Here is a 72,089-nt window from a genome sequence, read left to right as displayed (position 1 = left end):
TAGTACATACATAAATTAAATAACAAAAAAGGCAATCTTCGTATGCTAAACCAAGTTGAGTAGTATTCGTATCAGGAACTGCGGGGTTTTGATGTAGGAGAGCCACGTGCGGACCTTGGGGACCCCGCGCTGAACAGTTCACGAGCGTGAACCCTGTTTCTTGCGGGTTCATATGAGTGGGAATTATTTAGCATTTTCTTGTATAGTATATGATGTGGATATACTTATGTGTTGAAGTGGTTTTAGGCATCTGGATGGTGTTAGGAATGTGGTTAATCAATTATATTTACATGTGAAATCTTTTTCATTTTGACAAGGATACTAAATGCTCCATTTATGATGTCTTCAAGAACATCATTTTTGACATCATGAAGTATTTAATGTGTCTTACCAATAGACAGAAAGATTGGAAGATTGAAATAGTTATAAACTATAATAAGTAGAGACCAAATCCACCTGTTTTATAAAATGTAGGCAGTTTAAATCTGTTCAATAGTTTGGACATGAAAGACATACAGGCATAACGAGTCGCTTTGCATTTGCAATATTAATATACATACTGCAGGATTATGTAGCTTTTTTTCTGAGTAACCATAATCAAAGGATCGGCAGGTGTGGAGACGAAGTGGGGAGGCCTTTGCTTAGCAGTGGGCGGTTCTGGCTAAAAAAGTAAGAACTATTAAAACTTTTTTTGTGGACAGACTATTGGCTTTGAATAATCCCTAGTGTACACGTACATATATAAACTTAACACAAGATTTAAGCTCAGTCCAGCTTAAGTCTACCAACGTTTAGAAAACATCAATTTTATGACCGATGAGATATAAACTTTAGTGATCGGTCAACATAAAATAGGAGTTTAACGATTGCGAATATTATCTGCTTCGTATCCGACGTAAATTAAGTGGCTGTGAACATCTTTATGGTGTTTTGTTTTTGTTTTTGCTGATCTGTGAAAAGTCATTTACTCCTTGAGAAAAAGTTTTACCTACCTATTTGCTCTTAAATGATAGTAGTTTTCAATCTACACTAATGTGTAACAAAAAGCGGAAGAGTTTATTTGCTTGAACGCGCCAATCTTAGGAACTACTTGACTTACTAGCTTCTGACTACCGCACGACTGCCAAAGATGTTCAATTGACTGCCGGGACCTACAAAATAAATACCAATATTTTTTTCACAATATTCTTACTATGTTTTCTTGTCGTAAGCAATAAAAGCCCTCAGCTGAGTCAACGTCGGTTTAGCGAAACCTCAGTTTTCCTTACAATTTGCACGCCACGATAAGCAGGGCGCACACCTGAATGATTTAGCGGTATTGAGCGGGGAAATAGCGCAAGTTTGTACCAGCTCTAATTTGATTTAAAGGGAATTAATTCTGTGAAGCTATTTTTGTAAGTAGACTGTTTATTTTAGCTGTTAGTGTAACTGGTTCTATTAAGGTTTAAGTTTGGCACGCGGTTTCAATCGCGTCGCGTGGGAGCTCTGTAGCTACATATACAACATGTAACTTAATTAGCGCACATCCTGAAATTAGTTTGTTCAGAATCGTTTACTGAATCGATTTATATCATTTTTAATATAGGTAATTTTTTATCCCAAAAATAATTAAAACTACGGAAATTATTGTCATATTAACCCTGTACAGTCAAAACAAATTCAAATAGACCGTAACTCAAAGTAATAAGACTTCGTGTATTGTCGGCCTTTTCCGTAGTTTCGTTATGTTGTGTCGAGTCGAGCGGCGCGCGGCGCCATATTTGCGTGCGTAGTAGTATGACCAAAAAGTTCTCCAAGAATTGGTATAACTAATTTAGTAAATAACAATGCATATACATGTTAAATTAAAAATTCAGTGTATGTATTATGATTATAACATTATATTCTAATTAGGGTGTTTGAGGGTGTGTTTTAATTACGTTACATGTTGTATACGCATAGGTATACTCTTACATGAGATCGATAGGTACATATGATAACAAGTGTGTGGGTGGTTGAGTAGTATGGTACTACCTGCTCTGTTGGTCGTCGTGTGCTAAGGGTGTGAAGAAAAAGTCCCAAGTCCAGTAGTATAGCACATGTAATTGCGTAAGCACAGGCAATAGTTCACACACGGAAGATAGACAGTTAGCAGATTATAGAATACACCACACAGAATAGAAGGAGTAGGAGTGCGTGATTACCTTTTATTAGAGACCTAGGCTATATTACTGAAAAGTTTCATAGTAATCTATTTACACTCTCTGCGTGGAAGCAAACACACCATCCACCTCATTTGATTTCATCTGTTAAAAGACAGATTAACTAGACTGTTGACCCCAAAAATATGATACTTATGCTCTGCACCAAGTTATTATAAGATACGAGAAAAACTGCGGCCAATAGCCAGTAAAATATAAAATTAAATACTGTACATCCAAAACTGTTTTGAACAACCGTCACTCGATTCAATGGGCATATAACCATTTTATTTCATTAATATAGGGCTGATCCCTTCAGCTTGTAGTTTCGTACGTGAGAACAGAGAAACACTTGGGTCCCGTAGAGATATTTTAACAAGGGTCTAACTGACCCCAAGACTCTCGAATGTACTTCTTAAACGATTTACACACGAGCATTTAGAGTGGCTAACTAAAATACGAAGTTGTTTTTTTTTGTCATATTGCTAGCTTTTACACGTATGTAGGTATAAAAAGTGCCAATTTCAAGTTAGCCGTCAATTTATTAAGGGAATTAATATTTAAAATTCATTCCTTGTTTAAAATTAGTCTTTTTCACATTGGCAGATTTTACGAGCGGAAAAACAGCTTCATGCCAACTTCAACCGCTTATTTTATTGGTAGCGTATTCTTTCTTTATTGCACACTCGACACACATCACAATAGACTCATTTGGCATACCGAAAACAGAGAGATTATGCACAATGGCGAGCTTAACCCAGTGTTGGGTTCTCTTACAGCCAACTTTAGAGTGAAAGAATGATTTGATGGGATATTCTTAGCGGCTGTGACTGGAAGCCGACCCCAACATAGTTGGGAAAAGGCTCGGAGGATGATGATTCTTAGCGTCTGTGAGTCACGGGCACATTGGGCAAGAGTCACGGTAATAGGGCCACCTGCAATGGGCACGCCAATATAACGGACACTTTACGACAAGGGGATGCCACCTAAAGTGGTCGGGTATTACTTGTAATTCTATTTCTGTCGGTCAATTTTATTTGTGCTATTGGTTACACTTCGCGGTAAAATTGTAGGGTGATAATGGTATTTGTTTTTTCGTATTGTGTTACATTTTCTCCGTAATGATTTTCTATAATTTTTTGGAAGAAACGTTTTTTTTTCGGGATGTTAAAATAACTGTAAATTATATTATTTGTACTTCATGAGGTGACTATATTTATTTAAATAAAAAAAAAATCATACGCAATTATTAAACCAAAAATATATTCAAAAAAAAGGTTTTTTTCTTTATCAAAACCAAATAATAAAGAACAACAAACAGACACGGTTCAAACGTAATCGTGTTAAAAACATTAAACACGACAATATGTTTAACTGTGTCATTCTTTTTAACCCTTCTCAGTAACGTTGTATAACATAATTAACCCTGTCGCGGTTTCAACCCACAACAGAAGGTCGAATGATAAATTGGACCATCCCCCACCCCTATAAAAAGTCCGGGGCAAAAAAGACAGTTTCGGGACAGTGACGTAAATACACTTAGGAGAAAATAATCTGGGTCAGTTTTCAAACTGCTCATTTAATTGAAATTCTCATTCGTACACTAGTTGTGTTGCGTTGCGAATTCGTAAGTAATGCTGCTTTTGGGTTTTACCTTTCGACCTTGAAAATCTTATGTTAGCAGGTACTCCATGGTGTTAGGTTATTTAAAAACATCTATTTTACTACCATTTATAGTACAAGTTAAAAAGCTTATCCGTGTTAATTGTTCATAATTTTGACTACAACTTAATAGTTTTAATATAAAAAATATTTTGCAGCTGGGCCGAATTTACTGCTTTTCAGTGTAATTCCGATTCTTTGTCTTTTGTGGTGTATTAATAGAGTTTTTTGTTGCAGAAGTAGGGCTATGAATGTCGTGAAGTGACACCTACTATTGTAAGTGTCTTATATAGTGTTATATAGGTCAGTCTGACGGAGTTTCTTGTTTCTATATGCGTAGGTATAATTTGTCTTAAGATTAATGGTTATGTACTGTTTGTTATGCTTAGTTTTGTGAGCGGTTTTAGTTCAATCGGTTCTTGAAATTCAGGAAAAGTTGTGTAATGTAGGTATGTACATTGTACATGTTTTAGGGTGCATCCAAAAACATGCTAGTAAATATGTAAAATAAGGTTGTCTTTTAAAGATACCAAATTATTAGTGCATAAACTTGTAAAAAAATTATATGCTAACGGAAAACAAAATTTTATTGGTTTGTGATACAAAAAAGTATTTAAAAATTAGAAATTCTGTCTTTTTTTTCTAATTCGCCCAAAGCGGGCCTTCTTCTTAAAAAATAAATGCTTTTATATTTCTATATTTTTTTCTATTCTTATCAAGTATGCTGTTAAATAAATAAATACCAAATATATAACTACATTATACAATTATATGAATAATTCATCTAGTTATTTATTTTTGCAATCAAATTTATTTTCCAACTTAATTACTGAAACAGTCTACTTCATAATTTTATGGCTACAATTATATTTTTAAATGGTTTCAGAAATTTTAAATCAAAATTAATGCTTTCCAGCCAACAATTACACTGGAATAATATTTTTTGTTAGTTAATAGGCGTCATAAATTCGTTGCGTGCTAACTTTGAGCCTAGGCATAGTATTCGTGACTAAAAATGAGCTGGCTAATAAAAGCTTGCGGCTGTTACAATATGAAATATTAACAGTTTTTATTTGCTAATTTATAATGTGATTTGGAATTGTAATTAGAAGAATTTAAACAATTTTAATTGTAACACTTTGAAACCTACAAAGAGTATGCAGATTATAACGAGAAGTGACTAAATATTCTATGTGTTTTTTTTTACAACATCCGTAATCATTACTATCAGCCGCTGAAACGGTAAAACCGGCTGAGATGAAAATAAGTAAGGACAGGTCTTTGGATATGAAGACACTCTGTAATTCTGGTGCGGACTTATTAAGTATTATCGGGAATTTATAGTAATTTTTCATAAATATATAGCTGTAAAATCCTTCCTAAAAGCTATTCGGAAATAAGAAACACAAAAACAGCAAAATTTATCATTAATACTCTTTAGAAACGTAGTTTTAGCCTCATTAAGCCGAGAGCTAAAGCTAAAGCTAAGCGTACGTTTTGCTAAACATTGCTCTTCGCAATGTACGAAGCTAATACTGGTTATAAATTAATTTCTCATGTTATAACCGAGTCTAGTGAGATTAATATTGTATCAGGAAAACCTTTTATATTGTTGTGCTGCGTTTGAAATGGTCGCTATAGGAGAGTAACTCGACTGGCTAGGGATTAATGAATGCTGTGGTTTTTGGTATGGTCAAGTTTCTTTCTGGGTATAGATGGACTTGTATTGAAATAAAGATTTAAATTCAGGTAAAGTAAACAAGAAACTTATTAAGCTTTCGATGCATTTAATTTTTTTTATAACATCAAATTTTCTCTTATCACGCATTTTTTATGAAAAAGACTAAAAGAAGATTTTTTATCATTTTTTAATGAAGGAGATCAAATTGCGATGTTTTTAATATGGCAAATATAAATAGCGTTTTTTTTTTACATGGCAGATGCTGTTTAAGACATACTATTTTTTTCAAGTACCATCGTAGCAAACGAAGCACAACTCGTGCATGGGTAATCATTCTCACTTAGCCCCACTCCAGCTCCCATCAGGGATTCAAACGCAACAAGAGAAAAAATTAAATGTACTTTATTTCACACATTATTTTAAAAGCGTAATGCTGAGAGAAACCTCATAGACCGTACTTACTTTCCTAGCGGAGTACTTTGTTCTATAAAATGAAATGAACCGACGGTAGTTAGAATTCGTGATCAAAGTTGTGTTCGTAACTGGATTGCATCTCGGGTAGTGTAAAACTGAAGGGCTTTTTTTCGAAAATGTTGTGAAATTATTACATGCAGTTCTCAGTCAAACTTTAACACTGTTGTGCAGTCTTTTGTAACCAGCTTCAAAACGGCAAAAAAACATTGTTATTTATGTTTTTTTTACTAAAAATAAATATTGAAATCTTAAACACTGAGGTTAATAAACTATCTGTTATATCTCTATCTGTGGATATAAATTTTTGCTATTGTAAAAATCATAAATAAGCTATATGCTATTGTAAGTCAACTACAGTGTGCTAACTACATATTTTAAGACCCTCACTTTACTCGCGTCCCGAGGGAACGACTACTACTGGAGTTCATAGAGTGTACTAAATAAAATACAAGGGGGAGTTCATAGAACATAATATATAGGAAATACATAGGGGAGTACATAGAGTGTACATAGGTAAGTTCATAAAGTGTACATAAGCAAATACACAGGGGAGTTCATAGAGTGTACTTAAGGAAGTACACAGTACATGAGTGCACGTAGGGGAGTTCATAAAGTGTACATAAAGAAATACAAAGAGGAGTTCTTAGAGTGCACATAAGGAAATACATAGGGCAGTTCATAGAGTGTACATAAGAAAATACATAAGGCAGTTCATAGAGTGTACATAAGGAAATACATAGGGCCGTTAATAGAGTGTACATAAGGAAATACATAGGGCAGTTCATAGAGTGTACATAAGGAAATACATAGGACAGTTCATAGAGTGTATATAAGGAAATACATAGGGCAGTTTATAGAGTGTACTTAAGGACATACATAGGAGGGTACATATATGTATATCGCTTACAGGACATCGTCAATATTTCATTACAATATTAAGTTTTCATATATATTTTGTTCTTATTTTTCTCAATCACAAAACTTCATAAGATTCAAAACGTGCGCAATTTAGTACAAAATGCGTGTTCACAACAATACCTTTGTCCTGAACAATGAAGGGCAAAACCACAACAGGGCTTAAGCCTTATGTTAACCCACCCTTCTATATCCAAAGACTTTGATTAAACACAAAGAGTTGGATAAAACTATTGAAATGCTGGCTGTTTTTGAAAAATGTAGGCTATCTATACTAATATGGATTTTCGTGCCCGTTCTTCTCCATAGAAAGTAAATTTTGGAATGGGCAACTAGAATCAAACTTTTTTATATTTTTAACGTTCATAAGTGCTTGTAAGGCCTAAATGAAATAAAGGATTTGACTTCGACTTTGAAATATTAGGACGCTGAAAAGTTGTTTTGTTTGCTTACTTAAAAGCCACCTAGCTTGGGAACTACGTCCAATTTGAAAAAATCTCAGTAACTCATTTATCAAGGAAGGCTACCCACGTTGGGAAAAGGCTAGGCAAATAATAATCTTATTGTGAATTACTTACGACACATTTATAAATAGTCGGGACTTAATAGCTTACTTCTTTTGTACAGTAAATTGTAATGACCAAATGACCAACTCAAAAAACTGTTGCTTCACTGAGACGATTCTAGCTGTCATCAGTCCACCCGAGACCACAGTCATTGCTATTCGGCTGAAATGTCTGAAAATAAAAAGGTTTTGGACCTTTATACATATACTGTATACGCATGTAAATGTCGGTCCTGCGCCTGATCTCTCTCCGGTCGTGTCGGATTGCCGTCCCATCGGACTGTGACAGTGGAGGAATAGTGAGTGCACCTGTGTCTGCGCAAATGCTTGTGCACTATAATATGTCCTGCGCAGCTGGCTGATCTCCTTAAATGAGAACAGACGCCGTAGCCGATAATCGGCTAGGAGGACATCATCATCATACAGTATCGCATTTAAGTCCCGATTGTTTATAAATATGTGTACAAGTTTAATTACTAACCAGTTTACTTACAAAACGAAGTTTTTATAGCAGTTTCTAGTCTCAAAAATAGCTTAATAAAGTGCGCGAGACGGTTAATATAACAGTAGGTTGGTTGCTGAATACGTAATGAAGACTTTAATTACTTCCTGAGATTGCCGTGCATCTTATACTGAGTTTAGAGGGAAAATAATTTGTAGGTAAGTACTAGAACTTTAAGCAGATCCAGCCCTTATAAAAGGTTGTAAGGAATATTTGTGCGATATGGCTGAAAATTCATATACATTCACGTTTATTAAATTCAGGTACCTACATGAGAGAGATATTACAAGAGACAGTATATAGGATTATATAAAAGAGTACAATAAACACTCCCCTATAGGTATATTTCGCTATTTACTCCCTATGTACTACTTCTAAATACTAAATATTATAAATATTGTACTACATACTTGAGAGTCCTTAAGGACGCCTCTTAAGTAATCCTCTTTGATATTTGTAGGAAAACGATCTGAACATGACACATTTACAACAAGTCAATGATCTCTCTCTGAACAGGAATTTATATCCGTAGTTTGACAAGGTTTCAAGTGAAATGTTTCTGTCAGCTAATTAGAATAAACACTGGACTTCCTAGAAGATGACGTAACCAATTATCATATAAGCTTTAATGGTTGCCATGGTAATCGTTAGAAGTGCGCCTAACTGGCCTGCTGTGGAACATTATCTAACATTCTGTTTGAGTTGCGAATACAGTGCATAAGCGGAGGCGAATTATAGTCTAGTGATCCTTCAGACGTTTTGCATAGAATGGAAGAGAACCAAATAACAGGAATACAAACATGGTGCGACTTCCTATCCGACCTCCTCAACACAGTAAACAGGGCAACCCAAGACCCCTTAGTAGGACTAGTTGTCTACTTTCTTGATTTTCACTACCCAAAAAACGACTGCCAAAGATAAACCTGCCTTCCTAAACACGGAGGAGCTCGTTTTGATAAGATGGTCACCAATCCACGGACCGACAGAGAACGTTTGCTTAACCTTATGATCAATTCCCTTGTAATTGTTACTTAACCACGTCCTCCGATATACCAGAGTATTTTCCCTAAATATACTTCTATATCTATTTTCTATTCGTCGCTCCGCTTATGTATAGGAGACGAACTCTAACAACTATTTGCTGACAACGTAATGAGCACTGCGGTCAGTTTCACCTAACAAAAGAAGCGACGGTATTGCTAGCACAGAACTTCGACATGCATTGCTTGTTCAGTTCACAACAGTTTGTATAAGAATAGTACAAGGCTGGCAATGTATGCTGTTGTAGGAGAGATGATCGGGTGTAAATACAAATGGGTGCTTTTAGAGGTAAGGGGTCGTTATAATTTCAAAAGTAAGGGCAGGAATAGTCGCGGTATCATGCTAGTTATAAGGGTAGTGTAAACGTTAACCCCTGACCTAATGTCAGCAGTTTGTTAAATTCGAGTTCTTTAAGTGTTTTTTTCTCTATGACATCATCCTCCGAGCCTTTTTCCCAACTATGTTGGGGTCGGCTTCCAGTCTAAACGGATGTAGCTGAATACCAGTGCTTTACAAGAAGCGACTGCCCTACCTGACCGTCTCAACCCAGTTACCCGGGCAATCCAATACCCTTTGGTTAGACTCGTGTCAGACTTACTGGCTTCTGACTACCCGTAGCGACTGCCAAGGATGTTCAATGACAGCTTTTTTTCTCTAGGACAGTTTGAGTTATTTTTGTTTTGAAAAAAGTATAAAAATAAACGAAGGCTGCCTTTTTTATGGCTGTGCCTTTTTTAACGAGTTTTGTGAAGTTTTAAGTGACTTGTCTCGGCCACTCGTACTTGTATGATTTTTGTTGGATATGTCAAGTGGCATGATAATAATATTATATAACATGTTATCTTTATTATATGAATTTAAATATTGTATGCTAGCAGGTATCTGTGGAGATCAAAGAGGGAGGCCTTTGTTCAGCAGTAGACGTCCTATGGCTGAGATGATGATGATGATGCTAGCAGGTTCCCGTGGAAACTACCACCCGTGTCCAAAACAAATATACATACTACAGCCTTTATCCGGGATTAATACACTTTCCAACAACGACTTTTTTTTAAATCGGTTCAGTAGTTTTGTAGGCTTTATGGTGCAAACAAACACAAAACTCCTGTTTATAATGTTAGTAGGTACAGATATCTTACTTTCAGCTCGATATTCTCGTAATTACTCTGCAAGAAATAATGATTAAAAATATAAAGCCTCTTAACTATTCAGAACTAAGTTTAGCTGCAGGGCTCCTCGATATAAAATACTTTTACATCAAAACGGTTCGTTCACTTCTTTGAATAGTAAATAGTTTCCGATACTATCGAACAAAGAAAAAAACTAAACTATGCTTCTTGCAAGAAAATTACGTAACATTTCCAGTTACCATTAGTCTGCAATATGAAAAAATAAACGTCCTGAAAGTATTTTTTTTACGAATAATTTTTAACGATCTGAAACTTTGCTCCAATAAATTTACTTCCTTGTAAAATTACTAAAATATATTTATTTTTACTTTCAACTTTGTACTGACAAAGTTGGATAGGGCCACGGACTTACCAACAGTCAAGAATCGCTCTTATTTTGTGAAGTTATAAGGTTGTTTTTTGTTTGTAAGTTGTAAAGGTGTCTTGTCAGCCATTCCCCCATATTTTTTGTTTTTTAAATGATGATGTAAAGCTATGAATTTATGCCAGTCTGTAGACGTCAGAACAATTTTCTTTTTCGAGTGTTTCGCTGCGAGAGTTTCAAGGATTCGGGTTCCGTGGCTCGGAAACGAGGATACGTGTGTTATCATTTATTTATGCAGGTAGGTTTTTAAGTGTGCTGAGAAAATGTTTCTGGTATTTTTTTTTGTTATAATTTTGTTTGATTGGCGTTGTTCTGTTGGCTTCTCTTATCTTTGTTGGGATGTTGTTATTGGTTTTTGTCTTGTTGTATCTTTTGAATACATGCAGGTTTATCTGCATACCTAATCGTATCATATCTCAACGTATTGTTGAAAATAATGATACCTAAATACCAATTCATTGTGTAGGTAATTAATTAACTTTGTTCGATAAATCTTTTATTTTCTTTCTTTAACGGAAATACTTATAAATATTCATTAATAAAGTTTTCGAATGATAATAAAAATGTAATTACAAAAATTTTAAAAAGAGTAGAAATAAAAAAAAAAACTATTTTTAGGTGCATCGGCCTAGAATTCGGTGTCTAATGGATGTTACTAAGTTAATTTTGCCACCGACTTCTAGGCCGATGCACCTAAAAATAGTTTTTTTTTTTTGCTTTTTAGTGTTTAGGGAAGTCGGTTTAATTTTTTGTAAAAAAGTTTTTTATTTAAAGCTTTTCAGTGATACGTATAGTTGTCACTATCCATACAAGTGGGAAGTTCTCATCAATACAAAGAATATAAGTCCAAATACGAGGTATTTTACATATTCAGTTGTCGAGTTCCCTCGACTTTCTCTGGTCTCCATCATCAGGTCAGCTTCAAACCTTCACTGTTGCAAAGGTCTTGTCAATACAAATAATTTAAGCCCAAACACGAGGTAGTTTACATATTCAGTTGTCGAGTTCCCTCGACCCTCTCTGGTTTCCATCATCAGATCAGCTCCAAATCTTCACTGTTGAATAGTGCTTTTAGGCGTACACCTGAGTATCAAGTTTTTACCCTATGTATGCCTACAACTTTCGAAGGTTGCCCTCGATTTCTCAGGGTTTCCATCATCAGATCCTGACCTGATGACTATGGGACCAACTGGCAGCTATTCCGAGTCGAACAAAAAAAGAATCACGTAAATCGGTCCATAAACCTCGGAGTAATCGATGTACATACATAGAAAAAAAAAAAAAAAAAAAAAAAACATACCGGCCGAATTGATAACCTCCTCCTTTTTGGGAAGTCGGTTAAAAAGAAAGAATATCAATCAGGAACTGTTGTTGTGTAAGTTTTAATGATTTTTGTTCACAAAAATTTGAGAGACCGTTTTTCAAAGTTTTCCAACTTTAGAAATATCGCTGAAAAATGGTCACGTTGTGTAAAAGTTATAATTTACGGATCGAATTAGTGGCATTTTAATGTTAGGATATTTTTAGATTTAATATTTTGTCCTGAAAAAACCAGTGCGGAATGAGTTATGGAAAGAACTGGCGTTATGATCATAAATTATGCTATCCATTTGTATTTTTTACACACACACGTGTATTTTTACATACACGTGTGTGTATACTATGGCCCAGATCATACACATACATATGTTATGATATGGCACAATTTTCAGAACATTCACTACAAAATTACAGGCATGTATTTTTTAATATTTTACTACCATGTTTCAATCCTTTTGACTATGAGAAAATATATAACAAAAACATCATAGTTTTCACCACATAATCCTGCAAAAAAAAAAAACGCCCGTCCTCACTAATTCTTTTGTCTAACGTCTCATTAAAAAAACAGAATTTGAAGCTGCCATTTTTTACGCATACATTTTTGCCCTTTCATGCGTCTGCAATTGTCTCGCTGAGAGCTGACGCAGTTGCACTAATTGGTCGTATTCATAACTCCGAGATGCCTTTGCTACTGTTGTACAATTTGGCCCTGGAAAGCTAAAAGCGCTTTTTTAGCTGACTGCAAAAGTAAAAAATCGAATCATTTAGGCCTTTACAAGCACTTATGAACGTCAAAAATTATAAATAGGTTTGATTCTAGTTGCCAATTCGTCGAAGGAAGGAATTCGTAAGGTAGGTTCGGAAGGTCGTCGTGCGAAGTCGTGGTGGCCACAAGAACCAACCTCTCGAGTATGAGGGCGCAGGTTCGATTCCAGGTCAGGCAAGTACCAATGCAACTTTTCTAAGTTTGTATGTACTTTCTAAGTTTATCTTAGACACTGTTAGACTGTGTTTCGGATGGCACGTTAAACTGTAGGTCCCGGCTGTCATTGAACATCCTTGGCAGTCGTTACGGGTAGTCAGAAGCCAGTAAGTCTGACACCAGTCTAACCAAGGGGTATCGGGTTGCCCGGGTAACTGGGTTGAGGAGGTCAGATAGGCAGTCGCTTCTTGTAAAGCACTGGTACTCAGCTGAATCCGGTTAGACTGGAAGCCGACCCCAACATAGTTTGGGAAAAGGCTCGGAGGATGAGGATGATGATGATTCTAGTTGCCAATTCTAAAAGTAGCTTCCTAAGTACTAGAAAAAGGATGGTTATGTTTTTTTGGTATATGGAATAAGTTTAGAAAAATATCCAGTATGGGTCACTATTTAGTGGAATTAGGCACCGCTGTCACACTAGTGTGTGTACTGTGATTTTCCGCTTGGGTTTACGTGCGACATCGCGATGATCGTATTGGCGTAGTCGCCCAAAAGATAACTGTGATTCTAGCAAAACATAAGGTTCATAATAATCTGACTAGATAGATTAACATAATTATTCTGTACCTCTGTTTGTTATGTAGGTAGAAAGCATGGTCTATTTATTTGTAAGTTAGCGGTTTTATTACGCTCAGTAGAAACAGCTCTGCTTTAAACGAATCAACATCGTTACCAAAACAACATACGGCACTGTAAATTAGTGTCTAAAATATGACTAAAATTAACCGCTATTTATCATTAACACTAACCAAATGAAATTTATCTCGCTCCCGTTAATTAACGTTAATCAAAATTAGCAAGTACAGCGAAACTACAATAATAATAGTTGTGAAATAATCGCACATTGGATTTGTTAATTTTATTTAACGCGTATTGTGGTATTGTGAGCTGATTACAGGATTTAGGCTGTCACAACTACGTTCATAATTAATATTGTTACTTCTATAGAATTATCTCATCCTCCGAGCCTTTTTCCCAATCATGTTGGGGTCGGCTTCCAGTCTAACCGGATTCAGCTGAGTACCAGTGCTTTACAAGAAGCGACTGCCTATCTGACCTCCTCAACCCAGTTACCTGGGCAACCCGATACCCCTTGGTTAGACTGGTGTCAGACTTACTGGCTTCTGACTACCCGTAACGACTGCCAAGGATGTTTAATGACAGCCGGGACCTACAGTTTAACGTGCCATCCGAAACACAGTCAATGGTGTCTAAGATATACTTAGAAAGTACATACAAACTTAGAAAAGTTGCATTGGTACTTGCCTGACCTGGGATCGAAATTCTTCTATAGAATTATCTACAGGACAATAATAATATAATGTGTTAAACGTTTGTTTGTCATAACCCGCTATTGGTTTGGTCGATTTTTATCTAGTTACTTAATATTTTTTTAACTAGCTTTCAACCGCCGTTTTACTTAAATTTTGAGTTACTTCTTTTCGCCGACGGATAAAAAGTGCCGAATACAAAGCCTGTAATGTTATTCTGATGCTAAGTTTCTGATTCTGATTACAGATAAGCTATAGAAGCCTTACAAGTGTCATAAAAAATATTGAGTAGTTTTGCAGTGTAACAAACTTACACGTTTTATATAATATTATTTATGGTATAATGTGATTTGTTAATAAGTGACATTTAGAAAAAATAATCCAATTTTTACCGCTGAAAACAGCAGGCTGCTAAAAGCGCTGTATTGTGTAACAAACTCGAGTCTACCACAGACGTGTGAATGAAGTTTTTTATAAAGTCTCTCGCTGCAAATGACGAATCATCAGTTATTAGGCATGTCTGCTTTAAAGCTGTGAGTAAGCGTATCTTCAAAAGCTTTTATTGTTCAATTTCTACATGAATATGGCGTCGTTTTTAAAGCAGATCTTTTGAATTCGTTATGTTTACACTTCATCACTGCGCCATTTTGTTTGTGATGGCGTCAGACAGAAGTTTGAATTTTTTTTTTCTTTTTGGTAACTAATGAGGTTAGGATTGGATGTTGTAAGCTGCCATAGTTAATTGTAACTTGTTTATAAGTTTTGATATACTTTTTGAAATATTATAAATGCAAAAGTTTATCTGTCTGTCTGTCTGCTTATCTGGCTTTCACGCCACAGTACACAAAAAGAGGAAAGAGTACTGAGAACATACATAGGTTAATCTTCTCCCGGCTGCGGGAAGTAGTTGCCTCGTGACGCCGGTGAAAATGTGGGGAAAATCTAGTCTGAAAATATAACTATGTATAAACACAGCCACTTATACTTATGAATGACTTAGCAGAATTACCATTAAAAGCAGACTTCTAAACAGGGGTAGCAAACTTCTAAAAAGGGGTAACAAAATTAGGAATGACATTAATTTTTAGACCCACAATGAACACGAAAGTGGTTTAAAAAGTGTTCAGGCGTTCCGTCAGGGGTCGTCAACTTTAGGGTCAAGGTTAAAAGTTATTTTTATTCGTTGCGTTAGTACCGTCTTGGACACGATTTTAGGACTATCACTTAAGTGTGGTACAAGTGGAGGCCATTTAATTAGAATGTATTTTTTTCGTATTTTTTAACCCTGAATCGTGTGTGTAGCTTTTTAGATATAATAATATCTTATGTAGTGATTGAAAGACTGTCTAGCTTCTGAATACCTGGAAAGACTGCCAAACTACTAAGGTGAATGAATAGCTGGAATTAACAATTCAACTTGCTTATTTTTAGATATGTTGGGGTCCCGTTAAGATACAGAAAATGTAGGTAAACAGTACATAACCCCATCTCAACACAAGTAGAGCGAGCACCTTTCAAAAACGATGCACATACTTCTCAAACGTCTTGCCTGTCTAGAAATATAACTTTGAAGTAATTTTGATTGTACCCTTATCATGTTTTTTGTCTTTCTTTTAAGTAAAGCTTGAAGAAGTAACCGCTACATATAATTCCTTGTACCATACTTACCAATGTACCCAAAAGCCTAGTCGTGCAAGATCTGTGACGATCTCCGTTATGGCTCTATAAAATACCTCATGCCATCCCCATTTTAATGTGGACCGTCCACTCTGGGGAACTGTATTGTTTTTAATCTTCCAAGATGGCTGGTACGCAGCAGAAATCGGTTTAGGGACATCGAATAATATGTGTAATGTTTGATATAAATAAGTATTTAATTCGCATAAGTATATCAGAAAAGTATTCTATATTTATCGTAACCTTCCTTAGTCTCCCATCTATGAAAATCCATGTAGTGATTTCCTGATATTCTCTTTAATCATCACATTTTTATACATGTTTGGAAATAATTCTTCTTCTTCATGTATCTAATGTAACTAGCCAAAAGAGCGGACCCCCAAGTCTTCGGTAAGGCTTTATTTAAAAAAATCACCTGGTGAACACTCTGGTGTCAGAGTTTTCTCAAATGGAATCAAACCCTACTGAGTAAATACTGAGCGTAATCTTTCTAGGTTTACATTTAGATTACAAGAATAAGTAAGTAAGTGTATATGTATAAAAGAAACGATAGTATTTACTTTCTTTAGTGTTGTGTGAATTTCGTTGGAACGTTCTAGAATACTGACAAACACGTCAAAGATCGTCCCCTGACCATCCATTGAAGAACTTTACTACGAGAGAACGTTCATATACTTAGTTCTGAAAGTACTTTTTTATAGACCTGTATAATTCAGTGAGTTTTTCAACAACTTTGCTGTCTTTTTTATGAGAAAAGTTCAGGTTTTATCGATCATTATCAGAATGTCTAGCTGGGGGATGATAACATCTAGAAATATGCAAACGTAACTAGTGATTTAGAGCCCCTACACACTACGAACTCTCTGTCGGCCGATAGTTGGCCGGCTGTAATATATATAATAATCTTGAATTCAATTAAACTTTTTAGTCAGTCTGATAACAGCCTATACCTGATCGTTGTAATGTACGCCAGTCATTTCCATAGTGATCAACCTATCGACCAACTTATAGTTTGCAGTGAGTGGCCTTACTTATCGAAAACTAGTAAAATGCTTGGGACCAGAATATTGATACTCGTATTGCTGAAGACTTAGCTGGCATTTTAGCTAGAAGGGTTACCCAGAGGTGAATCAGTTTTGCTAGTTATCTATATCCTAACTTTAGTTATTATAACATATTTTTTCAAGCTCGATCACCTGTGCGGCACTATGATGCGCAAAAATGTTTCTTCTGGTCTACTCGTTCTAGGAAACAATGACAAACAAAGTCAATGTAACTGTAATGTCATCGAAATTTAAATATTAGGGAGCAAACACATGCTAGTCATGGACTCGCGCCGAATCGCCACAATTCTTGTTCGCAACAATTTTGACGGAATCTCGCCATTCCGATTGACCTATTAAAATATAATCCTACTTCACATTTAAATACCACCAAGTCCAAACTTTAATCTTTTAAGACTCAAATCCTTTAACAACATAAAATAACTGATTTTGTTAACAAAAGATAGATACCGTCTTACCACAAAAACTTTTAAACGTATATTGCTCCAAATATCCTTCATCTGTGTTCTTTGTTATGTCCTCATATATTTTTATGTACCTGTGATATCAATTCATTACGATTTTAATGTTAATTCTAAATTTAATTAAATCATTATTATTCCTTACTTTTTATATTCCCTAATTTAACTAAAATGTTGTTTTTTAATTAAAGTTGAATGCTGCTTACTACGTACTATTCGCAATCCACGTGTAACTTCTACTCACCCACCGTCATGACAAAGCATATTTTATAACACCTCGCACGATCCCAAACTGGGATAAGATAAAACTTAGTCACTCGTTGCTCAAGATACTTATCTCGTATGATACATACACACTATACAATATTTTGTAAAGCATATTACCCTCTTATAATAAAGTACGAAAGCGTCGGTCGCCATTAAAAATACATTTTTATTTTCAGTAGCTGAAATAGTTTTTGACAGATGTTTAAGTTACAGCACTGACCTCTATGGTTTACAGGCATAGATAATTAATGGCGCGACCACATGTATTTTGATCATATGGAGTAAACTAATTATATTCTATTATATTCTTCAAAGAAACACTATTTATTTAATATATATTTAAACACAATTTATTTAACACATATTCGCATAATCACCCGTTGGACGCCATAACGTTAGTTTCGGCTGTCGCTGAAAATCAGCGCTGGGACTTTGTCTCGCACGGGGTCGCAGCATCATGCTGAGCGAGGGCCGTATTGCGTGGTTGTGACGCATACTACCCCCTCATGTTTGTTTTCTTTCTATTTTAGCCCTTTTTTGTTTTATTTATTATATTGATTGTTTATGTAGGTACTTATGTATGCGTCCTCAATTACGTAATTAAATGTATTTTCTTTCTTTCTTTCTTTCTTCTTAAACGTCAGTTTATGCCTTGTCTAAAAAAATGTCAAATTATGACGTTGACATATGGTTCATTTTGCAGCCAAAATTTTATTAGACAAGTGTAAAACAGGGTTTAAAGTTTTTGTAGTAAGGCCCATAAAGTTTAGAGAGTTCTAATTCTGGTGGATTGTTCGAAATGTAAAGGTCAGCTAGAATCTTGTCTGTTTCAGCTACTTAGTTTACTTACTCGAAATTAGGAAACTAAAAATTATATTAATTTGTATTTATTTAAGTAATCTCATCAAAATCCAGTACTTACAACATGGAATATCTTAAGAAAATATGTCAATTGAAAAGTTATTTTTGGGAAGTCGGTTCAAAATATTCTCTTTGTTCAAAATCGACCCCTGTCAACGGGTACCTTTCAAAAATTTCATTAAAGCCATGGCGACGACACGGTCCCATGTTGTCCTGTCAACAAGTATTAGTAGAGGTATAAGTAAGAATATAAATTGAAGAATACAGGTGTATCTTGTACTGATTACTTTTAATTTCATACTGAAATATTAAAATGAAATTTTCTATTACCTATATCTCATACTATATGAGTGAATTTCTGTTTATAGGGTTCCAGCACCCTAGTTAGTTTACCTTAACTTTCTCCATGCCGGGAAAAGGACCTTAAATATCCTACTTATATATTACTATGTTGCATTGTAAAAAATATAGTTTCTATATTTACAAAATATTTTTATAATACAAAAATCGATAAGGAGCCGAATAAAAAATTCAGAGTTACATTTTCATAGAAATTGAAGCGTTTCAATAAAACTGAGACAAAGAGTGGTAATCATGAAATTACTAATAACGCTTAGGAGAACTAAAAAGCTATTTTACTTGACATTTTAATATTATTAGAGAGAAATCTGGAGTACTTTAAATGGTATTATGATTTATTAAATAAATAAATTCAATCGAGACGTAAATATTGGGGCACCGCCATATTGGTGATGTACAGTCGTGTACGAAAGTGATTTACAATTATAAATTTTATTTTAGGATTTATTTTGTTCTTGGAATTTGTTATACAATTAAAAAAGAAACAATATATCCAAACTGTGTCGGTGCCATTATACATTTTTAGATTACATCTACACCTAGAGATTTGTTTAAAATTTATTGTTAAGAATCTGCTAAGGAAGACGTAAGTACCTACTTTTTTGCTAATGCCATAAAATTCAATTTATGATTATTTTTAACACTTATAGGTATTTGTTACAAAACAAAAAATTCTGAGAAATGCTACTTGTTTGATTTTCCACGGTTAGTGCTTCCTATTTCTTGAAACTTAAACATAACTGGCGACGTATACCTCTGAATAATCCCTTCAGGAAAACCAGATTCCAGTTATTAGATTACAAGCTTAGTTTAAAGCCTGTAAGGCAAGCTGTGAGCGGTAGATGTGACCGAGAATATATAGGTTCGAATCCTGGGAAGCGTAAATATAACCCACCAAGCTATATGCGCCTTTTACGTGTATTTTGGAAATAGTACACAAAATCGTGTGAATAGCTGTGGTATGCGTGATCGTCAGAATCGCTGTCACTCCTCATAGATACCCTCGAAGTACATAATGAGAGTTGCTACCAAATTGCTGCCAGCTGCCATTAGTTACTACCTATTCCAAAACATTTTAAGAGGATCTACGAGCATTGGCAGTGATTCTAACGATCACTGGTCTGGTGAGTTGTGTAAAAAACAGTGCCAGCCCTAACATAGTCCAAAAAGGCTAGGCAAATGGTGTATCAAAAGGTTTGTTATTGCTTTTTAACTATATGCGTGGTGAATAATACTGAAATCTCTGAACAAGGAGATCTTTTTACCCAATAATTCACAACTGGTGAAGATGGTGATAATGGCTTGTCTTGAAACGGTTCGTATTTTTGTTTCCATTTAGTGAAATTGTATCAAGGTTTAAGAAATTATATTGTTATTGTGTGTTGATCGGTGATTTATAATAATGCAATCAAAATTCATGACGCGATTATTTTAGCTTTGTACTAAATAAAACATACAAATGACGCTATTATGTTTGCATAAAATATTAACACATTAACGCCATATTTATTTATAATACAATAACAAATAATGGATAAAACATTAATATTATAAAAGACTGAACAAATTTAATCATAATAAATTAAAATGCACAAGTCGACGCGAACTATTCATAAATCTCAAACCTTGTTATGAAGTCACAAAGAACTTATTTTCTTGTTCATTTTGTTTTAAAAAGCTTTGAAACTTTCAGAAATTTCAATAGTGAATGAACTTACACTGTATTGAATTGGTTTTTACCTTTTCGCAGCCATTCGGGTTCACAAGCGTCAACATCCAAAACGCTTGATCGAATGGTTTGAAATTGGCAATTTTGTTGACAACATTTCCTATAACAGAATTTTGTGTTAGTCAATGTGTAGAGTTACAAAATTTTACCTCAATAGAGAGAACAAATTGGGGTTTAAAGGTTTAAAAACTGGAAATAGCTACTTATAACCGATTCATGAGTTATTTTTCATATTGAGAGAACATGAGCCAGATTATCTACATCCAGAATTATTTCTGGACTCTTTCATTTTAAAATATCAAATCCATCAATCCAATCAATATTGAGAAAGAAAAAAAAACTATTTAGCGTAGTCAATGTAAAATTAACATAAATAAAAGGCACATACAGTTTTTTACCAAATATTAAAAGACAATAATTTAAAAACGAATATACCTGCGGCTCATTTAACTTACAAATAAAAGTCAATCCACCAAAAACTTTAAACATAAACAACTCAGGCACGCAAAATAACCACAACATTTAAACGAAAAACGAACATTAGAAAACTTCAAAACATTTATTAAGTGCTGAAATATAGAAATAATATTTCTGAAACTGTGAGCGAGTGTACCTGATAGTGTAACGTAAATCTACAGGGTGTAGGTCACGCGCGGTCATGACACGGCGCACCTTCAATAACCGATATATTGACAAAATAATCGCATCACCCTGTATTTACACTCAGATTATAGTTTATAGCGAAACGAGTTTTTCACCTGGTTTTACCTGGCGTCAGAATAATATTTCAAGCTTTTATTTTTCGTGATTTTACGTGGTTTTGTGTGATATATTTTTTGCATTTTATTTATTTATTCGTTTGGTACCTAAGTCTTACCTCGGTTTCCAGTTTTTCCAGAGGTTAGGGTCATTAGGTTGCCCAGGTAACTGAGCTCACGAGGTCAAACTAAAGTAGACTAAAGAGTAAAATACTGGTACTCGTTTGCATCCGGTGAGACTGGAAACCGAAGCCAACATAATTGGAAATAGGCTAAGCAGATGACTATCATTTACTAGTTTGGTAACGAGGAACTGCCTCGTTGGTCTAGCTGTCGCAAGTGCGGCTGCTGAGCACGAGGTCTCGGGTTCGATTCCCGAGTCGGGCCGAAATCGCTTTGTGGGTTTTAGAAGACTTTCACAAAGCAGCCCGGAGCCTGGAAGTTGGTGATTGATACTCCCGTGCATCGGAGAGCACGTAAATGTCGGTCCTGCGCCTGATCTCTCTCCGGTCGTGTCGGATTACCGTCCCATCGGGCTATGAGAGTTAAGGAATAGTGAGTGCACCTGTGTCTGCGCAAATGCTCGTGCACTATAATATGTCCTGCGTAGTTGGCTAATCTCCTTACGTGAGAACAGCCGTCGTAGCCGATAATCGGCTAGGAGGACATCAGTTTGGTATTAGTTTTATAATATCTAGCTAGTACATATTTTATGTCTCGTCTTTTTTCAATATGTTTATTTCAGGATGTTTAAGTTCAGCGTTAATTAATTTGAACTACACAAAGACTCGTAACTCTTGTGACTTTTTCAAAGTCATCTGTACTAAGTTTATGTCTGAGTTAATTTAGTTAGTATGTGTGTGTGTATTTTGGTTATAGAGCGGATCTCACACTAGGTAAGTACGTGATTATGAAAAGTTTGTTATACAAAGTGTGTCGTATCTAATCACGATCACGATCAAGTAAACAATAAAAATGTGCAAGAATTAAAACATCACATAAGAAATGAAAACAAAAAACGACTCCTGTGGCTAAACTACTGAATGGATTAGGTAATTTTTTTAAAATTCGCCATAGAATATCATAAAGTAGGTTTATGTGATAGGAATTAATATGATTAGGTACGACACACCCGATATGTCTGTCATTGGTCTGGTCGCTAGGTGAATAATGACCATTTCAATTTAACTCTTTATACCTATTGTAGTTTAATTTGTTTCACATTGTTTCTCAGTTGTTATAATAAATTACAATTGACTTACTTCTAAAAAACTTTCTGCCATTAGACCTGCAAAAATGTGCGGAAGAAAAATGTAGACTATACTTACAGATTTACATAAACTTGTATGGTAGTGTGAGATCCACGTAATAGAAGTAATTTCAGTATATTCTAGCTCATTTACGTGTTACTAAATATAAAGTTATTTGTTAAATTATGTGTGTTTTCGCTACAAATACCAGGTTTCTTGGCCATTTACGTTTAAGTATTGTATTTTAGTTCATAGTTCATGTGTTTAAGTGATAAAGTGCCTTGAGAAAGCTGTTATGAGAGTCATATAGATGTTAGCACCTTTCTACGTGTGTTAATACTGGTTTATTATAAGTGTTAAGCTAGAAAATGCTGCTATAGTCCATTTGAGTTAGCATTTAACTAAAAATAAACAATCTTGAGAAGACTTTATGAAAAAAAATGTGCCTAAATCAATCCAATCATTATTTTAAGCAGTATTTTAAAACAGTTAACGGTAAACAATCCTATCAATTTTTTTGCTTAAAAAATTGCACCATTTTTTTAATTGAATTATTTTACAATTCCTAAGTCCATCGTTATATTTAATTCCTCATTAAGGTATAGAAAAGGGACAATTAAGAAGATTTTTCATTAAATACTTTAATCCATAGATCAGACATTGTTCTCTGTTCGTTTTCAAAATATAGCAAAGATTTCGTAAAGCGGATTATAGAATAAATCCTATTATATATTGGAAAAATAAACATATTTCATTTTGAAATTCCAGAAAATATTGTGATTTTTTATTTAATATCAATTTTCCATATTTTTTGTATGTTTAAAGTATATGTTGTGTGTAAGTATATAAAGTTATAGATACATATGTATTCAATGTATATTGTATAATAGTATAGCCATATTTTATTATAAAATGTCGTATAAAAAGCAGCAACATCAACATATTTACGAGATTTTAATGCGGTTTTCACAGATAGATTTATGTCTTACGAATAAAATTAAACGTACTCACGGTCGGGTTTAGTAACAAATAATTATTAACTTTTACATACTGGCTGATAAAGAGGTGAAGGAAAACATTTTGAGTAAACCGGGACTATATAGTCTGAAATCACCAACCCGCATTGAGCAAGCGTGTTGATTAATGCTCAATCCTTCTCCGTGTGAGAGAAGCCCTGTGCCCAGCAGTGGGACGATACAAAGGCTGTAACAGTAACAACATACGGACGTAGTTATGCAGAAACGTTCCAACCCACTGTACGCGTAAATGCTTATATCTCAAATTAAACTTGAATTTGAGATATAAGCATTTACGCGTTTCAGTTGTATTCTTTTTTATTCTAACTAGTAAAGGTACTAGAGGTTTTATTGTTGAATTATATTGAGTTTAGATAACCATATGCTAAATTTTAGGCTGTTCAATCACAATAACTCGATTTCGGGTGACTTGTGGGTTGGAACGTTTCTGCATAACTACGTCCATACTATCTTGCAGAAATGACTTTGATTTACCTGTATTTTTTTTTTGTTTCGCACTAGCATTCAACAATGCTTCGACGCAAATGACCTAAGATAAATCCTTATTCTCTATTAAAAGTGACTTCTTAGAATGTTTTGGTTTACAAAAGAAAAGTCACAAACAATAGTCAGCCTAAACAATGGTCTAGACTGAGTTACTTTAAGTAAGATTAAGCAACGCTCTAAGTTAGGTAAGTTAAAGTAAAAAGCACAATATGCCGTGTTAAAATATCTTATTTCTAGCTGCTGTATTGTCATTCGTGTTTTCAGTAAGAAAAGTCTGCTAATTTTGAATGAAATTATTAATAAACTTTAGTTTGACCATGATTTCAGAAATTGCTTACCATGGTTTATTTCTAAGGTGTCCCCTCGAAGTGTCAGTTTTGATGTTGAAGTTCTACATAGAATGTTATCTACATGTGTACTTACTTTTCTGACTTGAGACTGATGTTGCACACTCGTACTAAGAGTCTATTGTTTATTAAGCACCAGGCTATTACATCAGGTATTTTCATTATAACGAACGTTTGGTCTTTCTTTCAATTTGGCTATAGCTATTAAAAACTTTATCAACTTAAATTCCATTTAAAACAAAAGACGTTACCACAACCACCAAAAGATGTAAAACCGTAAAAAAAATTAAAATGAACAGCAAAATTAAAGTCTTCTTAATACAAAGCAAAAAGTATACGACGGCAAAGTAATTGCCTCTAGAAGTATTTTAACTTAAGTGCATCCTTTTAATAACTAAAGGAAGGGGAAGAAGAAAATTAATTAATATAACGGGAAACAAAGCTGGTATAACAAAGGCTATTATCCGGAGATCCTGGGTCTCACATGTTCTGGAAACTAACGAGGCCGTAACGAGATTATGAAAACTGACTGTTTCATATCGATTGCAGCCAATGTTTGTGTAGGTTTTAAAGTTTTGTGTTGGGTATGGATAATCCGGGGATGTAGTACGGTGAGTGTGTTTTTATAGTCGTCATTTTGTTAGAATTCAAATAATTGTATCAAAGAAGAAGTCCCTATGATGACTATTGCCAAAAGTGAGAAATGATATGATCGGTTTACTGTTATACACTTGATTATTTTCGTTATTATATTCTGTCGAGCTTTTTCCCAATTAGGTTATGTTGGGATCGGCTTCTTGTCTGATTGGATACTCCTAAGTACCAGTGTTTAACATTTTCTATCAGACCTCTCTATCACCGGGGCTGCGGGTTGTTCGAAAGAGATACCGCGGCCCTGGTACATAAAAGGCCTATGACAGAACACGACGGTTTTTAGTCAGTAAGAGTCTGACACTCCCTCACCGCTGCTAACCCACAGCGGGAGGGGTCATTTGATGATTTTTGACGTCGGTAAAAAAAAAACCTCTCTATCAAAACAATCAAATTTCCTAGCTAAAACCATTGCAAAACACATAAGAATGTCAATAGCGCTATACTACTGAATATTTATTAGTGTATAGTTAATAATTAATGTTATATATTCATAACGAAGCAACACCCTCCCAAGAATCTCATTCTCTCAACCCAAAAATCTCTTCTCACCACTTCCAAAAAGGTAGCCAAACACTAAAAAAACGCAGTCTTTACACGATACCAATCACATTAACGCTGGGCATGAATAGTTGAATACTCTAGACATGTCGTGACGTGTTCATTTTGCGTCAGTGGCTGTCAAAGTTTACTTTCCCAACAACTAATTTGGAAGTCAGCGAAGAAATTCGTTTGGAAAATGTTTTTGAGAAACCGTGCAAGTTTTAAAAGTTGCCCGAAGGAAATTGGCTTCTTCGCAAGTTGGATTGTAACTGATTATGTGCTTGTTTTGTGAAGTTTCAACGTTTAATTGTTGAACGAACGGAATTTTTGGAGTAAAGAATTTTGAGGATTGTTGTGATCTAGTTAAAATTATTTAAAAAATATATATTATTTTAGGCAATCCTTTTATTCTAATTTGTAAGAAAACTATGTTCTTTCATGTTTTTTTTTTTGGGTTGAAGCCTCAGTGGTTCTGAAAATGAATAAAACCAACTTCAACTATATACCTACTTAAAACCTCCTAAATACATAGGTTCATGCAGGTCAAAATAAGAACCTACCTCTTTTGAAGTCGATTAAAAAACATACACTTTTTTTAGGCAAACATTTGAGTACCTCAGCGCTCTTCTTACAGAGGCCTAATGAGACGGAAGGGTCTCAAATGATCATTTGAGCGCTGAGCGATACACTGCCGCCGTCACTGGGCTTTCAAACCCAGCTGTGATTTAAAGGATGAAGTCTTTATTAGAATGAAAGAGTTTTTTGTATGGAAATGTAGGCACATAATGTTGTGTGTGTTCTTCATGTTTAGGCTTTGGGTGTATCTTTTATGCACCTTCTAAGGTTGTTGGTTTTAGAAAGAGGATTCGTTTACCTGGTAATGTTTTTTTAAGTTTTTGGAATTGGCTTTCAGTCCATTTAGATGAAACAGTGTGCACTGCTGCTATATGATATAGAGCACGTTGCATGTTTGACTACCAATATCTAGTTGGTTTGTCGGGTTACATATATTTTGGTAAGACTGGAAGTAAGGTTTTCTAGAGTATGAGTAGTAACCGCAGTTCGTTCAAAAAGTTAGCCATTTAACTCCTCCGCTTTTGTTCATACAGGTTTTACTGGTCTGAAATTCGCTACTATTGATTCCACAAGCATGCGTGAGGCGTCAAATAGCTTACTTCAGATTAGCCGGAACTAATGATGTAAAAATGACCTTCTCTAAATAGCACGTTAGCTATGCCCCAAGATACCAAAAACCACTATGATGGTGTGTGTCCCATTTCGCGTATCAATCGCTCTTAGCCAAACACGAGCTCCTAACAAAATCCCAATAAGCACTGTAAAAGGAGCCATAATTTTAAAACAAAATAAAAAAGGCAGTTGCATTCACAGCAAAACAACGTTCATTGTAATGAAGTATTCAACTCATTGTAAGTACCAGCCGTCGAATAAAATATTAAGCATCACTTGACCCCGTTTCCAGCTTTGTACGGAACTTGTGAACCGAAAATGAGTGTAACTTGATCTAGTTGTTTGGTTCTTTTTAGTATATTTACAAACTTAAAATTTAATTCTAATACTAAAATTCTACAAACTAGAATAAAAACGTACACCTTTAAGTTCGTTATTAATTCAGTTGTATTATCATCATTATCATCTTCCTGCCGTGCCGTTATCCCAATTTTACTTGTGATCGGCACAGCGTGCTCTCCTTCTACACTCTTCTATGTATATGCCGTCATCTCACACGTTACATTCTTTCTAACCATATTGACTATATGTAAGTTAAGAGATTAACCGGTTCTTTGCGCCATGTAGCTTTATAATTAGTAAGCCCTTTCGCATGGGAAATAAGTATGTAGCAGTAGGTTAGTGTGTTGTTTAAATATTTTTGTGACAATAATAGCTGCATACATTTCAATGTTTCTTCAACCCAATGGAACTTTACACCAATCCAAATGACGATCCAAATTGTAAGAGGTCTCGTGTCTTAATTTTACCACTGGCCCATCCAAATGACCACTCGAAACGCAACTTCAAGTCTGATAGATCGAACCGTCTGGCTGTTACTTTGTAACAATCAATACCTACATATAAACAATTTTGGCCTTACTACAAAAACTAAAACCCCTGTTTTACACTTGTCTAAAAAAAAATTGGCTGCAAAATGAACCATATGTCAACGTCATAATTTGACATTTTTTTAGACAAGCCTTAAACTGACATTTAAGTTTTTTTGTGGTAAGACGGTTTGTTTTTACCAATTTATCTAAACAAGTTAGAATCGTAATCAAATTTTAATTCAAAGCCAGACATTTTGTCAGTAAATAAAGATGTTAGCAATTAATTATTCTAAACCGTAAGTAAATGTGTGAAGGGGCGTGTGTTAGTCCTGCATTAGCATTTTGTGTTGTGCCGACGTTTCTCCTTTAATATATTGCGAGTACACTTCACAATATATTGTGTAGTTTAATGGGGAAAGCTTTTGTTTACTTTTGTGGAAAAAAATGTATTTCTGAAATGATCTGACAGATTATGTTTCACTATGACACAGCTGAAGGTCGTGAAATACCTAACAGAAAAATTCAAAAAATTATAATAAAATATAGTTTTATACACCATCCAAATACAGTAAAAAAAAAAAATCTATAAAAGTAGTCATAAGTAGGATGCAGAATAAAACTATTGGCCATTCTCAATACGTTTATTGCCCACTGAATTTTGTGGTGACAAAGGTGACTATGTTGTGTTTTTTTACATCAACGGTCGGTAACAACATCCCAAATTACCACGTGTTGATGCCGATGATATATCAGAGTTCATCATCTGGTTTCTTTAGTGCATTTACGAATCAAATATAAAGTCTCCAAACCTCGTTAGACTTTACAGTAGTTTTATCTTTCTTCTAAGGTACATAATCATCATTCGTAGTGTCAGTAATCCAGTCTATAAAGGGACTTATGGGTGTAACTTCTGCCGTTTCATATACTGGATCTGTAGATTCTTTTGCGCAAAATGTTCCAAGTTCACTAGGACCCAAAGAATTGACACCAACAATACCTGATGCATGGATCATCGGTCCACCAGAATCACCAGGACACATACCTGATGACTTGTCACATTTTCTAGCTAGACACATAGATGGCTTCATAACACTTGTGTCTTTATCACAGCGTACAATTACTACGTCCAGGACTTGTAAAGGTTTGTTAACAGATGTAGCGTCACCTATAGCTCCTTGCGCATTGTCAGTTAGTCCAAAACCAGTTAGGGTTGCTTCTTGCCCAATCATAGTAGTGAAGTCCAGTGCACTTACTCGAGCGTACTGTGATAGAGGTATCGTTTCAGTTTTGACTAATCCTATGTCATTTTGAATTCTATCTTTTGTTAACCTGTAAGCAGGATGCGTGATTGCAAACAGCACACTACTCACAGCGTTATGTTCGAGTGTCCCATACCGAATGACTGGACCCATTGAGATGAGTTTGTGAACTTTTTTGCCCTTTAGGGTCAAACAGTGGGCGGCTGTTATCGTCCAAGTGGATGTCAGAACTCCTGCTGTACAAATATGTTTATTTTTAACAATCTTGGGCACTCTATACATCACTGTTTGAAGTTCCAATTTTACGATGTATGGGTAATCTGTTACGATGGCGTCTCTGCCTCCCATGATCCTTAATGCTAGATGCTGGCCGACAATTTCGTTGATTAATATTATAAATAGATAGTACAGCACAACACAGTGCATGACGAGCAAAAAGATGTAAAAGCAAAAATATTTTCTTGATTTAATCTTTATCGATATTGCCATTCTTTTCAAAAATAAACGATTTACTCAAAGGGCTATTTACAATTTCAGAGTGCGAAGTTTTATTATTCTTTTGATTATGTTGCGCAGAATGTATGTGCATTAAATTATGTGAAATGTTTTATAGCTTCATGTCGTCAACTTGTTGCACAATATTTATCGGATGCATAATAAAACTTTTGAACATTTTGGATAGTTTTATTGGTTACAGAATTTCGTTGCGATGGGTTTAGACTAAGTTCAGATGACTGGCATTCGATGCATGTTTCGACATCATGCAGTAAAACGTCCCAAGTTACTATGTGTTGTTCTCAACGATTCGCAGAAACCAGTCATCTGATCTTAGTCCTCATTCTCGAAGATGTCAATATAGGTTTTCTGGTCGAGCTTATAGGTAAGTATTGTTCACACTTGTTAATGTGCTCTAAACTTTTTTGTTTGATCTTTTGGATCTTTATAATCTAAAAGAAAACTTTTAAACACTCAGAAGTGTTATCTGGTGTACATTTATGTTCATCGATGAAATAACAGGCTGTAAAGATCCGATTCCATTTTCTCTTTCATAAGAAAGGCTGCACAGTTGCATTTCTAGTAAATTTTTTGAGATTTTAAATATTTTCTTTGAATCTGATGTTTTGTCTCACCAGGTTTATCATGCCCATTAATGGTATTACTAATCCAGTCAATAAAAGGACTTGTGGGTGTTACTCCTGCGGGGTCGTAAATTGGACCTGTTTCATTCATTGCGCAGAATAATTCAAGGTCGTCCGGACCAATAGAGTTGACACCAACAATACCTGATGCATGGAGCATCGGTCCACCAGAGTCTCCTGGACAAGCTCCTGAGGACTTACCACATCGTCTGGCTAGACATAAAGCCGGCTTCAAACCATTATCCTTACAATGTACTACAACCACGTCCAGTAGCTGTAACGGCTTCTTCAACTTCGTCGTGCTGTCTACAGTCCCATCGGAACTGTTAGTTAGTCCAAAACCAGCCACGGTTGCTTGTTGACCAACCATAGTAATAAAATCAAGTGCACTTACTCGTCCATACTGCTTTAGAGGTATATTCTCAGTTTGGACTAACCCTATATCGTTTTCAACACTGTTCAATATACGAGTATGTTTATACGCGGGATGGGTGAATGAGAAGAGTACGTTGCTTATAGCATTAGATTCGAGTGTACCATACCGTATGATTGGTATCACCGTGAAGCGTTTTCCAACCCTTTTTCTTTTGATGTCCAGGCAGTGGGCGGCAGTTAGCGACCAAGTGGGTGTCAAGACGCTCCCAGAACAAACGTGCTCATTTTCCACTCTATTGGGTTCTTTATGTATGTGAATTAGATATTCATATTTTGCGATGTACGGAAAATCAGCTTCGATGGCGTCTCTGCCTCCAATTATCCGTAATCCTTGATGCTTGCAGTTGTTTTCTTTTATAAATATTGTGAATAGCAAATAAAAAGTAGTACAATACATGATGAACAGTAAAATGATTTTTTATTCTTTGTAATAGATGTTGCTCCGGTAGTAATAAAAATGCAATTTCTTCTTTTTTATTGCATTTTTATTGTTATTTGTAATTTTAGGATTCAATGTATAAAAAAAATATGGATTTATATATATGTGATATAACGCTGAATATAAAAAGGTAATTATTAGGTACATTAATTGCTAACTTTTGCTGCTGAACACAAGCACACAAGATGATTTGCGTTTATACAAATATCCATAGGTGTTTTTTATCTGACCTTAGTAACACGCGTTTATCATTTTTAATACCTTTATATGAATGTATATTGAGCTAGGCAGTTTATAAATATTTTAGGTGAAATACTAGTTTGCTTTTGCTTGCTCGGCAAATTCCTAATTTTTCCATATCATAATTTATTAATATGCTTATTATGAAAAGCTCTATGCAAACTTTTAAACCGACTTCCCAAAAACGAGGAGGTTATCAATTCGGATTATCTTAATTAGGATCGATTAACGAGGACTTGAAACATTATTAAAACAATACAGTTTTCAAATCTCTTTATTGGATAATTTGCAACTTCAATAAAGGTTGACGTTCAATTTTGGTTTCATTTTTTAACCCACAATTTGAAATCGTCAATCGTAAGCAATTCTGCTGCTGTCTTGCTGCCATGCCCAAGAATGTTCCTATTGGATTTCAAGCTCTAAACACAAATAAGACCCATGTACTTGTGTACATATAAGGGAGTATTGTCATGTGTAAACAAAAAAAATTGCATCTTGCAAAACTGCCCCGTAGAAGACTATGACTTGCTGGAAGATAAGATCCGATTTTGAATATTCAAGTACATTACGTACATAGAGAATTTTCTTAATTACATAAGAATTTTATTACTTGGCAACAATTTTCGACTTCAGTCGGATCCATTCTCCTAGTGCATTGGCGTCGTCATCTAGGTATAGTGATATCAATTTCTTTCTCCAACATTTTCTATCTCGGGGGATTATCAGCTTTGTGATTCTTATCTGAATTATGTATAGTATAAGTAATCCAATCAACGTATGGACTTACTGGCGTTACCGATATAATATCATAGATCGGAGGTGTTTCTATCAAATCGCAGAAATATAGAAGTTCTTTTGGACCAAGTGAGTTGACTCCGATGATACCTGATGCATGGAGCAAAGGTCCCCCGGAGTCTCCCGGACACGCCGCTGATATGATGCCACAACGTCGTGCCACGCATATAGATGGATTTAAACGGACAAAATTATCTTTACAAAGCACCATTACTGCATCTAGCTTCTGTAATGGCTTCATCAGCGTCGTAGCATCGGCAGCTACATGTTCTTGTTCTATTGTAGCATTTGTCCTTCCATAGCCAGTCAGCGTAGCTTGGTTACCAATCATCGATAGATAATCTAAACCACCGAGTCTTGCAAACTTCTTTATTGGTATGGATTCTGACTTTATTAGACCTACGTCGTTAGATACTTGGGCGATTCCTATTACGAATGCTGGATGACTGACGTAATAAAGTATTTTTAATGACGACATATTGCTAATTGGGCCGTAAATTATGAGAGGTGTTAGTGTGACTGACACTTGAATGCCATGGATATTTGTCAAGCCATGGCTAGCGGGAATCATAAGACAGTGGGCTGCTGTTAGACTCCAAGTGGGGGTTAAAACCGCAGATGTGCACGTGTGAGTATATGTTATTAAGATTATTACACCAGAAAGTATCAGTTTATGTTGCAACCTCACGATGTACGGATATTCTTCTTCAACAGCATCTACACCTCCTATGATTCTTCTAACTTTAGAACTTCTAGAACAAACTTGAATAATAAAAAACACGGCTAAAACGATCAGAACTGTACAACGCATGTTGCGGAAAATAAAATAGGTTTATCGAATACAGAGTTATTTTTACGATGTGAAATCGCGGATGGATTGAAATTTTGAAATCACTGACATGAATTATTGCAATATTCGTGCGTTACTCGTGCTGAAATTTACAATATGCAACATAGTAAATGCATACATTGAAAGTAGTATGTTTATTTTGACAGGAAATTTAATAAGTAAAATAAGGTTTTCATAGAAATTTTCTATGGCCCCGGAAGAGATGGCGTGACGAACTAGACGCCTATCGTCCGGATTGGTGGACACGGTCGAAAGATCGGGAAGGGTGGAAGCGAGATGGGGAGGCCTTTGCCCAGCAGTGGGACACTACAGGCTAGATAGAATATAATAATGGAAAAGACAAAGATCTCAGGTTTGGACTTAAGAATAAATATACAGTATTTTGGAATTTGAGTATTAGGAGGTTGGCATTCAATGGATTTTTATTTTAGGTACTAATCAATAAGTTTTGAGTAACAAACAACACATTCTTATATTCAAAATAACAACAAATTAGAAGCACAAAATAAAATCCATTATAATTAATGGCTTTACTCACTAATTTTTCCTCCAAATAAAGACATAATTAGTTTGACAAAATAACATTCTTGGCGAAGAAAATTTCATTCCGCAAGACAGAATGTTACTACAAAGAGAAATAAATGAATAATAATTAGCGGGGACTCAATAGATCATTCTAAATTCGCCTTTATTATGACTCGAACAATGCGGCTTTTAATTTCAATGATAAATTACAGTTTTCCGTAAATAGGAACGTATAGGTAAAATGGCAGTAGGTCCGTTTTGTTGTCTATACTAGTATTGTGTAGCTGAAGAGTTTATTTTATCTGTCGATCGACTGAAGATTTTTTTGAACGAATTTATGTCAAGAACTAGTCTCATTTGCAAGACCCGTTTGTCAAGGAATTTGCATTTGAATAAGTAAAAAATTTGAAAGTAATTTTAACTCAGATCGATCCCGATTCATAATCCTTTCATTATAGAACATATTCTTTTACATCATAATATTATTTCTACGATCATGCTCATTACTCGTAGGTATATTTGATCTAACCTGGGAGTCCATCTACAAGTAAACTCCACAAATTCTTTAACCAAACCTAACCTAACCTTCTGCAAAAACCCTGTACTATTGTTGCCTCTGTTACCAACAGCCGCGGGGGTGAGGGACGACAGGCGGGGGGGGGAGGGGAGGGAATAATGACGTCAGCCAAAAAGTAATTTTCGCGGTGACTTGCTCACCGTCACTTGTTTCTAGTCATGTTGAAATGCAAGTAATTAACTATTTTGTTACGCTTGACCTTTGATAGGTCCCTTCCTAGTTTCTTTTTTGTTTTTAGTTAGGCTTTTCCAGGAAATAGATATGAAAGTCGGTGTTTTGGTTTGGAAATGTAGAGGTTTATGATGGTTACGTTGAAGTAGACTAAAAGAATTCTTAAACTGAACTAAAGATAAAACATTAACCGGCCAATGAAGTTATATGATCCACAACAGAACAGAAATAATCAACATAATTTGCAATAGATATATTATTTTTCTTCCTTGAATAAATAATATAACTTTCTTTACTTGAAAAACAACTCAAAAGAATGGAAAAGCATACAAATGCTGTGCAAACACCAAATAAAAATTGAGATGGGAATTCGGTAACTAGAAAGGTTTTCGACTAGATATATTTTAGACCTTATAATAATAATAAATAATTTATTTGCAAGAAATATGGTGTTATTAAACTTATATAATATGTTTCATTTTCAAAAAATATAAACAGACTAATATCACAAAACACCATCCGTTAGCACAATGCAAGAGGACGCGAATGTTCTTCTAATTAAACGTTTAAATCGTTCTCAGGAAATATTAACATTGGGCTCGTGGCCACTAATCAAGATAATTGCTGACACGTTGAGCTCTGTACTGGGTACCAAATAAAATAAAAATGGGTTAGGACATGGCGAAGGTGGTAGCGGGAGCGATTGTATTTAAAATTGAATCTTTCGAGTGTTTGTTTTTGTGTAGGCAAATTAGGAAATGCTTGTATCACCACTTATGAAATAATTTTGTAAAGCAACAAAAAATGATATGTGCACTGTGTGTTTTGAAACAGTGACTTTGAACAATAAAGTTCAAATTAAAAAAAATAATTAAAAAACAAACCACAAAAACCTAAATTTCCTTAAAAAGTAATAAATAATAAAAGAAAATATCTTGTATCTCATATCAATCATTAATACATACAGGTTCCTTTTATGCAAAAAAAATAATAATGTTACGTCTTTAGCTCAACCTTGCATAAGAAAAACGCGATGCTAGTTGTAACCATTTGCAGATCTTTGACAGTTGTTAAATTGTGTTTTGCCCAGTAAATAGTTCAAAAATATTAGCAGGTGTAATGGCTATCACGAGCAAAATTGATATAATTTTTAAGTTTTTTTACAGAATGGCACATATTTTTGTCTCTAATGTGATGTGTTATTACTTTATTCTGTACTAACTTATATTATGCTAAGGATAAGTTTAATGTAGCGTCAAAAAACGGGTCTATCGCACACACTCATTCCAAAAGTTTTATTCTAAACAATCTTCTTTTCAAACAAAACCTTTTTACTCAAACCACATCTCATTTACTCCAAAAAGGTTCAAAAATAAGAAGGTCGTCAATCGGCCCACCAAGTTCGTTCCTCACACCAAAAAATAAAAGGGCCCTTAATAAGACTTGGCGTCCCTTTTAGCGCTCTCAACAAACAGCCTTTGTTAAGGTGGGTAGATTAAAATTATCAACGTATTTACCGTCCACTTTTGTGGTTTTATTTGCTTATTCATTATAAGAGTATTTCTGTTGTTACAGCGTATGTGTACTTTATTTTGATGGGGCTAAGGTGTTTTATTGTGTGATGTGAAGATGATTTTAGGATAGATATTATTTTTAAGTAGCTACTTTTATTTGGTTTTATGGAAATGTAGTCTGTAGTGTAACTCCGGTTCTATGAAACTTATTTAAGGTTTATAGAAATAAGATATAGCTTTATACTTAATGCACTTGTATTTTTGTATCTTATTGATTTTTACATTGATTTCGTCTTCCCCTCGAGGGACTTCTCCAAGCGCCGGTAAAAAAGTTGCCTCTCCACCTTCTAAATTGTATCACTATTGATTTATAATGAAAATTCAATATCCAATTTTTAATATTTTTAAGAATTTGTTAAAGTTGACATTTAATAACAGATGATAACTATAATAATTAGTCTAATCATTTATTTTGCAGAATTAAGTATTATCTCAGTCTCAAGTAAAATATAAAAGTACACACACGTTATTTTAATCTTTATATTCGAGAAAAATAAAAGAAAACACGTACTAAGCCGCCCAAAAACAATAATTTAGAATAGTCTAGAAAATTTTCTATTGCTTTCAAGATATTGGACATTCTAAAGATTAATGTATGTAGTTATAAGCCCCTAAACCCATATTATGTGCTGTATTAGTTTGTCTTGCCCCGTTCATATCTAGGACAATTCTCAGGCAAAAAAGGGGTCCAATTTGTTGGGCGTATTGGGAATAATTTAGGGTTATATATTTTTTTTCGGGCTTAATGTATCGGGGTAGTTTTTGTACACAGACAATTTTGTGGGAGGTGTCTTGGGGATTTGCGGAGACGATCGTTGATTACTGTTTAGTGGGCTTTTTTATGCTAAGATATTTATGATATTCTAAAGAACCCTTTCATGTAACCGTTCCATCGTCAGCCTTTTTATTGTCCCACTACAGAGCATAAGCTTTCTCTCATACACACAAGAAATGAGCGTTAATAAAAACCCTTGGTCAAGGGAGATATTTCAAAATATCAAAGTCCGTCATTGGTGTCCAAGCTCCTTCGAAAGTACGCATTGGTCCTTGCCCGATCAGAATCGAACCCACACTTTCATACTCGCTCTAACTATTAGGTCACCACTACCATTACCGCTTTTACTCTTAAGATAAAGTATCTGAAACTCTTTTTCTCACACTCATCATCCTCCGAGCCTTTTTCCCAATCATGTTGGGGTCGGCTTCCAGTCTAACCGGATTCAGCTGAGTACCAGTGCTTTACAAGAAGCGACTGCCTATCTGACCTCCTCAACCCAGTTACCCGGGCAACCCGATACCCCTTGGTTAGACTGGTGTCAGACTTACTGGCTTCTGACTACCCGTAACGACTGCCAAGGATGTTCAATGATAGCCGGGACCTACAGTTTAACGTGCCATCCGAAACACAGTCACGTGGTGTCTAAGTTATACTTAGAAAGTACATACAAACTTAGAAAAGTTGCATTGGTACTTGCCCGACCTGGAATCGAACCCGCGCCCTCATACTCGAGAGGTTGGTTCTTTGCCCACTAGGCCACCACGACTTTTCTTTCTCACACTGTACACTTAAAAATAATCCATAATAGACTTCCCTATAACCCTGCCTTCTAAAAACATAACAACACACGCTTTAACATCCCACAATATTCCAAATTAAAAATTCAACATGCGTGCACACTTTCGTTTAGGAAACACGTTTATTCTGACCCCTGAACAAAATGAGATACCCACGTCACTTTAATTCTGAAACGACCAGCTATCCTGACCTCTCATCCTTTGACCTTACAATAGAGATTGAGAGAAAACTGTCGGAAGGCCAGGGGTCTTGGTAAACTGGCCGAAGCTTGGTCATATTGTTACAGTGTAATAATGTCACTTTGTATGTTTGCTTGTAAAGAGATATAAGTAGTTGGGTAATGTGTGGGCGAGTAATGCAATGTCACTCAATTTTGCGGTTTTATTTGTAATTCTGTTTTTGTTGTTTTAACTGTTATATAAAGAACATTCTACTCTTTTGTTTCACTGTTTGTAGTTTGAAGTTAATTCTATAACAACAGTTTACAAGTACAGATGTTTTATAATTTTACTTCGGGAGCCTTATTTGTGATTGTAAATGTACATATATTGTCTCGGCGACTCACTACTGAGCGCTCCCAACCTTACAATTGCATACCATAATGAATTATGCCCGGCAATATACATGTACGTATGTATATTAACAGAATTTACACATACAAGTATGGCTAACCCGCTTTCGTAAAATACAACATTTATTACAATTTTGTAACCTCAAATACATTTCAAATGTGCATTTTCTCAAGTCAGGCAACTTCGTGGCAGTTTTCAATATAGTAGGTATATCATCACACCAAACAAAAGCTGACCACACAAAACGTTCGCAAAGTCCATACATAGTTTAATATTGATAGTCAGGGAGTTAACCCGTAAAGGAAAACCGATACACCGTTCGTTCGTACAAAGCTATCTTTCATAAAAGATTAGCCGACAAAAGAATTACGTATCAGCGCCTTCGTGACTCTCTGATATCTTTTTGTTAAACTGATATCTTTCCTATCTTTGTGTTCTTAAATTATGTATGCGCTGATGTGAGAGTTTTTGGGCTCACGTGTTTGGGATGAAAATTGTTTTTTTTTCCCTTCCAGTTTAAGGAAGGAAAATTGCCGTTTAAGGTGCTAGGAAAAGTCAAACAATCAATACAGTTAATGTTTCAGCCTATTGGCCTTTATCGATGGAAAGACGAAAAAGAAAGAATACATGAGGAACTAATCCGACATGAAACTACAAAGCTGTCTTAAAAAATCAACTGCAAACCTAAACCATGTTCAACTGTAAGAAAATTCCATCTAATATTTTATCTCAGGCCGAAACGCAGACTTTCCAAAGCCTTTCACACATGCTTACAATGTACGAATACATCCACGTTTTTACCAAAGTCTTTGATATTATAATTTCAAAGAGCTAGGTCCCTAGCTCCCTGAGCAAGCAACGTACGGTACATCTCAAAAGCTGAATTCGGAAACGTGAATACTAGAAATGAACTTAAAATAATAATTTGCTAAGTAAAGTTTTTAGAAAAGTTCTCCAGTTTTTGGTGCTCATTTTCTTGGTAAAGTTTCGAGTAAGCCTTTCTAGGGTTGTTGGTCTTTTTCTGTGTACTCGTAATTATTAACTTAGTTTGTGTTTTGAAGTGGTTTGGAAATGGAATGTTAGGATTTTAGGGCTGGATGTTTAAATTGGGGATTTTTTTTTGCTAATGAACGCCTTTTTTTTTAAATCTTCAATGTAGCCTAATGACCACTGACTAGGTAAGGTTTTTACATATTTTTTTGTATGAAGAAACTTGTATACTGTTCTTTGCACTTTTGTATAAAATGGGACCGCGAAAAGAATACCTCAAATTAAAGATTTCTCTTCTACTCAAATATTACCATACTCACTCATGTCTATTGTTTTATAGTCTTGTAAATGGTCAAACCGAACATAAAAATCCCATAAAATAAATGTAACTCTATAACATCTGCATGCGACACTATTCCAATATACTGCATTCTCGAGACGGGATTAACTAAATTTTTCAATGCCAAAAACCAATCGGCTCTCATACGCCTAATGCAGTTTCTACTATAAATCTCTCAGCTCGTCACTGCCATAGGATTATCAACTTAAACTCTATAACATTAAAGGCCAAAATTGGATATCAAGCGACGGGAGATGAGGTAATAAATACGTAAGTGTCATTGATTTAAGGGTGGATTTGATGTGATATTAAAATAAAGGATTTTATCACCTGATTACGGTTAAGATAAGTCGTGGTAAACAGGTTTAAGAGTCTATTTTCGTAAATATAAAGGTTCAGTTTATTGGTTGAGGTAATGGTTATTTTTTATGGTATTATGTTTTTTAAGAGGCTTTTACTATCAGACTCAAGCTTATATAATAAAAATATTTCAAATTATAAATCCAGATCCTTGTGCCACCATTAAATACCCATTAAAAGACGACACAGTCTTACAATCACACACTCAACAGTATACAGCAATCATTTTCAAAATCTCACTTATCCGAAATTGCCCCACTTTGCCCCCTCATAAATCGGGGAAGGCCCCCCTTCGCCCCATAAGTCGAACACACTTCAATCGTAAGACATTACCGTGAAATATTCAGAGTTCGACACTAATCGTATATAGGAACGCAGCACACGAACGAGAAATATTGCTTGCTCACTGGTTTTTCTTATCCAAAATCAGTTTTACCCTTTTCCTAATGGAGTTTCGGGGAGTTATGTACGAGCGTAGCTAGATATATGTTGGGGTAATCACAGAATTAGGTGTTCCGAGGCTTGGGGTTGAAAAAGTAGACTGACTGATGAAAATTGATTAGGTAATCAGTTCACACTAATTTTATAATGGTCAAAGTTTGTTTGAATGTGTGTTTGTCACGCGAAAAGAGCAGAACGGATTTTGTTGGAACTTTAAATTTAATAAGTGTTACAGGAAATAATATAATGGGCCACTTTTTATCCAATGGTAAAAGTGGATATCCCAGAACGTGGGTGAAACCGCGGCGAAAACCTAGTATGGAAAATGTAATTATAATTTATTTCCTTCACACAAAGTTCTAAACTTTAAGCACAGATTTCTAAGTTAACGCGCTACAAAAGCGTAAGTACGTAACTTAAGTTATAAGTTACAAGTCACATTGCCAGATGTCTCGAGATGAAGTCACGGATGCCGACATAACTCTACGCGACTATACTCGTATGTACATTGTACAGTCATCTAGAAAATACTAACTTGCAGTACATTGGATGTATAGCTCTCTCATGTCTGCAGTTTCACATCCAAGATACATATATTGCGAGTTTATTGTGGTTCGGGTAATGTCATAAGCGAAGCGGGTCAAATAGCGGACGTGGAAGATAATCACACCACAATATTATAAATATTATGAAAGTTGTGGATGTGTGTGGACTAAACTAAATTACTGAATGGATTTTTAAGAAACTTGGCATGACCAATTTGTATACGGGTGCAGTCTCGGAAAGTAAGAAAGTAACAGTCGAAGTAATTATATTTTTAAAAGGTACCTTTAAAGGGTTGCGAATACTTATAAAATTAAGCATAACTTCGAAAAATATTGGTAGGTATTTGTCAGATTTCTTGGGAAACCTTAAGAATAGATCAAGATGATTGTTTAATAAAAATGTTAAATCAAACTTTTTCTTTTCTAATCCAAATCAACAGTAAGTATAAGAATATTTGTCAAGTTTTCGTACTTATGGAAAATATAATATTTTTCTCGAATATTCGAAATCTTGTGAAAAATCACTTGATTGTTAGGATAGGAAGACCTCTCTTACAGTACGTGATGAAACTTACAGAAATGTTTATTTAAGTAAAAATTAAAAAAGTATACTTCCTTATTTCTTTCAAAAGTGAGGCAATGCTTTTAAAACAAAAGAGCTACAAGATAAACAGTTGCAAATAATCCTTATTGCACTGTGTCCGCTACACTCGGCAAATGGCTAGTCCGTACAGAAGTATATATTATATAGACAATATTATATTGTCCGTGTGTGTAACAGAAGTAGGATCATACACTACAATAGTGGTGGGAATTGAATAATGTGGGCTGGAGTTTTATTTAGTAGTTCTAGGTAGTATCCTCTTCGTGTTTCGGAAGTCACGTACGATTGTGGGAGTCAGCTGTCATTTAACAGCTGCGGGTTGTTCGAAAGAGATACCGCGGCCCTGGTACATAAAAGGCCTATGACGGAACACGACGGTTTTTAGTCAGTAAGAGTCTGACACTCCCTCACCGCTGCTAACCCACAGCGGGAGGGGTCATTTGATGATTTTTAACGTCGGAAAAAAAAAAAGCTGTCATTTAACATCTTTGGCAGTCGTTATGAGTAGGAAGAAAGTTTTATAATAAGCTGTAATGTAACCAGCCAATATTTATCCTGTTGCCTTGGTAACTGAATTGAAGAGGTCAGATAGGCAATTGTTGTTTGTGTTCCCAATTCTGGTACTGTTACTCAGTTGCATCTGGTTAGGTAGACTGAAAAATGATACCAATATATGTATTTGGGAAAAGACTAAACAGATTATAATGATACTGACTAATTGCAATGTGGTTTTCTACTGCGAACGATGTGATTAGAAACGGACATATTATTATGTACTATTGTTTAAGTTGAACTTTTAATAAATGAAAAGATTGATTAGAACTACATTTTATAGCATCATTTTGAGGTATTTTTTCATCTTATATTCTATAAGCAGATCATTATGTATTATTTTTCGAAATAAAACGATTTCGTAACTGTTCTTTTGATAAGGTTTCAGACAATTTAATACGTTTATGTTTTAACTTATATGTCAAAAAATAATTGCTGAAACCTACACGATTCTGTCATTGATTGTACAAGTACATAAGACATATACACAAGTTATGAAGTTCAAAGGATTTTCAGTTTATTTTTGAAATATTATTTTCTTTTATAGTGTTCGTCTCGCCATATAATACCTCTCTTTGTATGGATTTCTTAGATGAAATCCCATTATCTCTACTATTGAATTTGTTTTCATTATGAAGGATTTTTGAAAAGAAGGCAATAGCACTTACATACTCAGTGGTTTTTATCTCAGTTTGCTTTTACTCTGAAAATGTGTAATTTCCACGTTGCTATTAAAAACCTGACATTTATTCTGTACCGAGTTCACTAAGTGACATTGTTTTTTCCCCTCATTACATAAGAAGGTAATCAAAAACTGCCAATTATGACAATATTAAAGTCATTATCATACAGGTATGGGGTCGGCAAAGCATATCTTCTTCCATTCTTCTCTGTCTGAAGTCATATGACAGACAGATTCATCGCTAATGAGCATACAAGTAAATTTTTTTCCATTCATTTAATCTTTCACACAGTCCATACATCCCTTCTTAGATGGTCCGTCTTTTTTCTATCCACATTCATGTTATACTAGCTTCCGCCCGCGGCTTCGCACTCGTGGAGTTCAGTTATACATACGGAACTCTTCAAAAGTCCGGGATAAAAACTATTCTATGTTCTTTCTCAAGGTCAACCCTATCATCATCATCATCATCATCAGCCTATCGCAGTCCACTGCTGGACATAGGTCTCTCCAAGTGCACGCCACTGAGGTCAACCCTATCTCTGTACTAAATTTCATTAAAATTAGTTCAGTGATTTAGACGTGAAAGCGTAACAGACAGACATAGACAGACAGAGTTGCTTTCGCATTTTCATATTAGTAGGGATTCAAGGTTTTTAAAAATAGCCACTTACAAAGTTAAAGTTCTATTACACCAGTCCACAGTTTCAACTTCAAAACAGACTATAAAAATGCCATGCAGTTTTCAGAAATACTTAATACGTAACCCGTTATCCCCGCTCAGGGGCTAGGCTTTGAATCCCAATCCAATCTAGATTAGCTTTAGGCTAGACTGTGAGCGTATACGTAGGAGGACAAACACACGACATACTTTTAGTCGCCCGATAGCTTGTGTGGGTTGTAAATAAAGTAGGAAGATGAATGGTGGTACGCACATTATGAAGATCAGGTATTTCGCCGCTATCAGATCGATTGAAAAATTTGATTGGATTAAATGTTGCGACACCTTTACGTATGGTCGGTTAGTCCCATAGTAGGCTATTTATTAGCTTGGGTTATGGGTGCTAGAACAGCTAATAAACTACGTGTAGTGTATGCAGGTACATGTGCATCATTGTATAGGTTATGTCATTATTATGACGCCTCGTGCGCATACGTCACTCGGTTATAAATACCGGATCGAGCGGTGGGGAGTCAGTCGTTGTCAGACTGTCGACCTGTGTGGTGGTGCGTTGGCGAGTCGATTAACATAATAAAATGAGCGTACAATACATTGGCGACGAGGATAAAACCGTGAGTGTTTGGACCAACAGTTACCTATTATCTAATTTTTTAATTTTGAACTACCTATTAGTTCTGTGATCCAGAAAAATATTTGATATACAAGGTTATACTAAATAATTTGTCCTATTCATGCCTATACCAAATTAATGTATGCTAAATAAGCTTTGACAACAAGTAACCTCTGACCGATGTTAATATTCAATCATATTAAAAAGAGCAAAAGGAAAGAAGGAAGGGAAGAGAGTAGAATGACAAAGTATACATAACTTTTATGTTCATGTATGTATCACCCGAATTGCAAACAAATTTTAACCTTTTTACGTAATTCTTTGTTTAAGTTTACCTTGTTACAATTCTAATGGAAGTAGCAATATTTATTGCAGGTGTTAATATTTATCAAATGAGTAATTAATAATACAAAATCATTACTTGGTGATCAGTTTACTCATTCTTAAACCTGCATCAAAGTTTATTCAATAATAGGCATTTATTGGAAGCAATATAAAGTTGCTGGTTGTTGAATTGTCGTCAAGACGACTTTAGCAGTGGTGGGATTTCCTAGAGGATATAATACAATAACCTATTTGCCTTATAATCAATTGTGTTTAATAATTGTTGTGCTTGCATGCTAACAAGGCGGAATGTACACGGATCTTATTATGTTGTTTACAATCCTATTTTGTAAGTGCCTGCATTCTAAGCAAATAAAGACCTATTCTATTCCAAAAATCTGCTGGTCATTAAATTGACAGCTTGACGGTTAGCAGTAGTGTATATCTACTGGTCATTAGATTGACAGCTTGGCAGTTGGCAGTAGCGTGTATCTACTGGTCATTAGATTGACAGCTTGGCCGTTGGCAGTAGTGTGTTTCTACTGGTCATTAAATTGACAGCCTGATTGTTGGCAGTAGTCTATATTTACTGGTCATTGAATTGACAGCTTGATGGTTGGCAGTAGTGTGTATCTACTGGTCATTAAATTGACAGCCTGATTGTTGGCAGTAGTCTATATCTACTGGGCATTGAATTGACAGCTTGATGGTTGGCAGTAGTGTATATCTACTGGTCATTAAATTGACAGCTTGGCAGTTGGCAGTAGTCTATATCTACTGATCATTAAATTGACAGCTTGATGGTTGGCAGTAGTGTATATCTACTGGTCATTAAATTGACAGCTTGGCAGTTGGCAGTAGTCTATATCTACTGGTCATTAAATTGACAGCTTGACAGTTGGCAGTAGTCTATATCTACTGGTCATTAAATTGACAGCTTAACAGTTGGCAGTAGTCTATATCTACTGGTCATTAAATTGACAGCTTGACAGTTGGCAGTAGTCTATATCTACTGGTCATTAAATTGACAGCTTGACAGTTGGCAGTAGTCTATATCTACTGGTCATTAAAGTGACAGCTTGACAGTTAACGGTAGTGAACGTCTACTGGTCATTCAATTGACTGTACACGCATAAATTATCTGGCGATAGTTGTCAACTACTGCAACAACTAAATAGTAAATCTTGATAATTTTTATATTTTCTGTGCCCGGTGATTTGGATCATAAAAAGCTTCCAAACTTAACTTCTCAGAGTCTAGTCAACAACTTATACCTGCTATATTGTTCTGGTACTTAACTAACTTAATTCAAGTGCTTGCAATATAGAGGATATTACAAGAACAAACTGGTGGGTTATATACTCAACGGTTCTACAAATGACAAACATGTGCTAGGTATCTAGTTAAACAAACAGCACATTGAGGGACCGTAGTGGGTTGGCCATGGATGTTGAAGAACTCGCCCAGCTATACTGGTATGTATTCACCTATGCACAACATCCAAGTCCATCAACACCTCTAGTGGGTTGCCTACCCATAATAGTGTTAATTATAACAGTTGCTCAGTCACCCTAGGTATAATTTCAATACTTTTACTTTATTTTGCTGTATTAAAGAGGTTGTTATACAACAGAGATATTCCAGAAGATACAGAACAGTAGAACAGCATACAAGCAGCAATACTAGCTGGAAAATGTGGATCAAAATTTCGGTATTCAATAGATAGAATCTTTGGTAAACATGCTAGCTCACAATTGTAATTTCAGTACTTTAGGTTGATATAAAACTCTTAGATCAAAAGAATATGGAACTAAGCATTGGAGCAATCTGTGATTTATTTGACAATGCTACTTTATCTACCCAACTGCCTCGTTGGTCTAGCTGTCGCAAGCGCGGCTGATGAGTTGGTGATTGATACACCCGTGCATCGGAAAGCACGTAAATGTCGGTCCTGCGCCTGATCTCTTTCCGGTCGTGTCGGATTGCCGTCCCATCGGGTTATGAGAGTGAAGGAACAGTGAGTGCACCTGTGTCTGCGCAAATGCTTGTGCACTATAATATGTCCTGCGCAGTTGGCTAATCCCCTTACGTGAGTACAGCCGCCGTAGCCGATAATCGGCTAGGAGGACATCATCATCATTTACCCAACTGGGCCTTCTCATCTGTGACAAAAAATCTTTTAAGGATGATACCTGGAAGGAGTTCCAATGTAGATACTTACTCTGGGAACTGTCTAATGATGATTAGCTCATGGATGATTGTTGCAATCAAGTTCTCAAAAGTTGATGATTGCGTGTGCTTTTAAAACCTTCAAGATTCAGGCTTGAATGAATTTTAATTGGTATCTTAGCCTCTTTTTTATTGATTTACATTGGTGTTTACAAATAGTTTAACAAAGTGGCCCTCATTATAATATTGTTATTTGCAAATTATGTTTTACAGAATTGCAGTACCAATAAGCAGTATAAGTACATTGAGAGTTGTGGAAGAATATGCTTCCATAGGGGCGAATAACATAACCATATATGAACGTATATGAAATAGAATCCATTTATTGATCTCAAGTTAATAAATCATCACATTAATATATTCTTGAAGTGCACACCTACTTGTAATATAAAGTTGTGTAATTTCCTCAACCCATCCCATAAGATGAGATCCATATGGGTGGTGGGATGGATATCTATTAACAAAATAATGTCTTGTGTCCATAGCGTTAGGGTTAATAATAATTGATCTTAGAACACCAATCTTAGGTTACCGTAAGACAATTGGACTCGCACGAGAGGTAAAGAACTTTATCACTATTTACATTTATCGACATTTATTACTCTTTTGTGCTAATTAAACTACACAGTTGCGTCGACATTTGGTTAATAATAACTAAAATATTATTAAGTTCCTAAGTCCTACTGCAATATATAATCTGAGTAAGTGTTCCTTAAAGTATAGGAAGTAAAATTGCCCTTAGTCACCAAATCGTTTAAAAATTTACTGGGGTGCTGTCCCTATAAAAGATAATAATATTTTTATATTCTGGTTGTCTAACTAAAACAACGTAGATAAAGTCAGCTGCAATAAAGGGTAAGCGCTTTTGAACGAAACTATAAACATACTTATGCAGCCAACTATACTTACATAAAAACAAAAAAAAATATTACGTTACCTATACGCGGTCATGAAATTGGAAAAGCGTAAAATATTAAAAATGGAAGCAGCACAAAGCTGATCATCAAATTGATGAGGTCAAGTATGACATGAGAGCAGCATAGCTGCTCATGAAATTGAGATATAGAATTAGAATCCCACATTTATCTATGTGTAGACAAATGTTTTAGAAAGGTTAGCGGTTGTTTTGCAAAAGGAAAATTGCATCGACTAGAAAACTGTTTGTGAGCTGCTGTCACCTTGTTGAAAGGAAGAAGAGCATGAGTTGAGGGTCAGGGACTCTTCTATTTTATGGTGATGCAGAATGTCACAGCTTCAAAATATATAGTGCAAAGTTAGTGACACCTGTTAAAGTGCGTTCGTTGCATAACATGGTTCTAATTAGTTAAAATCTGATTCGTAATGTTACTTTACACCTTCGTTATAATCAATATGTAACCATGATACTAAAAAGCTTACCATCAAAGCATAATAATTCTTTGACTACTTAAATTTTTGAAAACCACATTAGGAAAAGCAAACAAACATTACAGAACGCAATGTCCGGTGATAATAGTGTTCTTGGATGCCTAACCGAAATATAAGTATTCCTATCGCACTATTATATGCAGTATGGTATTCATATGTTGGGTGTTGAATGCTAAGAAGCTTACAGTTTCTTGACTAGATATTGGACATACATTGATGTAGGGTATTTAAAGCCTATATCAGAATTTCAGCGAGTGTACTAGCAGAAACGTGCAAAGTACCAGCGCTGATCAATAGGGTTGAAGACCAGATTGTTTGTTACATTGCTGAGATAATGATAGGCTTTGATATTCCACTCTCAAATTAAAAACTACATATTACCAAAATTAGTTGAGTTAGCATTCTCTTGCTTACAAGGCACACAAAGTACTTAACTCGTACATAGAACTACAATTTAAACCATTAAATTGGAGACAAAGTATGTGGTCACCATTAAATGGGTGACAAAGTATGGAGTCACCATTAAATTGGAGACAAAGTATGTGGTCACCATTAAATGGGTGACAAAGTATATGGTCATCATCAAATTGGAAACAGTCCATCTAGGTCACCATTCAATTGGGACGATCTTATGTGATTACTTTCCTCGTACGGCTCGTACGGTTTTGAATGAGTGAAAAGCATTGATGAGGTACCCTAATGCCGATCTTTTACCTTGGAACAATGCATTCTGTATCAGTTTTAAGTGAAGTCGAACCAAGCAAGATGAGTGCTCATTATCTGAAGGTACAGCAATATTTGAGATTTGCTTGATTTCACATGGACTGATTGGCGGGATGTCTGCCAAATGGACGGATCATCTCTAGTGTAGATATAATACAGGGCCGGAACAGCGGCTACAAAACCTGAAGTTAAACTTGCCGGCCTGATATCACTGCTACGAATTTGTCTTGTTGAGCCTGAAGCAGATGCTGGTATGTTACCGTCTGCAAAGGGACGGATTTTTATTTATGTTTATTTCACAAGGGAAGGGATGTAGTGTCCCGCAGTATCACCGATATCTGTCGTCTCCTTAAATGGAAAGGGAAATGAAATGGAAACGGAACAAAGTAAATCAGTTTGATGGCAGTGTGATCGGTGGACTGATCTGATAGCGTGGTTTTGTTGTGCTGCAGGTGTTTGATAGATCTTTAAGAAATTACCAAAATATTTATGAGTTTGATTGTTGAACTTTTTGAAACAAGGTTAAAATCAAAACAACAAGGGAGAGATGTAGTGTATGCAGGTACATGTGCATCATTGTATAGGTTATGTCATTATTATGACGCCTCGTGCGCATACGTCACTCGGTTATAAATACCGGATCGAGCGGTGGGGAGTCAGTCGTTGTCAGACTGTCGACCTGTGTGGTGGTGCGTTGGCGAGTCGATTAACATAATAAAATGAGCGTACAATACACTACGTATACTTTACATTTACATAAATACTTATATTTTGACGCCCAGATCGAGGCCAACAAGCATTTATCACACAAACCACAGGGCAATCAGTTCGGCAGTCCGGCATGGTGATCATTGTGCTAAAGACGTCGTCATTCGAGGTTCAAGATTTCCATTAAGAACTAGCTGATCCCGCAAACTCCGTATCGTTTAAACCTTCCTTGGACCTCCACAAACATTTGAAAACCAAAATAAGCTGAATCAGTCTAATCATTCTCGAGTTTTAGTCAGACTTACGAACAGCAAATCATATATATAAGCAAGATGGTTTTGTCAACTGTCGGGCGACTATTTAGTCTGCGGTGAGCGGCTTCCCTAAGGCTAGACTCTGAGCGTGTACGTTATAACACCTGGAATTGCTTGCATGGCACCGCTAGAATATTAAGTTGTGATGCGATGAAGCTGCCTTATAATTGTAGAAGAGGTTTTCATGTTTTTGATGTTCAGTGTTTCTTGAGGGAAGATAATATTATCGAATTGTTTTTTAGGAATTGTACTTGTACATAATAAATGAGAAAATAATTCTGTCAGTCCGTTTATCTGCTTCTACGCCAAAACGACTTAACCGATTCATATGAAAGGCACCTTAAAAAGGACGTAGGCTGTTTATCCAGGTTTGGGAACGCTAGTGGTAAACATTAACAGCTGATTGTTTATATGCATTAAAATATGAATAATTTTCAAAATAGGATCCAGTATATAGGATGCATGATCTGAGGTAGTTATTATCATAATATTGATTTGCCAAGTAGCCAAAAAAATGAATTCCACACACATTTTTTGATGAAACAAAATATGTATAATTTATTTTCAAAGAAGCCGGTGTTATTTAAAATGTTAGAAATTGTCATAGTGTCTCAGTAGTTTAGAAATGACTAAGATCTGAAATTACTGGTGTTACACCATTAACAAGTATTTCTTTTACGATTCTTCTATGCAATCCCTCAAAATATAAATGAATTGATATATCAATACCCTTACAATCTTGCAGAGATTTCCATAAACTCCATAGCAGACGAAATATCAATATAATTGGCTGACCAACAGTGAGAGTAAGTCGTGCGTGGATTAACTGGATCTCACACTACCACACTACACAAAACGTGGACCGGCGTTCTATGAAATTATATTATAGGTACAAGTACCTACTCCATTAAAATCCATATCAATTGCTTTTTAAAATATCAAATAAAAATATATAAAATAAAAAAAAAAACATTCAAAATTATAAAAAAATATGTGGCCACCGATATCGGGCACAGGGTCCAGGGCATTTCTTTAATGAAACGTGATTATAGAAGTACTTATTATAAAACACGAAAGTTTGTTTGTATGTATGATTGGATGTATTAATGTTTATTCTTCCATCATGCAAAAACTGCATGGCTTTTGATGAAACTGGACCGTAACAGCTATGTTAGTACAGTTAAGCTATGTTAGTTCCTTCAAGACTACTGGCAAAAGCTAGCTAGTTAGATATAATGACAACGCGAGTGTATACAAACGTAATTTACTCACTAGATGTTGGTTCGTGGTAGTGTGAGATCCACCTGAACTGTTCGCACGACCGGCGCATTTTGGTTAACTGAGAAAAGGCAATAAGCCGACAGACCGTTCTTGTCCAAATTACTGTAGGGATCACCCTAACATATTATTTAAGTGTGCAACTTTTATATAATAGACTTTTATACGGAAAAGAATTTGTTGTAAAGGAAATAGTCTATTGTTTTTGACAATATTTCTCACTTTGGAGGAGTTGAGAGTTAACTATAAAATTGGCTTTTATTTAAATTAGCTTAACGGTTTATTACAATGTTTTTACAGCTCATTTATGTTCTGAATTACGTGGAAAGTGGAAAGTAACTCTGTCTTTCAGTTTGTTTTGTCTTGACACCAAAACTATTGAACTTACTTAAATGAGGTACATAGACAGTGTAGAGCTTGAGAAAAGACATATGCTAATTTGTACTCAGTTGCGGAAAAGTGGTTCTCTTAACACGTGGGTAACAGGTATAAAAAAACGCCTTATAATTTAGTATCTATCTCCAGCCCCAGGCAGACCCTTGAAACCGACCATTCTACGAGGCCTAACATAAAAACCAGGGACAAACTCTCAAGAATCTCCCAAAAAAAATCCGGCCAGTATTTTTTCCGTTCCCAACTCTCAGATATGACACGATATATATTATCTATGTACTCCTTATTTCCTCTAGATTATCATGACGTTTGATGTCTGGCAGGAAATTAGTTTTGCATGCCCGATTACGTAAGGAGGCTGGCACGTTAATCATATGTTTATTCTCGTTCAGATGAGGGGGTGCACAGGATTGGTGTTTTTGATCTTCCGAGGTGTTTGGGTGGGGATGATTTTGATTTTGGTAAAGTAGGTTATTGTTCTTCAGTGTTATGTATATGCATTTTGCTATTCCTAAACCAATGAATCCTAAACAAATAAATCTGCAATGTTTTTTTTGGTGTTAAATTTATTTGTTGACTATATATGGATACAATATAGGCTGTGTCACCTGAGGATAGAGTTGCTTCTTTATAGTGATATTTATTTTCTTAACGGCCTGGTAGTTTAGATGCCTGTAGGTAAACGAAAAAAATCTTTTACAATATTAGTGGAGACTATTCTCCACTTTCACACAAAGATTTTTTTCGTAAACTTCTATAAGTTTATGCAAAATTGAACCCTGCATACTATACACGGGCCGAAGTTTCAATCATGTCATCTAATTAATAGGTACACGTAGGTATATATACCTAATACATATATGTTATATATAGGTAATCTTATTATAATTAAGTAAATGATACCACAAAGCCTGCTTAACCAGGCTTTACTTGGCAAGGAAATTCTCAGATCTGATAATAAACTTACCTAATTATAGCGATCCAATTGTCTGTGATATTTGCTAGGTAATAATATGTTATAATACAATAATATATCGGGGAAACTAAGGCTCTTTAGAATAGCCGTATACTGCAAACTTTTAGTCGGCCGATAGTTTGTTTGGGCTTATAAATCTGTATGAAGATGAATGATAGTATGTCAAACATTGTTTGGGATCAAGATTTTTATGTTTGCCAACCATTGATATCCATGTTGGACTGCCGAACCTAAGGAACCGGGTTGATTTCCGGTTCGGTCGACATTTTTGTGATGAGCATGCTTATTGGCCGAAGTCATATGTTTTTATAAATATGCATATATGATAGCTTATCAGTTTTGTTACCACCCATAGCACAAGTTAATAACTTACCATGGGGCTAACCGACCGTGTGTGAAAAGGTATCCCGACATTTAAAAAAAATATAAGCCGACTGTTTAGTCTGTAGTGTGTTTTCTTAAGGCAATAATAAATTATTGGTAATAAATTATTCTGGTCTGAGCTGGAAATAGAGGACACTTGTTAGAAGACGCCACGTTTAGGCAAAGGTAGTCCATATTCTATTTAACTTAGGCCCTATTTTCCGGTGTGAAAATATGAAATGAAAGGCTACATTACTTTAGAAGAATTGAATGGATGTCACTTGTTTCTGACATACACCCTTTAACCAATACTCAATCGGTGTTATTGTATGGTACTTACGAGGTGCAAAAATATACTGCACCTAATTTAAATGGGTATGTAAGTTTGTTACTCTTTCACACTAAAACTACAGTATGAAGATGGATGAAACAGTAGTGGATGGCAATAGGCTAATATGATAATGATGCTTATACATAAGAATAACATATATAGGCTGTTTTCAATGCGAGAAGTAGACCACTCTGGGTGTGGGTGGTAGTGGTGATAAGGGAAAGGCTAGCATCACACATATACGTGTTGTACCACAATATGAATTAGATAATGCGCCGGTAAATTGCTACATTAAGATAATATTTAACGAATAAACTACATACTACTACTACCCTTGATAAAAGGATACCATATCTCCTCAACCAATTACCTGCCGATATTAGAAATCAGAAAAGGAAGAGGAAATTTGCCAAATCACTCAAGCAGTTCCTCCTTAGCACTTTGCAAATTGAAAAGTTTTTGACCCAATTTTATTTTTTTTTATTTCTTTTTAGTTATCTTTAATTTTTATTTTTGTTGGTTATTAGTTTTAAGTACAGTTAAGTATCAAGTTACATATGTATATTAGATTTAAGTGTCCGCACTATTAAAGTATTATATTTTTAAGTTAATAGTTTAGCATTCCGCAGACAAACCGTGTAAACGGTTTTGTGGAGCATAGATTTATAGCATAGATTGTAAGAAAACGTGTTTGTGATAATAAATAAAAAATAAAATAATAATAAGACACACATATTTAAGTACCACAAAAATATCACAACCAATCTACGTTCAACTAACCACATCAAACTTACCCAAAAAAAATACACATTAATATAAATACATACTGATTGAATACCAATTCCCCAGAGCATAGAGGTGCGAGACAACTTAATTACAACAAAACACTTTATATATACGTCACTAATTAAAAAGTAATTGGTCCCTAGGGACAGCCCTAGCGACCTCAGACGGAATGAAACCAGCCTTAATTAAGGGTCGCAGTAGACATATGTCGAGGTACCCTTTTCATTGTATGTGACAACCCTGGGAGGTGTGGCCGAAAAAAATGCTTCCGAAAATCAACTGTGTCGAAGGTGTTGTTTTTTTTGGTGGTATATATTAGATATTTTTTGTAAATATATGAAAGAAAGCAAGGAACAATTATTTGCATAGAATTTGATAAGTGGTGCTTGGTTTTACAGCGGTTTATGTTAAACCGTAAGGGATAAACAGTAAAACAACGCTTTTGTAATAACATATGGAATTTATTGTTATATTCAGTACACCATTTTTTTTTTCAAGTATATAACAAAAGACATTACTTCTACATAAAGACTAGCATAAAGTAATTGACCATGCAACCGTAAAGAACTTATTACATTGTACAACATCATCTTTTCAACACTATTATTTATTTATTTATTTAAAAAAAATATTATTCTTATTTTGTATGCAAATATTAATGTGTGTTTGTCTCCTCCAACAATATGCCTTTCGCAAAATATACTCGAATTAATTAAGTATATTAAAAGCTGCATAGTTTGTTTTAACTCTCTGATCGCAGGAACTAATTGACCAGTTAGGCCAGTTACACAAGGTCTTTCAGTATTAGATAACTCATTTATTTAAAACCAAAACATAATATTTTTATTTCTTTTCATTTTTTAGAAAAAATCTTTCAAGATTAAATCTAGATATTTACATGACGTAAAAAAAAGCCTTATTTATACATATATACAACTAAAAAATGGCATCAAAAAACTCCTCATCGCTGCCCACCGGGAGTGTACCCAAGAGGCTGGCAGCATTGCCACGTTGGATGGCAATGCTTAATTTTTGACCAAAATAAAAACCAGCCTTTGGGTCACTTGAAGTGTCAGCAAGTCGCTTTGCCAGATCTTTAAAAAGCAGATGAGCACTTGGACCCCACGGCCCGAGGGTTTCAACCCCAAACGGCTCAAAGGTATAGTTACCAACCAGGGTGCTATATTTGCGCCGTTTCAAGATTCGGTTCAAAAATAATAATGTGTAATGTATATGTAGGCCAAAAAATATATTATATAATGTTCTATTTTAAATTCACTGTAATATCAAACCAGAATTTATACATAATACATTAGTATAAAACAAAACGATCGTTATACCATTCTCAATTCTAGGAATCTGCCAATATGTTGATACTATTCAAAAGAAACACATTTTTTACTTGACATACATATTATATTACCTCTATTATCAAACGAAAAGTTCGCAAAAATAAAATGGAATAGTCGAAAGATATTTTTCGCAGAAATATAAAATAATGTCTATCAAAATGTAACAAATAATATTAAGGACGTCAGAAATGTCTATTTATAAATGTTTGAACAGACAAACGGAAAAAGGTACACACTTTATTTACGTACTCGTAAACTAAAGTACGGGGAATAAAGGACTGCTACGATCTGACTACGAATCGCTACGCCGTAGCAAAGCTACGCCGGCGGTGTCGTAGCAAATACTTTTCTAGTGCTTATTTATTCCGTATAGTGCTATTCACTGTGGGAGCGTCAATATAGACGAGTATAGACACTTTGTCGTTTACTACAAAGTGCATACACGTATATTTTTCATGATAAAAGTGTGGAACCGGATTTTAAGATACGTATGGCAAATACAACGTGCCCCGGGTATATCTGTGTAACCTGGGAATACTTTATTTCGAAAGGAAAGACCTTTACATTATGTCATGTAATTTGCAAAATTATTAGCTGTCTATATATACTGTTTCTCCATAGTTTCACTCCGCCAGCGGAGAGGTACTACTTACCCACTCGGATATAAGTATTCTATGCCTGTCTCTGGCGTTAGATTCACATTGAAATTGGTTCAGTAATTTTGGCATCATAGCCGGACGGACGGACTAAGAGACAAACAGACAGAGTTACTTTCACATTTATACTTCGTTCGCGTGGAATAGTGACTTCCAGCAGATTTTTGGTTTGACCAATAGATGGCGCTATATGTCCAGTATAAATTTTATTTTTTAGTAGTTTAGGCGTGAAGAAAATACAGACAGACAGACAGACAAGAGTTACTTTCACATTTATAATATTAGTTCGATAATATGAGTTCATAATGATTTAAGAATAATCTTGTAAAACTGTATCATTCTTTGATTTCGCAAATCCAAACAATCTTTGACCTCACAATTATTATGTCACAGTTCAGCTAACACCAAACAGTACAGTATTATTGTTTCCTGCTCTTTGTCTATGCTTTTATTGACGTCATAAACCGCACTGTGGGTCATAAGCGCTGTGGAGTTTGTTTAGAACTAGTCAGCATGACTGTTGTAGTCGTAATAATTGTTCTGTTGTGTTGTAGGATTGTGTGGGGTTTGTAGTAAATAGGTACAAACTTTTTACCTAACCAACCCATGATGTACCTAGTGTTATTGCCTAGTGTTGTAGTACTGTTGTAGATCCATATTGTAAAGTGTCTTTTGAAATTAAAGTGTAAAGGTTCTTCTAACCTAACAGACAGACATGTGTTGCTGGGGAATTTGTTCCGCCACTTCTTCTCCCCAGCCAAAACACATAGGAAGTGGCGAAGGGCGGGCGTTTTGGGGGCTGTCTTTTGTTCTGACTAATTTGAATAAACGTTTTTGAGTTTTGAGTTCTTTTGAGTTATCTCTTTGTGCGATTACCCTAGCTGATGTCGGGCAATAGTGCCATCCTGATGTTCGTCGCCTCCGACATATATATAAAGCTGAACAGTTTTTTTGGTATTTTTTTGTCTGTTTGTTGGTTTGGACGCGCTTATCTCAGGAACTACTGCGCCGATTTGAAAAACTATGACAGAGATAGATAGCTGACACTTCGAGGAAGGCTTTGGCTTTTATGTCGGTGCTCTCCGATGCGAGTGAAACCGTTGTCCACTATAACTAAACTAAACTACTAATATAATTATCTATCAAGAGGCTGTATTAACAAGCGCACATACATTAGGTATGCACAAACACTTGATCCCCGGAACAATTTGTGTGTCCCTTCCGGGAGTCAATCCTGCCGTCATGTGAGCGCTTGTACATGCGATGCTAGTCTACTGATGAATTGTAGCTGTAAAATACATCAGTTATGAAAATATATATTGATATTATAAAGCTGAAAATGTTGGTCACAATCTCAGAAAATACAGCATCAATCGGAACTTGAAAAAAAAAACGTTACGAAAGTTTGAACGTGATAATCTCAGGAACATTGATTTGAAAAATTATTTCAATGGTCCACTTTTTGAGGAAAGCTATGGTCTATTGTCGTGGTGGAATAGTTCTAACGAGAGTAAAGCCGTTTGTTCAGCTGATTACTGTCTAGATTTGGAAAAATATTTCATTGTTAGATATCATTATCATCACTACGAAAAGTCAGATATACTTTAACATAAAAATAATAAAACAACATAATTGATTATAAAGGTAAAAACTACTAACTAAGACTTGTCTCATCAACTGGTAAATAAATAACTGAGACATGTAATATTATTTTCCTACGTACATTTTTCACTGTAGACGGGATCCTATTGGGAAATACGTCTCTCATTTCAACACTTGTGTAATCTCGACCCTTCGCCCTTTTTCACCTTTATATACTAGTACCTTTTTTCTTCTGGCATTCATTGGAACTGGCCTATTAGAAACACTGACTGAGTATCCTTGATAAACTGGTTTTAAGCTCCAACTAAAATGTAATTAATCAATATTTAAAATATTAAAAAAAAAACAGCTACCTTAGCTTTCAATAATAAATCAATGTTTATGGCCCCTAGCATACCGTACGATATTAAAAAAATCATTATGTCTCTAAATAGTACAAACAGTGTGGGATATGACGGTATCGCTACTAAAATACTAAAACATGTGTCTGATGAAATTTGCGGTCACTTATCACACATAATTAATCTCAGCATTAGCGAAGGTGTGTTTCCTGACGCTTTAAAAGTAGCAATTGTCAGACCACTCTTCAAAAAGGATGATAGAGAGATAATGGAGCATTATAGGCCCATATCACTCATTCCCATAATTGCTAAAGTATTTGAGAAATATATTTACAAGGAATTATATACATTTATTGAAAAAAACAAATTTCTTTGCGAGGAGCAAAAAGGATTTAGACTTGGCAAGACAGTTAACATGGCCATTTATGATTTTTTGTACAATGTTGCAAAGAATGTTGATAAGAGAAAACCGATCTGCGGCCTATTTTGTGATATGACCCAAGCCTTTGACTATGTGCACTATGGTACACTTCTAAATAAACTTGAATCATATGGCATTAGGGGGAATATTAACAATCTTATTAAATCTTATCTACAAAACAGAACCCAAATAACAGAAATAAATAAAATCGATATGAAAAGTAAACATGACATTGTTTATCAATCCACTGAACGTAAAATCTCATTTGGTGTACCACAAGGTAGTGTACTGGGTCCTCTTTTATTCATTTTGTACATAAATGACCTACCGAAATGCATCCCGCAACACTTGACATTATTTGCTGATGATAGCACATTAACGATACCGTGTAATAAACCGGAGACATATGAAAATGATATTAATGAATCTATAAATCAAATAGTAAAATGGCTAGATAACAACAATTTGAAAATTAACTTACTTAAAACTAAAAGAATACACTTTAGTCAACGGATTAATGATAAAAGTAACTTAAATATATTTTATGATAATCAAGCTGTAGAAGAGGTTGATACTACAAAATTTCTTGGACTCCGTATAGATAAAAAACTGAACTGGAAACCCCATATTGATTTTTTGTGCAAGAAATTAAGTAAATCGGCTTACGCCTTACACACACTGTCATGTATAATTGGTGTGGAGGCATTATTGACAGCATATTATGGCTTAGCAGAATCCCATTTACGATACGGCGTCATTTTTTGGGGCAACTCGACGGAAAGGGAAACCGTGTTCAAGGCTCAGAAGAGATGCATACGATCCATTTTTAAACTGAAACCCACCGACAGCTGCGTACCCTTCTTCAAAAAATATGCTATATTAACTTTGCCATGTATATACATTTTAGAAATAGCAGTCTTTGTCAAATCTAATCCGGATCGTTTCAAACGGTTAGATGACGTAGTTCCTCGTAATAGACGGGACAACAGCAGGGTATGTCTTCATAGTGCCGGAACAGCACTTATGCGCAAAAGTGTCTTCTGTATGGCACCTATAATTTATAATAAATGTCCCAAGGCCTGGAAAGAACTGCCCCTATTGCTTTTTAAGAAGACATTACGTAAATTCTTGGCCTATAAAGCCTACTACAGTATTAATGATTTTTTTAATGAGATGGATTTTACCCTTCCAAGTAGGCATACATAATTTTTAATTTTAAGTGTGTTTTAGATTAGATTTTTGTTTTTTAGTTAGTGTATTTAATTTTTTTTTGTTTTTGCATGCCAATTTGGTAAAATATGGCAGAACCCTATTTATGTGTAACTCCATCATGTATGTACCCATATTTGCAAAATAAATTATCTTTTATCTTTTATCTTTTATCTTTTAAAATGAATAAAAAAACTATAACAATTTGTTAACTGCAAAAAAAACTGTAATAATACTGCAGACCAATTAATTTTTACTTTTTCCTCCTACTTTCGAGAACTGTGATTTTTCTGAAGATGCAGTAGATAGAGTCAGTAAATAGAGTCCTCTATGTGCATTATATAGGGTTCAAACATAAACACATTCGGTCAGTCTCTGCTGTCAATTTCGAAAATATTTACACATCTTTTACAAAACGGTTTTAAGCTGCTGCAGGCAAGTACAATAAGTTTCATTGAATAAGTAACACGTACTTCGTAACCCTGTGCCTAACCCTAATATTTTGTCACCTTATTAAAATTGCTTAGAATTTAATTTTCTCACTTTTTATGCTGTGTAATTATATTTTTAATAAGGTCAGGGTACTAATTAGTTTAAAGTATTTGCTCTCTGTTGTGTTTTAATTAAATTTTGCTTACGTTTATTTATACTGTGGTTATCTTTTTTTAGGGGTTAGCAAAATTTTATGGGCAGTTTGGTGACTTGTTTTGTTAATAAATTCAAAGTACTTTAAATAGTTGATGTGAAAATGAAATGGAATTAAATAGTAATTTAATTGTTTATTAGTGCTATTTAACTGAAAAATGTTGTATAGTAGGTGACTATTTATTATGTCTGAAATCGTTATCGCAAGGGATGCCATCGCAATAAAACAATAACGACGCCTTAGTTTTAAATGTCAATTAGAAATTGTAGTAACTAATCTCAATTAATACTAGTTATTTTATGGGACGCCAATTGATTCTTCTCAAGCGATTTTCTTTGAGTGTTTCAAGAATCCAGGAGCTACATCATCATTATCATCATCATCATCAGCCTATCGCAGTCCACTGCTGGACATAGGCCTCTCCAAGTGCACGCCACTGAGATCGATTTTCGGCTTCTTGCAACCAGCTCCTGCCAGGAGCTACATACCAAACATTAATTTCACATTACATCAAAAATAAACAACTACAAACTACCAAAAACACTTGACAATCCATCTCATCTATACATATATACGAGAAAGTTGTGTTAGTTACACCAATTATAACTCAAGAACGGCTGAATCGATTTAGCTGTAAACTGGCAGAGAAATAGTTTAGAGCCAGGAGAAGGACATAGGATAGTTTTTATTAAAAAATAAAAACACATAATTTATTCCGGACATACAGCGCCATCTATTGTTCAAACCAAAAATCTGCCAGATGCCACTATTCGACGCGAACGAAGTCGCGGGTAAAAGCTAGTAAATACATAAAACAATTTTCAGTTTTACCCGTATAAATAACCGCTTCAAAACTAGGGATAGGCACGGCAATGTCCCACTGTGTAATCATTAACAATATACTACTGAAGTCTACCCTCGTCAACGAAACTAATTAACGGCCGTTCCGGTGACGATACGGCTCCGGCACGACCCCGGCACGACCTCGGTACGGTCCCGGTACGGCACCGCAAATTATTAGACGGACGGTATAGAAAGTAAATACGGTAGCATTCCGGTTTTGTGGTCGTGTGTTTGCTCGTGAATTTTTCGTTTTGTTTATTTGGTTTTAAAATATTGTTGTTTTAGTGTTTTGTGAGTTTTATGTAATAAGTCGTGTTCACCGGTTTTCTTTCAAAATACTCAGCATCATTATTAAAAAGTAGCTTGGAGTTGTCCTTTAAGAAATGGGCTATAAAAAAGTGAAAGTTTTTTTTTTTTTTTCAAATCATTTCAGTAGTTCTTTAGATAAGCGTGATGAAGAAAACAAACTCTTCAGCTTTATACTACTTATTAGTAAGAATGTATTAAACTGTGGTTAAGCTTGGGGAACCTAACGTGAATTGTCACACCTTTGGGAATTAAAGAGTATTTTTTTTTGAATGCTACTGTAACCAGCGACTGTGATTTTACTATTGATATTTTCATTCAATATCTATACTAATATTATAAAGCTGAAGAGTTTGTTTGTTTGTTTGAACGCGCTAATCTCAGGAACTACTGGTCCGATTTGAAAAATTCTTTCAGTGTTAGATAGCCCATTTATCGAGGAAGGCTATAGGCTATATATATATACTTTTTATCCGGGTTCGTGCAGAGGTTCCTACGGGATGCGGGTGAAACCGCTGGCAGAATCATTTATAATTCAACATTAATTGAATTAAGTTCCCATTATAAAAACACAGGTATCACTTACAAACTACCTACATCCAAAAATAAAACAACAACAAACCATCAAAGGTTATCTGTATATACATATAGTAAATTACCAAACAGCCCAAAAACGATAACTCACCACTGACATTAGGAGTTTAATCTCGACATTGTGATATCTAGGCCGACTAAACAGCATTTACTTGAGTGCCCCAAATAACTGTTTGCAAGGATGACCCTAATGATTGGATAACGCGATTACGTGGTCATCAGCACGTTCCCGATGATGTTGCTAAACAAAGTAATGGATTAAGTATTTGTATAGGAAATTCTTGGAGTATTGGAAAAATAAGAAAAGAAAGGAGTGTTGAAAGAGTTTCGATGTAATTATGGGGTTGATGCCCGATTGTTGCATATAAATGTAGATATTTATCATAAACTAGCTTCTGCCAGCGGTTTCACCCGCATCCCGTGGAAACTACTTCCCGTACCGGGATAAAAAGTAGCCTATAGCCTTCCTCGATAAATGGGTTATCTAACACTGAAAGAAATTTTCAAATCGGACCAGTAGATCCTGAGATTAGCGCGTTCAAACAAACTCTTCAGCTTTATAATATTAGTATAGATTATTACTAGATTCGTCCCCGACTTCGTCCACCTTTTTGTTGCTTTGGGCAGCATAATGGAAATTGTATGCATACGCAGGCACTCGTTTATGCAGTCTCTGCATAAGATATTATCTTGGAGACATTCCTACAGTACTATCTATTTTAATGCCCATCTCAGTTGGTTCAGCAGTTACAGCGTAAAAGCAAAACATCTAAACCCACTATCGGATGGTTGTGCCGGACTTTTATATAGAAATTTTTGCGTGAAAGTATAACATCGAAAGTTACTTTCTCGCCGGATGGTTATTCTTTTAGATAGAAGGTTAGTCCTTAATTTAACAACGCAATAAAAATCCACTAACCCATTTCTAAACGTGTCAACAAACCACCCAAAAGGCCTTTAAATTAAGTTACAAAATAGCAATAAACTGTTCATACATACAACAATGAAAATAGTGCAGATAAACTCATAAAGCTTACAGAAGGTACATAAAATACTTGCTGAATTTCTCAAAAGGTCCCCAAAGTTGTAAATCATAACACGACAAAATTGCGTTTTGGGTTACCTGCGTTGTGATTCAGGTAACGTAAAAGTTAGCGTTATAGGCTCTTTGTAGCGTGGTTGTGTTCTGAACTAAAACTGTCGTTGTGTTACAATTTGCTTAGGGACTCGCTGTTTGTGTTGAATAAATGAAAAATAAAGTTCATTTATTTGAAGGTTGCTGTTTGTTGGACATGTAAGTTTTGTTTGAAAAGGGGTGCATGAAGGTTAAGAAAATAGTAAAAATTACTGATAGAAAAAACTGAAGAAGATACACTACTGATTTATACGGGAAAAATTTGTAACTAGTAACGAGTCTCTATCTGGTCTAGAAGTATCTAGAGCCGTGGGCAATCTAATGCCTCTTTTAAAGCTGATTGTTAGACTTTCTGTCATCTGACTTCCCGTAACGACTACCAAAGATATTCACATAATTGTAGGGATCCAACAAAATATGCCTTCCGAACGCAGGAACTCGTCATGAGAAGATGGTCATCCATCCACAGACAAATCGCACCAAGCAGTGCTTAACCTCATGATCTACTGAGCCACAGGGGCTAAGTAACAGCTGCTCTATTTTATTATTATTTTGAGTCTAGATAGTAAGGTTATTATATAATTTATTTATTCATTTATTTCAAAGACTTACTATGTGATTGATCTTCGAGTTTATTTTAGATCTAAGCTAGAATAAAATATATTTCAATGGAATAAAAAATAGTCTGTTTACGTTCTCAAAAATCTTAAAGTCAAACATAAAAGCTTTTTTCAGATTTTATGAAATATTATGTTAAGATATGTCGCACTCGTCAAAATTCTATTATTGCTTTCAAAACAGTCTTTGATAAATGCTTTGAAGTTCACATTTGAAATCCTGTCTTTAAGTATTTTTCGTATAATAAATAATATTATTTTTAACTAAATAAACATGAAAACTTTATATGACAAACTTTAACCAGCAGTTTCACTCGCACAAAATAAAAATTCAAAAAAAAAAACCTCAATTACTGAGATATCTAAAACTGAAATACTTTATTAAATCGAACCAGTAGTTCCCGACCTTAGCGCGTTCAAGCACACAAACAATCCTATTCAGCATTATAAAAATACTCGTCTTATTTACAAGGACCACATAAACAAAAGCGCAACTTATTCCATAAAATAAAACAGCATAAAACCTCCGTAACACTAATGTACGTAGGTATTCTTCGGCTCACCATTTTATAGCCAACTTGCGGCATAGTTGCTCTTTTTAAAAGTAAGACCTGCAGACTGCAAACTTTTAGTCGGCCGACAGTTGACCCGATGGACGGCAATTTTTTTTGTAAGAAAATTTTGATTCCAATCGAAGTTTTCAGTCGGTCTGATACCGGCTTAATACCTGATCTTTATAATGTGCGTACTACCATTCATCTTCTTGCTGAACTATGAGCCTAAGGCTTTGTTCAAACCAAATAGACTGTCACCTGCCGAATGTGAGCGACGCAGCGTACTGCGTTACGCAGTTTATTGTATTGTCATACACATTCGCTTTTTCGATCACATCTGGACCAACAATACGTTATACGTAATATGCATAGCCGCTGACATTCGGCGGCTGACAGTCAGTTTGGTATGAACGCAGCCTAAAGAATCTATCAGGCGACTTAAAGTTTGTAGTGAGTACCCACTCTTAAAGTAACTGAGGCAAAAAAATATTCCCGTTTTAATGTTGGGTAGTTCAACAAAGACTGAAATACAAAAGTGGGTAAGTTGTAAAGGAGCTTAACCGTTGACTGAATACCTCCACTTCTTGTTCCATTGTATATCTTAGCTGGAGCAGTTTTGCAATGTGAATCTTTTTTTTTGAGAATAATAGGTGAAGTGTGTCAGTGGGGTTAAGAATTATGTAGTATGCAACTGTTTAGTTGAAATATTCAAAGTAAATGTGAGTGAGTGTGAGTGAGTGTGAAGTAGTGAGTTAGGCAGGATTTTGTGAAGTGACTGTGACTAAGCAAGTGTAACTTAGAAACTGCTTTAAGCTAGGTACTTTACTTATAAATTGTTGATCTTGGGATCGGACTAAACGTTTTACTTAAGAGGAATGTATATTTAAAGTAGTCAATCAAAATCATTCAATTTCACACACATTAATTTATAAAATCTTCTTATTAAAAAAATATGCATATTCTTTGTTTGCATTCCACTATGTATAGAACAAATTTTTCAAAATGTTTTAAGTACTGAATCGTGGACCGTGTAAGGCACAACAAAACAGAATGCAATACATATTAATTTACGTGTTATTTGCTTAAAAACTATATTTTCGGAGGAAACTGTCATTTACAAAATAATTAAAACTTATTGCTATATATAAACGTAAACTGATGTAAACACAAATAATATAGAATATTACGTAACCGTTATACACCGTAATAAAGGAAGTTATAAAGCATTAATCGATAACACATCAGTCGAATGATCGTTTGATGTTTCCCCTGTCAAAACCAGGAGGATATTATTACAGGTAGATACGAGGTAGTTGTGGTATCTTAACTATAACTAATAGGTATACGTTTGTTATGAATTTCGTACCTTTCAACAAAATGTATGTCATATCATAATAGTAGTAAGATCATAGAAAACAAATGACGAGCGAAGATGTCATTCGATATCTCGGAAAATCTGCTCATAAAATGCGGGTGTTCTTAGGCCTCTTTGGATCCCGTTGAGTTTTTGTAACGCCAGAAATTGATGAAAGACGTCCCAAAAAATTCAAACGCCTCGTTATTTCACTAGTAACTGAACGTTTTGGTAAAGCCCATCGTACAACCTATTAAAGCTAGAAGAAGGCGCCTTTCCCACCTGTCTTATTTCATCTCCGTTCATCTTACCTTTCTCCTTGAGAAGAATACATATACTTGTCGGAGAATGAATAATTATTTATTTTTCGAGTAGCAACACTAGACTGAATGTTGTGAGCTTCATATTGATGTTTGACAGTGACAGTTGTCTGTGTCTTTTCAATCTGTCAGTAGTGTGAATGTCGATGGAGCTCGCTCTCTTGCTCCTGAGACGTCGCCGGCGCCGGGTGTGCGCACTGACCGAGAAATATTAAGATGGCGGACGAACATCACCAACACGTGGATTCAAATCCGTTTGAATCTGCGGCATACTTTTCTTCATTATGTATTTTTTACCATAGAAAAAGAACGCCCAAAGAGAAATAAAATTTCAGGTTCTTGGCTCCCATGTCATGCATTACATGTAAATATACTCTAATGAGGAAGTACTTCAAAAAACAGCTGAACCCTCAATCCCAAAACCATCATACCTATTTAAATACGTAAATGTAGAAGGCAATTTCAATCTAGTATACGTCACTGAAATGTCTCATAAATATGTATAGATCGATTCGAGAATATTGGTAGATGGCATTAAATATTCAAATTCGATGCTATCGGATGCAATATTAGGAGAGCTGAGCTGTTCTCTGTATACTAGGACTGCTTATCTTACTCCAAGACGGTTTTATTACTTTAAGAATTGCTGTGATTTGAATGCACAAGTCAGAACTATAGGTGCTGTGACAAAACATCAGATCTGCCACGACTTGCTGCTAATTGCCTTGCACGGCCTTGCTGTTAATTTCTATGTCTATTTAACTAATATTATAAAGGTGAAAGGACATTGCCTAAAAACGTCCCCACCCACCAACAGACTTGAAAGTAGTGTCATTGGATGCGCCTCATTTAATAGATCATTTCTTATTATGGAGGCACATTCCAAAAGTATGGGGTTTAGGAACTATAAGACAATTTAGTATCCTTAATAATCAATTAACTTCAAGTTTGTTAACCAATTACTCAGAGTTGGGTGGACCGATTTTGATGTTTTTAGTTTTATTTTAAAGAATCTATCTCAAAGTTAGTCTAATGTAATTTTCATCAAGATCTTTTAAGCAGTTTTTTAGTTATCATCGGTTGAAATAATCGGTTTGAAGAGGCAATGTAGGATGTGTGTGTGTGGACGTGAGGACACCTTCACCACCACCAACAGACTTGAAACTAGTGTCATCGGAAGCGCCTCCTTTGATAGATCATGACTATCATAACGATTTACGCCAAATGTATGGGGTTTTGGAAATATTCGACATTTTAGTATCCACAATTAACGAACGGTAGGTTAGGTTAGTAGGTATACACCGTGACTTTTTAGTCGTCTTACAACGGCAGCCCACTTCATGTATCCAATGACTAGTAAACGTTCATATTAAAAAAAAAAGTTATGAGATTTGAATAACTTAAAAATAAAAAATAATTCATTAAACCCCAAACATTTAGAGTATGTCGTCACAGAAAAAAATATCTATCGGATAAGGCGCTTCTGATGACACTAGGTTCAACTCTGTTGGAGTCAGTAAAGGTCCATACAAAATCATTAAACCAATTATCATTCTAACCGGTGATAACTCAAAAGTTGCTAAAAAGATCCCGATGAAAATTATATCGGACTAACGTTGAGACACCTTCTTTGCATTAAAACAAAAATAATCAGAATCGGTCCACGCAACTCCGAGTAATTGGTTAACAAACTTGACGTTTATTGATTATTAAGGATATTAAAATGTCGTGTATTTACATTTGGAGTAAATCGTTTTGATAATCATGATCTATCGAAGGAAGCGCTTCCGATGACACCAGTTTCAAGTCTGTTGGTGGGTGGGGACAGGGTCCATACAAAATCCGGCATTGTCCTTTCTTCGTTTGAACACGCTAATCGCATGAAGTAATCGAAATAGCCTATTCCCAACTATGTTGGGTCGGCTTTCATTCTGACTGGATGCACCTGAGAACCAGTGTTTAATTAAATGCTTATCTTATTGAAGAAATTATGTCACTGATTTGAAAATAAATCTCGTCATTACGCATAACAACGACAGCGTTAAGGAGTCTAATATCAATAGAAGTTAGGTAGTCAGACTAAACCAATATAATTCTTACAAAGACGCGAGAGCCATGGCAAGTTTGTTCCAGCATTCTTCTTAAGTGGCGTTTTGTTAGGTCGGAAGCTGGAGCCAGCTATCCTAAGTGTAGCAAACAACCTGAACCTGAGTATTTAAAGAATAAATATTTATTTTCGAGGTTTCTAGTGTTTAGAGACGAAATAGGTTTCCACAACACAAATAATATTTAACATTTATTTCTTCACTAGCTTTTGCTCGCGACTATGTTCGCGTGGAATAGTGACTTCCGGCAGATTTTTGATTTATTTTTTTTTTTTTTTATTTTTCTTTATTGGCCAACCAACAATTATTTACACTAAAAATAACATAAATGACTTTCAACCACAACATAAGTTAAGTGCAACAATTTCTTATAGGCTAGCACTGCATGCTCCATAAACATAGAAGCTGTGAAACAAGTAGGTACAATTTATAATTTGCTTAAATGTTAAATTAAATTAAGTTAAATTAAAAACAAAAAGAGACACAATAAAATACAAAAATAACTATAAATAAAAGAAAAGACATAAAAAATAACAATTAAACGCTACTGGTAATCGTTCTACGGAACTTGGCATATGAGTCAAAATGGACATCAATGAGGTCGCTAAAGCCATTAAGCAATTTACAAATACGAGGCACGACAGAATTAGCACCAAGCACAGTTCTGCGGAGAGGAGGGTGTAAAGGAGTAATGGGACCACGCGGTAGTCTAGAAGGTGCCCGAAACTGAAATTTGGATAGTAAAAGGGGACAATCTATTTTACACCGGAGTAATTTATATAAGAAAATGGAGTCACTAATCCTTCTTCGTTTCTCCAATGATACCATCCTAAAGCAAGATAATCGGTCCTTATATGATCGTATTCGTTTCGCCTTTCCACTGGCATAGGCTAAATGCCAGAGGAATCGTTTTTGGATTCGCTCCAGTCGAAGAATGTGCGTGGAGTAATGAGGTCTCCAAACTGTGCTACAGTATTCCAATATACTACGAACCATACTGTTATATAATAATATTTTTGTTCTGCTTTGCTTAAAACCAGCAACATTCCTTAAAATAAATCCCAGCATTCTGGATGCTTTTTTTATAACGTTTTCAACGTGAGGTACAAATGTCAAGGAGTTGTCAAAAACCACTCCCAAGTCCCTTATTTGATCCACCTCTTGGATTACGTTATTACCGATATGATAGACACTAGCCGCAAATTTCTTTTTTCGAGTGAATTTGACGTGGTAACATTTTTTTACGTTTAACATCATATCATTATCGGTGCACCATTGAACCAACGAGTCTACGTCCTTCTGAAGTAATGTTATATCGTTTTCAGATTCAATTATCCTACAGAATTTGAGATCGTCTGCGTACATATAACATTCGGAGAATCGAAGGCAGTGCGGGATATCATTAACGAAGACATTAAATACAATTGGTCCAATATGTGAGCCCTGAGGAACCCCTGACGACGTCTTGTAGGTTCCAGATTGGAAACCATTTACAACAACAAAGAAAACACGATTTTCGAGATAAGACTTTAGCCAATCATAGAGTGTACCGGTAATTCCGTACGCAGATAACTTCGACAGAAGTATATGGTGGGGTACGCGGTCAAAGGCTTTGCTAAAGTCTGTGTAAATGACGTCCATCTGCTTGCCGCAGTCTATGGCATCCGATAGCATCTCAGTAAAAGTCGCTAGATTGGTGCAAGTTGATCTAGAGCTCACGAAGCCATGTTGAGAAAAGCTCAAATACAGTTTAAAGTGTGCTTGTATATATGGACAGACTAAGGATTCGAAAACCTTGGCAAAAGTAGACAAGATAGAGATAGGTCTATAATTTCTGACGTCGTCCCTTTCATCACTCTTATGTATTGGAATAACCTTTGCTGATTTCCATAAGTCCGGGAATATACCTGTGCTCAGAGATCTGTTAAAAATCTTTGTTAGTGGGTATACCAAAACCGAGGCACACTTGTAAATAAATATAGGTGGAATACCATCAGGGCCAGCACCTTTCCGAAGATCCAATAACTTAAGCTTATTAAGCAAACTTTCGCGATCGATTACCGGTGCCGTTAGTGGGAGACTATTATTTTTCATATTATTAAGAAAATCGGACCTTGGTTCATTATACTTATCTTTCGCATCACTAAATGCGGAAGAAAAGTTTGATGCAAACAATTCACATATTTGCGGACCATTTGATGTTATTACAGTACCATTAGTCATTGTAGCAGGAAAAGAGCTAGAGCCACCTTTTTTATCTTTAATGTAAGTCCAGAAGCGGTTCGGATTTTTAGTGATTTCATTTTCTATGTCTCTCATATAACTATTATAACAGTCGGTAGCCAATTTGGAACATCGTTTGCCCAATAACCTGAGTTCGATCTCATCCCTTGGGTTCTTATAAATTTTATAGCGAGTTCTTACCTTTTCTTTCTCTTTTAATGTTCTTATTAAGTTTTTATTAAACCAGGCAGGATATTTTTTATATTTATAAGTAGACTTAGAAGGCTCGTGTATATGTATAATATTAAGAAGTCTGTCATAAAACATACGAAGCATTTCATTAACATCACCCGTATCCCTGAAAACTTCATCCCAGTCTATATCCTTTAAATTCTCACAAATTTTTTGGTAATCGAGTTTGTAATAATTCGTTTTTTTAGTCTGGGGATTGTATGGAAGTCCTATCTCTTTACTCGATTTAAGCAGGATTTCGATTGGGGGGTGGTGGATATCAATAGTACTTAGGGAGTTTGGGGCCGAGGCAACGCTACCTGAAGGTAAGTTAGTTAAGACTAAATCCAAAATTCGTCCAGACACATTCACAACACGATTAAGTTGTATCAATTTGTGCATGTGAGTAAAGTCTATTAGTGCATTGCTAATGCCAGGAGGAGTATAATTATTCACTGAGTCATAAACCAAGTTCCAATCTATGTTACCTAAGTTAAAATCACCGATTATACAGACATGCAAGTCTATCTGTTCAAGTATCACATTACAACAGTCCAAAAAATTTTCCAAGTTACTACGTAACACTGGAGGCGGCAAGTAAACTGCGCACAGAGCTATTCGACGAATAGATTTCATAGACGGTACCTCAATAGTAACCCAAAGATCCTCACATTGGCTTTCCCAGTGAACCATGCGTTTTGAGTTAATTTTCTTTAATATGGCGATTAATACACCTCCCCCGTCCTTCTTCCTACCATCTCTATCCCTTCTGTATACTGTATATCTATCGTCGAAAAGCTCTGAGCTCAGAACACCACTATTCAGCCAAGTTTCAGTCAATACAACAATATCATAGCTCTCCAACGATAACTGACGACAAAAGCTATGAGTTTTCGTGCGTAAACCTCTCGTGTTCTGATAGTAAATATTAATATTATCAGTAGAAGCCGAGAATTGTAACATTTTTTAATGCCAATACTGCGATAAAAAAAATGATAGAAAGTACTAAGTAAGCTTTTTTAAAGTGTCCATATTTCTCACCAAGATGTGCTCTGATTCTTGTGTTTTACGCATGAAAATTCTACCATTTCTAATCCACACAAAGCTATAACCAATTTCTCTGGCTTTTATTCTCGCAGCAGCATGCAAAGCTCTGTATGTTGGCGAAAGATGTTCAGTCACAAATATGGCGGATTTTTGTCCTGGGTAGCCTAGGTGCATGCTGTTTAGTTTATTGTCTTTATTATTTTTATTAAAATTAATAATAGATGCCAGGAATTGATCACGAATTCTAGGGGAAGCCAGCTGTACTACTATGGAACGTGGTCTACTATTGTTTGGATTGATTTTCGCAACCCTGGTACAGTGCAATATATCTCTGCTTTCCATGACACATCCCGACACTTTAGCAATTTCTGACACAATGTTAAACAGGTTTTCGTGCTTCTTTTCAGGTAAGCATTGAATTTCGATGTTGTTAGCTCGAGTTTGCTGCTCTAGCTGGTCTACGCGCATGTTTAACGTTTTAATATTATTTCTCATTTCCAAATTCTCCTTCTGCAGTTCAATAATGGTATCCTTAGATGAAACATGTTCCTTTAGGAGGTCCTCATACTGACTGTTAATAAATTTCAAAGAGTCGTCCATGGCTGAAATTTTTTCATTGATAGGCTGTAACTTACTATTCAGTAGCGCAATCATGGTGTCATTAAATTTAGCCAACATTATAGATAATTTAGTTTCCATCACTTCCTCAATAATTTCACGAACATCATGTCTAGATAATAATTTTTCAGTAGTTTCCTGAGGCGGAGATCCAAGTGCTTGCCTTTTGTTGCCTCTAGTGGTTGACACATTTCGCAGAGGAGCTTTTTCATGTTTGTTTGTGGGAGACGTGTCATCAGCCATTTCAAATTAAAGTTAGCGAAGCAAAAAAAAAAAAAAAAAATCGCTTATTATGGCAGAAATCCAAGCAATCGTTTCAAAACACAAACAAAAAGCAAGCAAAAAAAACTAAAAGGACGTTCAAAAATAATTGTGGTTCATCGGATTTGAACTTGTGATCTTCGGCGTGCAGTGTCGATTCGAA

The 72,089-nt window shown here is 35.3% G+C and overlaps 3 protein-coding genes across 3 annotated transcripts; all 3 read right to left on the bottom strand.

Annotated features, from left to right (window-relative positions):
• Positions 1–28,543: 28,543 nt before the first annotated feature.
• On the bottom strand, positions 28,544–29,386 carry LOC124638516 (granzyme M-like). The gene has a single exon (XM_047175489.1). The coding sequence runs from the start codon at positions 29,384–29,386 to the stop codon at positions 28,544–28,546; it is 843 nt and encodes a 280-aa protein (XP_047031445.1).
• Positions 29,387–30,034: 648 nt separating this feature from the next.
• On the bottom strand, positions 30,035–30,931 carry LOC124638582 (granzyme M-like). The gene has a single exon (XM_047175601.1). The coding sequence runs from the start codon at positions 30,929–30,931 to the stop codon at positions 30,035–30,037; it is 897 nt and encodes a 298-aa protein (XP_047031557.1).
• Positions 30,932–31,919: 988 nt separating this feature from the next.
• On the bottom strand, positions 31,920–32,819 carry LOC124638587 (chymotrypsin-1-like). Its single transcript, XM_047175612.1, has one exon. It carries the CDS (start codon positions 32,817–32,819, stop codon positions 31,920–31,922), a length of 900 nt encoding a protein of 299 aa, XP_047031568.1.
• Between the last annotated feature and the right edge of the window lie 39,270 nt (positions 32,820–72,089).

This window comes from Helicoverpa zea, chromosome 17 (assembly GCF_022581195.2).
Source record: "Helicoverpa zea isolate HzStark_Cry1AcR chromosome 17, ilHelZeax1.1, whole genome shotgun sequence".
Classification (NCBI taxonomy): Eukaryota; Metazoa; Arthropoda; class Insecta; order Lepidoptera; family Noctuidae; genus Helicoverpa; species Helicoverpa zea.
Note: the sequence above shows the minus strand (reverse complement) of the source record. Positions and strands in the feature narration are given on the sequence as shown.

Bases quoted from the DNA above. Each gene is read 5' to 3' on its own strand.
- LOC124638587 (XM_047175612.1), bottom strand. From the start codon at position 32,819: ATGCGTTGTACAGTTCTGATCGTTTTAGCCGTGTTTTTTATTATTCAA.
- LOC124638582 (XM_047175601.1), bottom strand. From the start codon at position 30,931: ATGTATTGTACTACTTTTTATTTGCTATTCACAATATTTATAAAAGAA.
- LOC124638516 (XM_047175489.1), bottom strand. From the start codon at position 29,386: ATGCACTGTGTTGTGCTGTACTATCTATTTATAATATTAATCAACGAA.